The sequence below is a fragment of the Phoxinus phoxinus genome (assembly GCF_949152265.1).
Source record: "Phoxinus phoxinus genome assembly, chromosome: 1".
Taxonomy (NCBI): domain Eukaryota; kingdom Metazoa; phylum Chordata; class Actinopteri; order Cypriniformes; family Leuciscidae; genus Phoxinus; species Phoxinus phoxinus.
The window spans coordinates 55,384,181-55,451,059 of NC_136876.1; the positions used below are offsets into that span (position 1 = coordinate 55,384,181).

Consider the following 66,879-nt stretch of genomic DNA (forward strand, 5'->3'; position numbering starts at 1 on the left):
CTCATGCGGCCCGCGGCTCTGATCACCTGAAGTAGAGAAAACATCATTACTATCACTGATATTACTGATCAGCTGAGACAGGGAAAACGCCTCAGTCACGACTGTAACCTCGGTTCCCTGAAGAGGGAAGGAGACGCTGCATCGAGATGACGCTGTGGGAACACTCTGTGTGATTGCATCATGAAGCACACTGAAATCAGTCCAATGGCATATAGGCGGGTGACGTCATGGCAGGAAGCTATAAAGCACACCCAGACCAAACATTGTCAGCTTCTGATAGGTCGAAGCAAGTCGATCACAGGCACGCCGGAAGTATGGCAGGGTTACAATCGTAACCAAGGCGTTCCCTTTCAAGGGAACTAGCTTTGTGTCGAGATGGCGCTGTGGGAATGTCTATACCAACGCCACCATAGTGACCAGTGCCTGTCTTGTGTGAAATCAGGCAAGCACAACAAAGACAGAATCACCTGGGACCCAGGAGTGAAGCCCAAAACTAGGTTGTAAACCCGACGAGTGTGTGCGGAAAGGAACAGCCCGCTGCATCACACACCTTGTGTAGGGATACCCCTAATACAAGGCTACAAAGCCGCCATACTCCTTCTGATCCAACGCAGCATGGAGGAAACCGTTTTTTTCCTGTGCTCTAGAGTGATCGTGGTCTCAACAACCTCAGTTGAGAGACCTGAGTCTATGAGTTGGGCCCCCCCAGAGGCCAAACCCACACTTCCATAACTCTGTTCTCCAGAACTCCCGGGAGTAGAACAATCAGGGAAACCATGTCCAGACACAGCACAGCCACGTCTGCACCTCCACATGAGCCCCTGCCTCGACAGGGTGTCTGCTCCCTGAATCTGGTGCCCAGGGATGTAGAGCCTGAGCCATCATCACCAGGGGCCTCATTTATAACCGTTGCGTCGCACAAAACAGGTCCTGAAAGAGGCGTACGTCACTTCCGACGCATAAGTTGTGATTTATAAAAACAAACTTGACGGGAAAATGTGCGCACCTGCACGCAAACTCTGACCCATGCGTACGAACGTTTTGGAGACGGAGCAGTTTGGCGACACCGATGGTGAGCTGGAGTTAAATGTCTTTTTGGTCACTTTTAGACAGAAAATGTAAAGAAAATTAGACATATACAGAAACATAATACAAATATAATTTCACTCACCAAGCCTATCACTTGAAGCAAATATCTATCCCTTCTTAAATGTCCGCGCCAGCGAGCGCGACGGGCCGTTTAGTGAAACTGACGCATACTGTATACATAGCATATCTAATGGCAGATGAAGTAAAACCGTAAATCTTCATTATGAGTCCTAATCATGAATACAGTGCATGTTCACAATAACAGTTTCAATAAATAAAATAATTATTAAACTATGTTTTACTCTTTATATAAACATTTAGATTAAATATGCCATTATCATTAATGAGAGTTAAACACTTAAAGGGCACCTATTATGGAATTTTGAAATGTACCTTTCATGTAGTGTGTAACATAGATCTAAGTGAACAAAAACATCCTGCAAAGTTTGAAATATGAAAGTGCACCGTATATAAAGTTATTGTCTTTCAAAAGTAAGAGTCGACTCTGAGTCATTTTTATGAATCGTTAGAAGACCGAAGCTTTTTCTCTGACTAGATGACGTCAACTTGTCAAGTTATTTGAATACGATACGCCCACTTATTGCGCTCCAAGGCCAGGGAAACTTCAGGGCGACGAGACGCTGTGTTCTGAAGTGCGACTCAAACTCAACTTTTTTCATCTGCCCAAGGAGGAGCATTTGAAGACTAAGTGGCTACAATTCACTATACCACAGAAGTATAGTTCGAGCCTTGTGCTTTGTTCGCGCCATTTTGAAGACGATTGCTTTTTAAAATGCAATCAAACTGGGATTCGCGAGCCGGCTGATATTGAAGGAAGGTTCAGTTCCAAGTGTATTTGCATCAGCTTCCTCCTCCGTATCACAACCTGTAAGTGTTATTAATAATTGTTGCTTTTATGTTTTATGTAGCATTTTATTTATGTAGCATGCTTAATAATTATTTTGTTTGTTGTGCCCTTTTGCTATAGGTGCCCTTTAAATTACATGAAATCAATACTGAGAAGTTACAACATTTTTTTTCCAATAAATATAAATATTTGTTGTGGATGCAATGCTTTTAAAAACTTTTCCTCTGGCATGCTGTGTTTTTAATGTTTTAACTACAGAGATAATTGATTATTATGATAATAGCAGATTGTCCGAGAAAATAGTTTGCAAATAATGCACAACAAGGTCTATCTGTTTCCATTAAAAATATAAATCAATTAAAAATACTATTTGGCCAGTGGAAAAGATTGAGATAAACTTTCTCTGAAATGTATTTTACACAATTTGACAAGGCACAAGGCAAGGATAGGCTACTAAATGATTTTTATTAATGTAATTTGATGGCACATCCGTATTTCATATTTTCCTAATGTCTTGTACCGTTAAATATGTTATCACGTGGATGAATAATCATATGCAAATGATATGCAGATGAAAATGGTCCATATATGGTTATTATATGGACCATATATGGTTATTATATTACAACTAGGCGTTGTAAGCTCCATATATGGTTATTTCGGGGAGAGGACGCATGTGCGCACAATCTTCTGCAAACTGAGATTTATAAAGTGAATTCTGCGCAAGTTCTGGCGTACGCACGGATTTATAAGTCTAAATATTTTTTAGCGTACACCATTTTTGGCTTTCGGGCGCACGTAGTAGTAAGGATCCTACGCACAGTTTTATAAATGAGGCCCTAGGAGATTAAGTGCCAGGTGAGATGATGACCTGTCCACAGACCCCGAGCGACCATCCATGATCGCTCCCTGAGGGAAGCATCCGTCGTAAGCGTTACGCGACGACAAGGAGCTCCCAGTACAGGACCCTGGGACAACAACCAAGGCTTCTTCCACATAACCAAAGTGCGAAGCACCTGGGTGTAACCTTGATCATGTGGAACGGGTTGCCCCTCGGAGAAAAACGTTTGGTCCTGAGCCACCACTGCAAGGGTCTCATCTACAACAAGTCAAAAGGTATCACGTTGGACGCTTCTGCCATCAGACCCAAGAGTCTCTGAAACTGTTTGACAGTGCCAACCCAACGAGAAACATTTGGCAGTAGCTTCCACGCTACCAAAAATTATACTAGAGTACCAGCCTCTCGAGACTGGCTTCTGTTTTTTTGTTTCCTTCAAGAGTGAGCCCTTCAGTGTCGCGTCAGATTGACGCTGCGGGAACAGAAGATCCCGCCAAGGGCTGTTTATCTGGAGCGGCAATCTGGCGAGCTGGCTTCTCGTAGCTGAAGGAAAAGATTCTGAGGGAATGGCCTATAGGGCGGGGGAGCCCACCTCTATTTGCACGCTTAAACGCCATTGTGAGGTGTTTTAGTGATGAATGATCTCACCGCTGAGGTCGTGTGGTTCTCCTCCGCCGAAACACAGGTTTGCATCGACACATTCACAGTCCTGTCTAGGAGAGGCTCATATTCTGCTGGGAAACAGAGTCAACGGATCAGATCATTCTCTTCATCACAACACAATTATGCTGTTGCTTTGATACTGAGATGAATATAAAAACTTACCGTTGAAATTAATTGTGACGTTCTAAAGATAAAACACATTTGGATATTGGAATGATGCCGCATCATCCAGTGCAGTTCATTATCAGGGGGAATAAATGAAAAGATACAAGTCATTCATGTAAAAGACTAAATAAAATATTCTATGTAAATGTTAATAATGAAAATGATATATAAAGATGTTGGAAAAGTTATATTAAATGATATTCTGTTAAATAATAATTCAATAGAAGAACTGTCACAACTTCTGGAACAACCGACCTACAAACGGCCTTGAATCTGAATTTAGTTAACAGAAGTTAAATGACAAATAAAAACTATTCATAAGTCACATTACTTTTAAAAGCATCTTTACTTCACATAAATGTTGTGCAAAAGTGCCTCAATATTTTGACAGTTGTCCAGTGTCGTGCAGAAGTTTCCAAAATTCTATGATTCAGAAGTTTCTTTATCATTGTTATCATTATTGTTAGTATGTATTTGCTCAGCTCACCTGTCCATGCAGCACGGAAGTAAAGCAGCCTGAGGAAAAGATCAAATCAATCATTCATTTCTTTATTTATTGCAGCAGAAACAAGGTTTCCTTCATTTTATTCTGTCGCTGGTATAAAGCCTCATTACAGCTCATGGTTATTCATTTATGCCTGTTCATTAATGCAGAGAACTGAAGAGCAGAAGAACCAGCAGAAGAGCTAGCACACTAACAAACCCCGCCAGCAGAGTGCGCTAATGAACAAACTCTCTCTCTCACAGAAACCACAGGATTGTTTCATGCTTTCATTATGAGGGGAACAGTGAATGTTTAGATCAGAATCAGATGTGCCTCATTATTGAATTGGATTAATTTTTAATAACCAGTTTACATTGTGGAAATCAGTCTCTTTAAATTATAAATTTGAGAATCGAATGACACGGGGGAGTTGGAGGAGAAGTGTGTGATTACAGGAGCTTTGGCTGCTGATCTTGCAGATCTTCTGAATACATTGCTGTAGTTTCCTCTGTGTTTTATTAAAACTGTGTGATTGAGTTTATGTTGTGTGTGAAGCTTCTGAAGAGCTGAGAGGAGAAGACCATGAGCTTTCAGTGTGTGAGACACGCCAGACACGAGGCCCGTGGGTTTATGGAGCGCGCTGAGTGTGTGTGTGTGTGTGTGTGTTCTTGTTTATGTGATTTTTGAGGACACAAATTTATAGGTCCCACTTTATATTAAGTTAAGTGGCTTTAACTACTATGTACTAACATTGAAATTAATAATTTGATACAATGGACTTATTGTGTACATATATGTTTTTACATTGTACTTATATTTTTTAAATACCTGTTTTAATTACAGCGGTAATTAATTTATGTAATTACACATTTGTAATTACACAGTTGACCCTTCCCTTACACCTTAAACCACTCTTAAACTTAACCATACCAGCACACCTGTCCCTAACCTTACCCGTATCACACCTCAATAGCAGAAAAAGTGTTTTACAATAAAACATCAACACAATAAGTACATTGTACTTATTTTTCTATGTACATAGTGCGTAAAGCCACTTAATATAAAGTGGGACCAATTTATATAATGACGTGTATTACACTGCTATTACAACTTAAACGTAGTTTATGAGGACATTCCATGAGTCCTCATAATTAAAATAGCTTAAAAACATAAAAAACTATGTTTTATTAAAAATGTAAAACTGCAGTATGTTTCCTGTGATGGACAGGTTTGGGGATAGGGCAGTGTGTGTGTGTGTGTGTGTGTGTGTGTGTGTGTGTGTGTGTGTGTGTGTGTGTGTGTGTGTGTGTGTGTGTGTGTGTGTGTGTGTGTGTGTGTGTGTGATGGGCAGGTTTAGGGATAGGGGCAGTGTAAGGGGACAGAATGTACAGTATAGTTTGTACAGTATAAAAACGATTACGTCGTTGGAATGTCCTCACAAGTATGGAACAACAAACTGTAACTCACCACAGAAGAGAACAAACAGGATTAGAGCGTCGTTTCTGAGCAGTTTTTTTCTCGTTGTTGGCGTCATCATGTTATTTCATGGTGTTTGTATCTAGAATGACACCAGCAGATATTCAGTCAACATATTAAGTATTGTATGTTTTACTGTCATTATATGTTCTACACAGCAGTTCACTAAAGTTTGTATAATACTGTATATTATCATACTTTCATGAGTTAACTGAGAGACTAGGACCGGTTTCACTGACAGGGTTTGGATTGAGCCAGGATTAGATCTTAGTTCAATTAGGACATTTAAGTATCTTTTATAAACATGCCTTAGGAAAACATCACTGGAGTTCATCTTGAGACTAAACTGTATGTCCAGACAAAAAGACAGTTATGCTGTTACACAATATTTCTATTTCTATAAATTAAGGCTGTGTTTTTGAACATTATTCATCTTTTTTAAATGCATTCAAATAGAAAAGTAATTTTATGTTAATAATGAAATAAAATGTGATGCTCCCTTGGTGAACATATTAATCTTCTCTCAAAAACCTCAGCATCTTCCCGACCCCAGAATGATGATCGCTAGTGAACTTCACGTTACAGAAACACATGTGTTATTAGTCAGTTAAAGTACCTCTGCTTGCTGAGGAAACATCGGTGAATAAACAGCTTGTTCTCTCACACAAACCAAGAAAATTAATGTCTGACCAAAAAAGATCTGTAGACAAAGACATAATAAATATCTGCCGATGGTCATAACTCAATCAGTTCAATGTATGATCTCTGTATACATATTTCCTGTATATCCTGAACTCCTGATATTGAAATTATGGCATATGCAATTTACAATATTTTATCAATTGTAAATATATAATCCTGTACTTACCCCAGATCTTTGTCGGCAGTTTTACCTTCAGTATTGTTTGGAGTCGTAGTCAGAGATGTAAATGAGCTGGAGGCGAGAACTGTAAGCCAGTGTGTGTGTTGATTTCTGTGTTGTGTGTGTGTGTGTGTGTGTGTGTTTGTCAGGTATGAAGTCTGACCTGCAGGCATCCTTGCATAAATATTCATAAGCATCTGACACACAGTGACACGTCAACGCCCATGGGCGAATATCACAGCTTCAGATGATCACATGACAGTCCTGATCCAGGGATTCTGAGTTCTCGGGATCATCCAGACGTCGAGATCATGGGAAAGTTTGGGATAGGCTTCAATCGCCTTTACTTCTATTGTTATTCAGTCTTCTTTACTTCAATAATATTGTTGAATATGAAGTGTCTCTAACGACAGTGACAGGAACACAAGCTCCACCAGTGACCGAATGAAGGAAAACCCTTGGAGAGAAACCAGTCTCAGTCGCTCAGTTCTGCTCTGGCCAACACTGCGAGCTTCAGACAGACTTAAAGAAGAGTTGAGAAACTACTTTCAAACATTATAAATCATGCCATACAAGTATATATATAACGCAAAGGTATTGTTATAGCATGACATGTGATCAGTCCTCTGAAATGACAGAAATGCATAATTCAGCTTGTGTGGATCAACCTGTTCTCTCTGTTGGTAAATCATGTTTGACATGCGTCGTTCCCTCTTCCAATAAATAAAGCTAATGTGAACCGTGAAAGTGCTGTACTATACCAGATCATCTGAACTCAGATTGATATTGTGTGCCTGTTGAGGGTCAATAAACAGAAGAGAAGACGACATTATCCTTCTGATGACCGTCAGAGATCACTCAGTGATGTGGACAAAATGATGTGTTTTCAGACTCTTCCACTCGTGCTTCACAAAACCAGCCCTGAAACACACTGGAGCTTCATTCAGAAGGTTGGACACACAGATGCGTTTGCATGTTCCTCTGGGCTGTATTTCAGCTCTCACGGTTGCTGTCAGCAGAGATAAAGCATCTAAGTGCAGAAGTCTACATTGACAAATAAACTCAAATCTTTACAAAATGGATTCTCAGGGACAGAACAACCAACCTCGTTATGATGAAGAACTGACAGACAACTATTTTCAGAAATGTCTCTGTTTTTTAGTCAACGGACACGATGTTCTTCAGAATATCTTCTTTTATGATTCTCATGAGAGTGTAAATGATGACAGAAGGATCATGTTCACACTCCCTTTGAACATTCAATTCACATTTATTTGTATAGTGCTTTTCACAATACGTACTGTATTGTTTCAAAGCAGCTTTACAGAAAATGCATGAGTCCATATAACAGTTTAGAGTGATCTGTTATCAGAGGTAACTGTCCAAGTTATGTATTTCAGCAATGTACATATATACAAATCACATAGTTAGCTAAAAATTTATTAATTTAAACAATGTCATAATTTAAGGCAGAAACAATGAGCTCATTGAAGTAACAAATACATGTTTGCTAACAAATTGTATTAATAATAATACATAATATATGTTACTTGTAATATATGTATAACATAATAGCATTGGTGCATGTTGATTCAGAGTTGCTTCATCTGAAGTCTGGGGTCATCTCTTCACAGGTGTTGGGTCATCTCTTCACAGGTGTTGGGTCATCTCTTCACAGGTGTTGGGTCATCTCTTCACAGGTGTTGGGTCATCTCTTCACAAGTGTTGGGTCATCTCTTCACAGGTGTCATCTCTTCACAGGTGTTGGGTCATCTCTTCACAAGTGTTGGGTCATCTCTTCACAGGTGTTGGGTCATCTCTTCACAGGTGTTGGGTCATCTCTTCACAGGTGTTGGGTCATCTCTTCACAGGTGTTGGGTCATCTCTTCACAGGTGTTGGGTCATCTCTTCACAGGTGTTTGGTCATCTCCTCACAGGTGTTGGGTCATCTCTTCACATGTGTTGGGTCATCTCTTCACAGGTGTTGGGTCATCTCTTCACATGTGTTGGGTCATCTCTTCACAGGTGTTGGGTCATCTCTTCACATGTGTTGGGTCATCTCTTCACAGGTGTTGGGTCATCTCTTCACAGGTGTTGGGTCATCTCTTCACAAGTGTTGGGTCATCTATTCACAGGTGTTGGGTCATCTCTTCACAGGTGTTGGGTCATCTCTTCACAGGTGTTGGGTCATCTCTTCACAGGTGTTGGGTCATCTCTTCACAGGTGTTGGGTCATCTCTTCACAGGTGTTGGGTCATCTCCTCACACGTGTTGGGTCATCTCCTCACAGGTGTTGGGTCATCTCTTCACAGGTGTTGGATCATCTCTTCACAGGTGTTGGGTCATCTCTTTACAGGTGTTGGGTCATCTCTTCACAGGTATTGGGTCACCTCTTCACAGGTGTTGGGTCATCTCCTCACACGTGTTGGGTCATCTCCTCACAGGTGTTGGGTCATCTCTTCACAGGTGTTGGGTCATCTCTTCACAGGTGTTGGGTCATCTTTTCACAGGTGTTGGGTCATCTCTTCACAGGTGTTGGGTCATCTCTTCACAGGTGTTGGGTCATCTCCTCAGTCCTCACACGTGTTGGGTCATCTCCTCACAGGTGTTGGGTCATCTCTTCACAGATGTTGGATCATCTCTTCACAGGTGTTGGGTCATGTCTTCACAGGTGTTGGGTCATCTCTTCACAGGTGTTGGGTCATCTCCTCACACGTGTTGGATCATCCCCTTACAGGTGTTTGGTCATCTCTTCACAGGTGTTGGGTCATCTCTTCACAGGTGTTGGGTCATCTCTTCACAGGTGTTGGATCATCTCTTCACAGATGTTGGATCATCTCTTCACAGGTGTTTGGTCATCTCCTCAGTCCTCACACGTGTTGGGTCATCTCCTCACAGGTGTTGGGTCATCTCTTCACAGGTGTTGGGTCATCTCTTCACAGGTGTTGGGTCATCTCTTCACATGTGTTGGGTCATCTCTTCACAGGTGTTGGGTCATCTCTTCACATGTGTTGGGTCATCTCTTCACATGTGTTGGGTCATCTCTTCACAGGTGTTGGGTCATCTCTTCACAAGTGTTGGATCATCTCTTCACAGGTGTTGGATCATCTCCTCACACGTGTTGGGTCATCTCTTCACAGGTGTTGGGTCATCTCTTCACAAGTGTTGGATCATCTCTTCACAGATGTTGGATCATCTCTTCACAGGTGTTGGGTCATCTCCTCACACGTGTTGGGTCATCTCCTCACAGGTGTTGGGTCATCTCTTCACAGGTGTTGGGTCATCTCCTCACACGTGTTGGGTCATCTCCTCACAGGTGTTGGGTCATCTCTTCACAGGTGTTGGGTCATCTCTTCACAGGTGTTGGGTCATCTCTTTACAGGTGTTGGGTCATCTCTTTACAGGTGTTGGGTCATCTCTTCACAGGTGTTGGGTCATCTCCTCACAGGTGTTGGGTCATCTCCTCACAGGTGTTGGGTCATCTCCTCACACGTGTTGGGTCATCTCCTCACAGGTGTTGGGTCATCTCTTCACAGGTGTTGGGTCATCTCTTCACAGGTGTTTGGTCATCTCTTCACAGGTGTTGGGTCATCTCTTCACAGGTGTTGGGTCATCTTTTCACAGGTGTTTGGTCATCTCTTCACAGGTGTTGGGTCATCTCTTCACAGGTGTTGGGTCATCTTTTCACAGGTGTTGGGTCATCTCTTCACAGGTGTTGGGTCATCTCTTCACAGGTGTTGGGTCATCTCTTCACAGGTGTTTGGTCATCTCTTCACAGGTGTTGGGTCATCTCTTCACAGGTGTTGGGTCATCTTTTCACAGGTGTTGGGTCATCTCTTCACAGGTGTTGGGTCATCTCTTCACAGGTGTTGGGTCATCTCCTCAGTCCTCACACGTGTTGGGTCATCTCCTCATAGGTGTTGGGTCATCTCTTCACAGATGTTGGATCATCTCTTCACAGGTGTTGGGTCATGTCTTCACAGGTGTTGGGTCATCTCTTCACAGGTGTTGGGTCATGTCTTCACAGGTGTTGGGTCATCTCTTCACAGGTGTTGGATCATCTCTTCACAGATGTTGGATCATCTCTTCACAGGTGTTTGGTCATCTCCTCAGTCCTCACACGTGTTGGGTCATCTCCTCACAGGTGTTGGGTCATCTCTTCACAGGTGTTGGGTCATCTCTTCACAGGTGTTGGGTCATCTCTTCACAGGTGTTGGGTCATCTTTTCACAGGTGTTGGGCCATCTCTTCACAGGTGTTGGGTCATCTCCTCACAGGTGTTGGGTAATCTCCTCACAGGTGTTGGGTCATCTCCTCAGTCCTCACACGTGTTGGGTCATCTCCTCACAGGTGTTGGGTCATCTCTTCACAGATGTTGGATCATCTCTTCACAGGTGTTGGGTCATCTCTTCACAGGTGTTGGGTCATCTCTTCACAGGTGTTGGATCATCTCTTCACAGGTGTTTGGTCATCTCCTCAGTCCTCACACGTGTTGGGTCATCTCCTCACAGGTGTTGGGTCATCTCCTCAGTCCTCACACGTGTTGGGTCATCTCCTCACAGGTGTTGGGTCATCTCTTCACAGATGTTGGATCATCTCTTCACAGGTGTTGGGTCATCTCTTCACAGGTGTTGGGTCATCTCTTCACAGGTGTTGGGTCATCTCTTCACAGGTGTTGGGTCATCTCTTCACAGATGTTGGATCATCTCTTCACAGGTGTTTGGTCATCTCCTCAGTCCTCACAGGTGTTGGGTCATCTCCTCACAGGTGTTGGGTCATCTCCTCACAGGTGTTGGGTCATCTCCTCACAGGTGTTGGGTCATCTCCTCACAGGTGTTGGGTCATCTCTTCACATGAGTTTGGTCATCATCTTCACAGGTGTTGGGTCATCTCTTCACAGGTGTTGGGTCATCTCCTCACACGTGTTGGGTCATCTCCTCACAGGTGTTGGGTCATCTCTTCACAGGTGTTGGGTCATCTCCTCACACGTGTTGGGTCATCTCCTCACAGGTGTTGGGTCATCTCTTCACAGGTGTTTGGTCATCTCTTCACAGGTGTTGGGTCATCTCTTCACAGGTGTTGGGTCATCTTTTCACAGGTGTTGGGTCATCTCTTCACAGGTGTTGGGTCATCTTTTCACAGGTGTTGGGTCATCTCCTCACAGGTGTTGGGTCATCTCTTCACAGGTGTTGGGTCATCTCTTCACAGGTGTTTGGTCATCTCTTCACAGGTGTTGGGTCATCTCTTCACAGGTGTTGGGTCATCTTTTCACAGGTGTTGGGTCATCTCTTCACAGGTGTTGGGTCATCTCTTCACAGGTGTTGGGTCATATCCTCAGTCCTCACACGTGTTGGGTCATCTCCTCATAGGTGTTGGGTCATCTCTTCACAGATGTTGGATCATCTCTTCACAGGTGTTGGGTCATGTCTTCACAGGTGTTGGGTCATCTCTTCACAGGTGTTGGATCATCTCTTCACAGATGTTGGATCATCTCTTCACAGGTGTTTGGTCATCTCCTCAGTCCTCACACGTGTTGGGTCATCTCCTCACAGGTGTTGGGTCATCTCTTCACAGGTGTTGGGTCATCTCTTCACAGGTGTTGGGTCATCTCTTCACAGGTGTTGGGTCATCTCTTCACAGGTGTTGGGTCATCTCTTCACAGATGTTGGATCATCTCTTCACAGGTGTTTGGTCATCTCCTCAGTCCTCACAGGTGTTGGGTCATCTCTTCACAGGTGTTGGGTCATCTCTTCACAGATGTTGGATCATCTCTTCACAGGTGTTTGGTCATCTCCTCAGTCCTCACAGGTGTTTGGTCATCTCCTCAGTCCTCACAGGTGTTGGGTCATCTCCTCACAGGTGTTGGGTCATCTCCTCACAGGTGTTGGTTCATCTCTTCACAGGTGTTGGGTCATCTCTTCACATGAGTTTGGTCATCATCTTCACAGGGGTTAGGTTGTCTCTTCACAGATGGATTGTAGGGCGAAGGGTTAGGGTTAGGGTTAGGGTTAGGAGCTAAACCATTTAGGGCTTTATAGGTCAGTAACAATACTTTGTAATTGATACAGAACTTAATAGGTAACCAGTGAAGAGATGATAAAATTGGTTATATGATCATATTTTCTTGACCTAGTAAGAACTCTAGCGGCTGCATTTTGCTGTTTGGGAATCAGTTAGTAATGGATTACAGTAATCTAACCTCGAGGTCATGAATGCATCAGAAACAGTTAGCATGTTACGTAGCTTATCAATGTTTCGGAGGTGCCAAAATGCTATTTTTGTAACATATGAAATAGGATTTTCGAAAGACTAGTTGCTGTCTACTGTAGAGGACGAAGTTACAGTACATCCTTCTAAATGCAAATTGTATTCTAAGAGATTCTGTGTACAGGTTTTTGGTCCAATAAGTAATACCTCATTCTTAGCTGAATTTAATAGAAGAAAATTACAGGTCATCCAATATTGTACACATTCAATCTTTAACACATTCTGTCAACTTAGATCATTTACAGAATTCATCTGGTCGTGATGAAGTATATAACTGAGTATCATCAGAAATGAATTCCATGTTTTCTTATAATATTACCAACTGGCAGCATACAGTATATATTGAAAATAGCAGAGGGCCTAACACAAATCCTTTATGGGAGGCTCAATAACTGCCAGCTTGAATGATCGTGGAACATAATCTAGAGATAGAGATGAGTTAATAGTATTGAGAAGAGGCTCTTCCACTACAGGTAACACTTCTTTCAGTAGTTTAGTGGGTATTGGATCTAATAAACATGTTGATGGTTTGGATGCAGATATTAGTTTATTTAACTCTTGTCCTGTCCTATGGTTGTAAAGCGCTGTAGTTGTTCTTGAGGGGCGATAATTGAGACTGAATCATAAGACGCTGTTGTACATTCACACATCATACTGTATTTATGCCACAACAGCAATCAAATCTTGGATGACAAATGTTCAACCTACTTTTTATAGACACTTCATTAATTATAAAAACCCTGTGAAAGAGAATGTATTGTTCTGCTGAATGCCGAGCCACTCGTCCTGATGCCTGACTGAACAAACGTGCATTCAGAAACCACTGACAGTGCCAACTAATGTGTGGGTTTTCTTGTTGTGGTTTGTGATTAATACGTTTCAAATGCAGGGTGTGTGTGAATGTGTTCCAGTACGCAGAAACAGGATGGTGTGATGGTTATACAGTGTGTGTTTTTATGATTAATATTTGTGTTCATTTGTTATTGTACTTGTTAAATTAGATATTAGTATTACTCATTGACATCTTAGTTGTATTTTATTAATCAATGTTTATGTTATCTAATATTGTGCTTTGTTTTGTTCGTCATTGTGTTGAATGTTGTAAATGATGAAGCTTTAATGAGAAGCAACAGCGGCTACTGTGGATGCAGTGTAATAGAGTTATTTAATAAAGATTTTTGAGTTATGAAACAGACTGTTATTATCAGAGCACTGCTCTATAACTCTTCTTGATTCTGCCGTGGGAATTCAGATTCGGCTCATATTTCTAATCAATCATATCAACACATTACAGTACTGAATCCCTCATGACATAATGTGTGACACTGTTGCTTTTTATCATTATCATCTGGCTGAGTGTGTGTAAGTTATTAGAGCCCATCATTTCTCTGTCATCTGTGCGCTCTTATAAAATGTGTTTCTTAATCACAACACTGGCCAAGCCGGTTTTCTGAGGACAGTTTCTCACATACCTCTCTCTCTCTCTCTCTCTGTTTCTTAATCTAGTAAAATCCAGAATTTTTATTGACTTTCGGTAGGCTAATGTCTTTTGAATTGATTTGGTGTTATAAGGGGCTCTGTGTGAAATAATGAGAGTTTACAGTTTGCACATGTTTTGTAATGATGATTTTTTTATGGGTATTTATTTGTATATTTTATATATTGAATGTGTATTTTTTTGTACTCTTGTAGGTAGGAACTGAATGTATTAGTTTAGGTTATTTCTCCCTCTCAATTTCAAATGAGCTTTATTAGCATGACTGTGTAACACAATGTTGCCAAAGCATCAACATATTATATATAAATAATACAACAAACAAACAAACCAAACATATATGTATACAGTAGATCATGTCATATGTAGCATAGGAAATATATATAAATAAACACAATCCATCTTACAGTAATAAATAGATATATACAGTGGGTCACTCTGTTATCCGTCTCTGGCGTTGTGAATAGCTAACACATATTTAGCCGCAGCTGTACTATCATCTTCTCCGAGTAAGAAGGACATTTTTCCAGTGTCACTCAGTTCAGAGAATGATGGGATCAAGGTTTTCATCTCTCTCTCTCTCTCTCTCTCTCTCTCTCTCTCTCTCTCTCTCTCTCTCTCTCTCTCTCTCTCTCTCTCTCTCTCTCTCACACACTCTCTCTCTCTCTCTCTCTCTCTTACATATTGTTGCCCTTCTGTTGGTTTAACTGCTCCTATTTTTCTATAACTATTGGTGTGCCGATCAAGGTCACACACACACACACACACACACACACACACACACACACACACACACACACACACACACACACACACACACACACACACAGCGGTGGAATGTGGTTTGGACAGTTTTCTCATTGCTGTGGGATGGTGAGTCATGTCAAAAATTTATTATTTAATGCCCACTGAGGCATTATGGGATGGATTTCAGTTGCTGTATCATACGGTCTCCGACTCATCTGACGACTGCTTTCTGATCGCCTGACATGTTAAAAACTCGTTGTAGTCACTGAACACATGAGTAAAAGGGTGTGTGTGATACATAACTATATCATATTACACTTTACAAACAGGTTTATTCATATAGGATAAGAAGATAAGAATCTTTATTCTCATTGTATGCACACAGTAGGACCTCAACGAAATGGAGTTAGCAGCTCTAAAACAAGATGCATAAAACAATATGTAATAATACATAACTCGTAGAATAAAATAAACAACATAGTTATGATTTAGACAATACACAGTGTAAACAGTAGTGCACAGTATAGTGTTGCTGTAAAGTGAGGTAGTACTTTAAAAACAACTTCAGTATTACGGTAGTATTATAATATTATTACAGTTTTTCAACTGCTTACACAGAATCCTTGACCTGACACTGAAACACCAGAAACACACACCAGATCTGCAAAACCACACACTCATTCTCGGCCTTCGACTACTAGGTTCACCATGGCAAGTTCCTGCGGTTGGGAGAACCGGCGTTGGCGTCCACCCCAGCGGGTCTTCTTGCCATTCTGTAGAAAAATGCAAACACAAATAGTTCTCGGTTGCTTCTTTTTTACAGTACTGTGTATACTGAACTTTACTGTATTTACCATACACAGTACTGAACATCTCAACACGGTATGTTTCACAAAACTACCACTTTTGTTGGAAAAGGAGCATTAGCCACCCTGGAATACAGTGCATGTGATACAGTAACGTGATATGGTACATTACTGTAAATACTCTAGATACGGTACATACCGGTTTTCCAGTCGGAATGTCGTTATTATGGAGGACACTGTGAAACGGCTGAGATTAGGATGGAATGAATATAATATACAAGTTTCACTTTTTGAATGGAATTACTGAATTAAATCAACTTTTTCATGATATAACTAGTGATATGAGCAGCACGTGTGTAGTGTTCAAGCAACGGGCAAAAGCTGTAAATAAAGCACATAAACAGCGCCTGAGATTATCATCGCCACACTTTGTGTTTGTTGTCCCAGAAAAATAGAAACCGTTTGTAAAATAGGGTCGCCGCCGCGCCACGGCTGGTTAGGACACTGACTCTGATTAACATGGAAAAGAGCCGTTTACCGCGCGGCGCCACGTTGGGTCTAGTATATTTTGAATGCAGTGTTTCATTTAGCAAGAGATGTGAGGCATTTTAAATGTTGTGTGCAATTCTTGGATTTGTGTATAAAGTTTTTTTGGCGGGGGAAAGAGGCAAAGTTTGCAAATGTGTGTAAACAGTTGAAGAAAACTGTAAATGAAAGCTTTAGTGTAAGTTCTGCTGGGAAGACTCAATTGTTGCGTCACTCATTATCTTCTCATCTATCCAATCACGTTTAATACTAGAAGTATAAAAGACCCGTACTTACACTTGTCTGAGTTCGCAGATGCTGACGCTTCACTCACCTCCATCCACCCCACCACCACCAAGATGATTTCTCCCCTCCATCAACGAGATGGGTTCCTCCGTCCATCCTCCCTATCACCATAGGATTTCCCCTTCAACCTCGCCCCCGCCATCTTCAGGCGGGAAATGCTGGACGGGCGGGGCCTACGCCAAAGAAATTATTGCATATGGCTTGCTGGGCTGTTAATAAATGCATTTTATTTATGCAAATTATCGAGTATCTATTCTCCGAGTCTTTCTGGTAGAACTGATATTACTTCATCATATACTTCATATTGTTCATTCATGTTCATAATTATATTATTACAGTTTTTGCCCGTTGCTTAAACACTATAGACCCATGCTTAGACTAAAGTAACACAACTTGAAGCTTTTGTTACCATACCTCAAACACATGTACCCATACCTTAAACAAAAGCGCTGCTTTGCACTCTAGTTGCAATTCTGCAACACACTTACTCCTTTATGCAACACACTTGGTCCTGCATACTACACTCTATTTCATACATAAGACACTTTGTTCAAAAATGAAATCTCAGGGTGCCATTTGGAAAACACATGTATCCAAAATACAAAACACATCGGATACACACCTGAAGGCACTAACTTGCAAAACTGAACACCAATCAGCCAGCTACAAAAATAACTTTTCAAGAACTTTGCAAGCATGGATGGAGGGAGAGCAATAGGGAAAGGTAGAGGAGGAGGATGAGAAGGAGGATGAGGATGATGAGGAGGACAAGGTCAAGGTGGAAGAGGCCATGCACGGACCCCTATTTCTAATGATATAAGAGCAACTTTGGTGGATCATGTTATCAACCATGGCCTGACTATGAGGGAAGCTGGACAGAGACTCCACCCACATCTAAGCTGCTTCACAGTGAAAACAGGGGTCTTCACCTCTCTACCTTCTACTCTTCTCAGATGGTATTTACAGCACTGTACTACAGTATATCACATCACCACATCACGTGTACAGGGTATTGCAGGGTGCTAATGCTCCTTTTGCAGCCAAAGTGGTAGTTTTTGTGAAACATACCATGATTCAGGGGCATCGGACTGGGGGTAAAACCAGTACTGATTACCAGGGCCCCAAGGGGAGAGAGGGCCCTTGAAAAGTTTTGCATATATTTTATTTGGAACATGGGGGCCCATCAGGACCGCCTATCTATAGGGCCCGGGATCTTGTGCTACGCCCCTGCCATGATTACAGTACATGCCCACATGCCTCTTCTGCAGGCAGTGGAACAGGCCAGCGGCGACATCCAGGTGACAGCAATCCATGCATGGTTTCGACATGCAAGGGGATATTGTGATCTATGAGCCCACGGATGCACAATTGCCATGATTCTCTGTGTTTATATAATAGTGTTTTTTCTATTATTTTTTATTTTTTTTGCTTTATCTGAATTCATGTTACTGCAATGTACAGTGCTGCAATGTACAATATTGAGTAGGCCTATTTGCTTTTCTGGTTGTTTGAAAATGTGCCTCCTGAAAATATGCCTTCTGAATAAACAGTGAAAATCAAAGACTGCAGTGTTTTATACAAAGTAGACTAGTGTGTTCCCCCTGATCTGAAAGTGTATGCATATGATGCAAGTGTGTGTCATTTTGTCATCAGAGTTATATTTTGACAAAGGAATGTTAGGTTTTGATAGCAGAGTTTTAGGTGTTGGTAGTAGAGTTTCAATTTGACACAGATGTGAATGGTATATTTCCCAGTGTTGTGTCATGTTTACTTGTGTGTAGAGTTTTGGCACAATGAGCGAAGTTTTGCAAAATGTGTTCAAGCAACGGGTAAAAACTGTAATATCAAGTCGATTTTATTTGTAGCGCTTCATTGATAAGTTATAGTTATGTTATTGATTCATAATTAATTTCAGTGAGCGAGAGCTTGAATGTGCAGGTGTGTGTGTGATTGTGTGTCAGTGTCAGTCCTGTAATGTAGAGATGTGTGTGTGTGTGTGTGTGTGTGTGTGATTGTGTGTCAGTGTCAGTCCTGTAATGTAGAGATGTGTGTGTGTGATTGTGTGTCAATGTCAGTCCTGTAATGTAGAGATGTGTGTGTGATTGTGTGTCAGTGTCAGTCCTGTAATATAGAGGTGTGTGTGTGTGTGTGTGTGCACTGCTGCCTGGAGCATCATGGGAACCTGTCGCTCAGTTCATCTCTTCTTCAGAGTGACATCACCAGATTTGTATGAATGTCTTTATGATTGACAGCTTCAGATGAACACCCTTCATTTTCCCTGAACGTTGGGCAGAATATTTCACCTGAATGTTCCCGAGGCATGTTTACAGTAAATCATCTTCCCTGTCGAGGCCACATTCATTTCCAGTCTGTCATCAGTCCGCTGTCATTATGCCATTATGCCATTATCAATACGATATATTAATCAGATGTGGCTTATTAATTTTAAGGCAGAGCCACACAAAAATATTCATCCAAACATGTATATCTCTATATACACCGAATTAATAATAAATCATACATTTTGTTTTGTTTTTCTAGACTATTTTATGTTGTAAAGTGAGCAGGAAATATTACAGTGCAGCGCATGGGTTTAGCTGGAGTTATGATCACATGACCTTACGTGACCCTCCGTGTGTGTGACTTCAGGAGTGTGTGTGTGTGTGTGTGTGTGTGTGTGTGTGAATTCAGGAGTGTGTGTGTGTGTCTGTGTGTCTGTGTGTGTGTGTGTATGTGTGTGTGTGTGTGTGTGTGTGTGTGTGTGTGTGTGTGTGTGTGTGTGTGTGTGTGTGAATTCAGGAGTGTGTGTGTGTGTCTGTGTGTCTGTGTGTGTGTGTGTATGTGTGTGTGTGTCTGTGTGTCTGTGTGTGTGTGTGTATGTGTGTGTGTGTGTGTGTGTGTGTGTGTGTGTGTGTGTGTGTGTGTGTGTGTGTGTGTGAATTCAGGAGTGTGTGTGTATGTGTGTCTTCAGATGTGTTCAAAACGCAGCAGCTCGAGTTCTTACCAGAACCAGGAAGTATGACCATATTAGCCCCGTTCTGTCAACACTGCATTGGCTGCCTATTAAACATCGTATAAATTTTTAAATATTGCTGATCACTTACAAAGCACTAAATGGTTTAGCTCCGCAGTACTTGAGCGAGCTCTTAACGCATTATAGTCCTGCACGTCTACTGCGATCTCAAAATTCCGGCCAGTTAATAATACCTAGAATATCAGAATCGACTGCTGGCGGTAGATCCTTTTCCTATTTAGCACCAAAACTCTGGAACAGTCTTCCTACCATTGTCCGGGAAGCAGACACACTTCAAATCTAGATTAAAGACAAATCTCTTTGACCTAGCATTCACATAATGCATTATAGACTTCTATAACTCAATGCTAGTCATCCAGTTTTTTATATCAGCTATGCAATCCGTTAATTTTGTGAATTGGTAGGTTTCGTTAGGTTTTGAAGAAATATAAAGCTGAGTATTGTCGGCATAACAGTGAAAGCTAATTCCATGTTTCCTAATGATATCTCCTAATGGTAGCATGTACAGAGTGAACAGCAGCGGTCCTAGTACTGAGCCTTGTGGTACGCCATACTGAACTTGTGATCGATAAGACATCTCTTCATTTACTGCTACACAGCAAAAACTCCAGTGTTAAATGAACTCTCCTGGCAGTTTATATGGCTCCAGACTCAAGAGTGTTAAAGTGTTGAAATATGAGTGTTAAATTAACACTCAAGAGTGTTAAAGTTAATGAGCTAATTAAGTGATTCATTGAGTGATGATCGATCATTATTGAAGACACCTGATGTTAACAAGCAGAATCACTGAAAGAGAAAATCCATTTTTTTAAGACACCGTTATGATGATCAGTGTTTGCTTTAGTTGTGCTCTTGACCCTTAAATCATTAACTTTAGATTTGATTTGGCTATATATTGCATTAGAATGGATTGCACAGGCCAGGGATATCAACATTCGTGACTATCGGCTCTTATATGAGTATTAAGTCTGGAAAAGCTAGTAACCATCAAGAAATATTATATGAAATCTTGTTTATAAATTCAAGAGTATCCAGACAAGGGAAAAGTATTACATATGTGGATACCAGCGCACACACAGGGAAATGAGAAAAGTTGATAAACTGGCAAAAAAGGCAACAAAGAAAGAGCATGTTGACACTGAAATGAAATGATCAAAATCAGAAGGGAAGAGTAGTGTGGAAATATGGAAACATCAATGGGATCATGAAAATACAGGAAGATTGTCATGGTTCAGAATAAAGTAGCATTATAGAGAGAACAATGGAAGGAAAGAAGATGTTGTAATGAATACTGTAAGTTAACGGTAACTCTTGTTAGGAAAACATCCCGATTCAAACAGTTAGGTACAGTTTTATGTCATTTACACAAGACAGACAACAGATTGAAACATCATTTACAAGAAATTGGTATAGGATATAATGTAAAAATTATATTAGAATCCGGAAATAGTGAACAAGGGAGGAAATATTTGTTGTTTTTTTAAGGAGAACTGGACTGGAAAGACTGCCTTAAAACACTAAGGAGGAAGAAGAAGAAGAAGAGAGTGATGGATTGGGGTCACGTGCTGTCGCTTTGGTTTGGTATGGGGGGAAAGAAAAGGGCAACTCCATTGACACGACCTTGTGATCTGAAACACCAAGATCATAAACATGTAGGTTGCTGATAGGGGCGGAGTTAGAGATGAGTGTGTGTCCCCTGGAGTGTGTGGCGACATCAACATGTTGTTGTAAGTTGAGGAAGTCTAGCAGCTGAAGGAAATCCGCAGCGGGATGACATGAAGGGGTGTCGACGTGAATATTTATATCTCCCAGGGTTATCGTATCAGCAGAGGTAGTACAGAGTGTTGTGAGGAGATCAGATATCTCCGGGATGAAAGCAGAGTTGGGTTTAGGAGGACGGTAGATAAGGAGAACAGTCATTGGAAAGGCGGGCTCACATTTAAAGGCAAGACACTCGCAGGAAGATGTTGCAGACAGTGCGATGGGGGACAGCTCCAGGTCCCGTCGGTGAATGACAGCTAGGCCACCACCGCGGACAGTGCAAGTGACTGTAGCCGGGGGGGCAGGCTTCATTTAGGGCAGAGTAAACCTCTGGCTGATGGCAGGTTTCCGTCAGACACATGTAGTCAAGTCCTTTCTCCCTGATGTGTTCTTCAAGCAGTGTGGATTTATTATTGATGGATTGAGTGTTGAAAAGTTTGAATTTGACCAATGACTGTGATATATATCAGTCCTTCTATTCCGCCCACTATTTCCCCACTGGTCACAGTTTACGACAGTACACAATACTCCTTGATAAGAATGAGGAAAAACACAACAGCTACAGTTAAACTGACCATGGTCAGCCAAACAGTAATGAGTTCTGTAATCTTGCACTTCATCCACTGTAATCACAGCTAAACTGAACACACACATTTGAGATAAAAATCCTTGAGCTGAAATACATTAATTGTCACTGTTAGTACACAGTACACTTCTGTACGTGATTTATGTGGTCGGCCACACACCATTAATGTGCTTCACGGACAATTTTATAAAGGAAAGCACAAACAAAAAAGCACCCATTTTATAATGGCTAATGGAAAACATCGCACCAGTTAAAGTAACTCGGTGTGTTTGGTATCGGTCCATCTGGATTGGCTGAGTTTTGCAGTACATATACGACTTCAATCTCACATTGCAATTTCACCCTGACTGATTAGATGCAGCAAATTAAATATCTAATGGCTGTTATTAAAAACCACAGTCCACGTAGTAAAAATGCACTGATGTGGTTTTACAATTACTTTAAATGCATCTCAGCAGTTTAAGACTATGGCGTCACTGATAATGCACTACTCTTGGCTTTCTGACCAAATGCCTCTGAGAACTGGCGGCGTAGTTTGCACCACTTACAAAACCTCAATCCACAAGTTTGTATACAATAGCATGTTCATCCATGGAAAATAGCATTGCTCCTCTCTTATTTGTGATTCTCCTTGTTACCCAGATAACAATATGAGATGAGCGTTCTCCTCTTTGCGAGTGGATTGTGGGAACAGTGTGAAAACGTGTGGTTTGAGACGGCGTCCAGCACACCATGTTTCTGGAACGGCTTCCAGCTGTGTGTAAGCCACTAATGGCACCTCAGGTCCTCTCTGCTCTTTTAGAAGCAGCCAAGCTTCACTCGCTAGAAACTCAACACTTTTATTCAACTACTGTTGAGAACTCAAAAAACCTCATCCTGGTAGTTTTATGGAAGACTGAAAGCAAAAGCCTAATGACAAATGAGGATGGTTGGGAAATCTAATGAAGCAATGAACCAGTATTCAAGTAGCGAGAGTCATCCAGATGAAGGACACTGCTGCAGTTGTTCGTGTGTGTGTGTGTGTGTGTGTGTGTGTGTGTGTGTGTGTGTGCGTGCGTGCGTGTGAGAGAGAGAGAGAGTAGTTGAGCTGGATCAGGTGTGTGTGTGATTAGATCTGGATCAAGATTGAACTTCAGGAGCAAGGCTGTTGTGCACAGTCATGGCAATCTTAGGCGCGATTTACAATACAATCCTTGGATCACAAACCCAGTCTGGAGCCGCACGGGTATATCTGCCCACACCGGGGGGGAAACAATCCAACCGTCTCCATTGACTCTGCATTGCGAGAGGCTCCTCCTTGTCATTTCTTGCTTCTAACTAAAGACAGAAAAATGCCTAAAAGCTGCTGTGTGACGAGATGTACAGCAAACAAGATAAGAAACACAGAAATACGTTTTTATAAGCTGTCGACCCCAAAAACGAGTGTTTAAGGACTTACAAGTGGATCAGGCAGTTGAGACAGAGCATAACGTGTCTCATAACTCTGAGAACTAACGTACGCCCGCTGGAGGAGAACGTCATCGCCATCATATCTTACAGAAATAATATCTAAAATATAAAACTGACATTTGGATATTTGACTCACCAGTGACCAAATGTTTAACTTGCACACGTAACTGTGTCTTTAGTGCATACTGTCAGGATCCCACAATTTACCCATTCGTTCCAGCCTGTGTCCACTTTTAAGTCCTTAAACACTAGTTTTTTGGGGTCGACAGCTTATAAAAACGTATTTATGGGTTTCTTAGCTTGTTTGCTGTACATCTCGTCACACAGCAGCTTTTAGCCATTTTTCTGTCTTTAGTTAGAAGCAAGAAATGACCAGGAGGAGGAGCCTCTCGCAACGCAGAGTCAATGGAGGCGGTTGGATTGTTTCCCCCCCGGTGGGCGTGGCCTTCAGATTATGACGCGTTACGCTCTGTCTCTATTCATCATCCATGAGCAGAACTGTGTGTGTCTAGCTTATGAATAGTAGCTCAATAGCTAGACACGAACCCAAAGCCTGAAGTGTGTCCCTCATTGAGTGTGTGTGTTGCTGCAGTGTTCCAGTAGTGGAGCGAGAGCACTCCCTCAGGCCTTCAGCTGTACTACACACACCGCCGGCAAGGGTTTACAGCAGTAAAAAAACACATTTTACATGGACTCATGTGCACGCTGAAGTACCTCATAGACTTTGATTTCAATAGTAATTCTTTTCTGTGTTGTTTTGGAAAGGCTTTGCGTTGGGAGTGTGTCTGTGATGCCCTAATACTGTCTAGGCCACTAGGTCTGGGGTTATGTCTTACTGCATTATCTGTGTGCGTGTGTGCGTGTGTGTGTGTGTGTGTGTGTGTGTGTGTGTGTGTGTGTGTGTGTGTGTGTGTGTGTGTGCGTGTGTAGCCGTGGGCTGACTTGTGTTATCTGGCTTTCCATAAATCTGCTCAGTCATTTCCCTGTCAATATTTCCTCAGTGCATTCATGATATCGAGAACAAGGTTCTGTGAAGATGAATTATGCTTTGTGTACTCTCAGACCACAAATACTCTCTGCTGCTCAGACACAACGCTGTTCAAGCCTGTTTCTGTGTCGAGTGTCGAGTTATTCTACATGAAGTAATCGTAGTGTTCACTCCAGCGTGTATCAGACTCTCATTAGACACTGGCTGCAATTTACACACTTACTTAGAAAAGTGAAAGTAATTAAATCATATTGGGACACACTCAGTGGTGTAGTCTAGTTTTTTGTAGTGAGTATACTGTGATTATACTGTACACCCCATAAGCACCACCACAATGACATGTACAGCTGAGGAGACTGGACTGATTTTCTTCTGTTTAGTGTTAATCACCATTTAACTCAGCCAGTCAAGAGCTACATTTAGCCTTAGATGTTATATGAATATGGTCCCTGAAGCACAGCTTTTATCAGCTGACAATACTAATAATAACAAAAACATTATAGGCACAAATGCAAATTTACTTTTAGAAATGGTGTTTTTGTTTTGGCAAGTTTACTGTTTAAATTAAAACAAGTCAGAAAACTTGTGTGATATTCCTTTTTAAAATAAAATTTTAGATTTCATTATTATTATTATTTTAAAGTAGCTACATTTTACTGTGCAATTTCTTTCATAATTTCTTTGAGTTAGACCGAACTTTTATTTTGGTGTAGACATTTGAGTTTCAGTGTGTTTTAATAATATTATTAGGCCTACTTGAAGTATACTCCACTGTGTTATAATTTCTTCAAGTTTATACCGAACATTTATTTTGACAGGTCGTAAAGACATTACAGTTTCTGTGTGTGTATGATACGAATGAATGAGGATAGTTTTATCAAATGAAATGGTGAAATTCTCGTGAAGTGACTCTCATAGCAGCTCTGTGATGAAGTGCACGTGTGTAGCTACATCATGTCCTCTACAGTGAAGCGCTGAAAACACCACGAGCGCTTCAGTGAGTGTGTGTGTGTACATGGAGCGCTCATCCCAGAGACGCGTAGAACAGCTGCAGTCTCTTTGAGCTTTAATATTCACAGACACTAGTCCATATCGAGATTTGATTAATTCATAAAAAAATGACCAAATTTCGTGACGTTCTTCTTAATACAATAAGTTCCATATGTGAGTGGATTACGCGATTCAATGCGTGTCGCTTCGCAAACACAGACGCGGTGAATTCATGAATGAAAGTGTGAAAGTTCTGAAACAAAAAGTTGTTACATGTCCTCACGCTTTTTTAAGGGGGATATACGGAAATACTTGGCATTCCTAGTGGGTATACGGCGCATACCTGCGTATCACGTAGACCACACCACTGGACACACTACCAGCGGCCTGTTGCACGAAGCGAGTGGACCAAGCTGCAGAGTTGACAAAACCAAACAAATCCAAACCGGGATCCTTTGGGTTAAGTGGTTGCATGACACTGGTTATTAACTTTCTCTTTCAACACCGTTGCGGCGGCCAAAGCCCGGGAGAATTGCTGGCAAAATATTGCAGTTTGTGTAAATGCGTAAGTTTTTCACAGGCTCCCAATGAGGATAAAACTGATGAAAAACGTATAACCACAACGTATTTCATTGAATTACATTTCATATAAATGTAAATTGTTTGTTAATTGGGTTTTTTCTTTTCTCTTCCCATTATCTTCCTCGAAGCGCTGACTTAACGCAGACTCCCGGATCATTCTGGAATCGAGAGTCAGGCCATCTCACATCCAAGCTCGTATGTCTCAGTGGAACAGGAGTCGCAGTTAAAGCCATGTAGGACTGAATCTGATCACATCTGATCAAGGGCAAGTGAGAAGGGGTTTTAAACAGACTCATGCTCACCTAGGGCCGCAGAAATGACAACTTGCATATGGCACCAGTGACCCTAGATCAGGGGGTTCAAAGCCTAAGACAGTGGGCCTCCCTTCTGACACAACTTACCCGATGGCGGAAGTCCAGCGGAAGTCCTAAAACCTGGAAGATGGCAATATCCGAAAACTTTGTCCTTGTGGGACTTTTTTGGGTCCCCATGAGGAAAACCACTTATGAATCATAGACAGCAATGTTTTTTTTTGCAATGTAAATATGCAGAAAGTGTAAGGGGATACAATATAAGAATGTAAGAATATACAGTTTGTACAGTATAAAAACCATTGCATCTATGGAGAGTCCCCACAACGATGCAAAACCGTGTGTGTGTGTGTGTGTGTGTGATAGTTTAGCATGTGCAGGATGATGATGCATCAGCCAATGTGTTTAGTTGTCATAGCACACGCAAACTATTCAAAGAGGCTATCCTAGCCCCTCCCTAGCAACCATTGTGGAGCACCTTAGCAACCAAAATCCACAGAGGGATATCTTACATTCTGAATGTCACAGAGGCGTGGGAGTTGGTTTATATCATTCATACTGACAAGCAGCCTTTGGAGTTTCATTATTGGCAGCTGCCAAGTCACTCCATAGCAACCAAACAAAGTCCCCTAGCAACCGTTTAGCAAGACATATCTCTGCATCAGAACATCGTATAGAGATGGGGGTTGGCTCGTTTGACTCAGGGCAGCAAACAGCCAATCATGAATCACCTAAACACATCCTGGCCACGACCTAGCAACCATTACTGAGCACCTTAGCAACCAAAATCCAAAGAGGGATATCTTCCACACTGAATGTAACAGAGGCGTGGGAGTTGGTTTATATCATTCATACTGACAAGCAGCCTTCGGAGTTTCATGATTGGCAGCTGCCAAGCCACTACCTAGCAACCAAACAGAGTACCCTAGCAACCATTTTGCAAGACATATATCTCTGCATCAGAACATCGTACAGAGATGGGGGTGGCTCTTTTGACACATGCTAGCAAACAGGACTTCCTACATGCTACACATGCTAGCATTGAATAGCTACATGCTAATATTGATTAGCTAAGTGTTAAATCATGCCAAGAAAATGCTACCAACTCCATAGTAACCATCTGTGACAACTACCAACCACCTAGTAACACCATAGCAACTACCCAGAATACCCTAGTAACTGCCTAGCAACACCCTAGCAACCACAAAAAATACCCTAGCAACCGCTTAGCAACACCATAGCAACCACCCAGAACACCCTAACTGCCTAGCAACGCCCTAGCAACCAACCAGAACACCCTAGCAACTGCCTAGCAACCAACCAGAATACCCTAGCAACCGCCTAGCAACCATCCAGAACACCCTAGCAACCGCCTTGCAACCACCCAGAACACCCTAGCAACCGCCTAGCAACCACCCAGAACACACTAGCAACTGCCTAGCAACGCCCTAGCAACCACCCAGAACACCTTAGCAAACGCCTAGCAACAACCCAGAACACCCTAACAACCTCCTAGCAACCACACAGAAATCCCTAGCAACGCCATAGCAACCACCAATAACTCTCTAGCAACCGCCTAGCAACACGATAGCAACCACCCTGAACACCTCAGCATCATCATAGCAACCTCACAGAACACCCTAGCAACCGAGTGGCGAGTTTTGCCACTGCAAGCACCATTCACATTGTCTTCTGGTAATGTACATTCTAGTGTGTGTTTCACCAAATTAGTTGCCTAATTGAAAAAAAAGGGTCTCATTTTATTTAATCTTTTAATCACCTTCAAAAATAAAAACTTAAATTTTGACTCAACAAATCTAAAATCAAAGTGTCCACAAATCTCTACCTTATGTACATTTCAACAATTTTGTGTATTTAAAACAAGTGTATACAGTTGAATACTTCTCTCTGGGGCTCATTAACTGTGTTTGCTGTGTCAGTTATCAGAGCAGCTTATCGAAGCGTCCTGCGGCGGCAGCACACACACACACACACACACACACACACACACTCCCTCTGGCCCTGGGCCTCTGATAACACACCAGACACGCGGATCTCAAGCCTTCCGATAGATAACCAGCAGCTCACAGTATTACACCAAACACCAGTTCACTAATGAGCAGACTTAAAAACATGACTCGGCTGAAGAGGAAAACGGAAAACCCAGAAACAACGGCAGAAGTGTGATTTAAAGTCTCTGTAGTTGTTTTGCTTTAATGCTTTCTGCGCCCAATAATTCACAGCATGTTGCTGACCTAGAAAGTCATGTTTAATATTCTTTAAATCCCCAAAATGCATTTTGCAAACGTCTTCTTCTGTGTCAACGCCAATGTTTGTACAGGAACTTGAATGTATTGTATGTGTTTGAGGGGAGAGCGAGGGATTTTGATTTCAGAGCTTTTATATTATTATAATTATGTGTATTGCATTTTGATTATGCAGACACATCCGAGATGAATGGGCATTCCCAAAGACCGATACCGTTACGGCATTAGGACTCTGGGGAGATGTTTCTGTTTGGCGGCGTATAAGCTCTGTGTGAAACTGCATTTCTTTCACTCTGGTGCAAACTGAAGTATTTGAGGATTTGATTTGATAATGTTCTCCCAGATATTTATGGACTTCAGACTGTTATAGTAAGAATTATTACAGTTTTTTACAGTCGCTAGGACACATTTCTCAATACTTAGGTCACTTGTTCTTCACTCTTCACACAATGAGTACAACAGAAGTGTGTGTAGGATAAACTGTGGATCATTTATCGTTGCTTTGGCACAAAATGCATTCAGTGACAGTGTCAAATTACAGTAATTATATTCTCACTTCGACACAACGACCGCCACAACTCTGTGTGTCTACCGGCCGATCTGCACACGCTCACACACTGATCTCAGAACTGTTAACCTTACGTTCAACATAATACACAACTGTATACGACAGCACTTTGCCACATTTCTACAGTAATATTGTAATGAAATATATTTAGAATCTAAAAAGTAAATGCTATTAAAACAATAGGACCGACCACAGCTGATTGTCTCTGTATCGACGGATGGTGTGATACACATTCTTGCATTTTGGAATGACTCAGTGCAAAGACATCAAATATATTGAAGCGCACTCCATCAAGTCTGATTCACTCCAGTCAATATTACAGTGAACTCTAAACAGCAGAGAGTCCTTGTTTTACAGAGAACACTTTGTATAAGGTTTTTTAGGTCATTGTTTTGTGGGTGATAACGTGTGTGTGTTGGCTGTCAACATTTGCTGGTGTTCTGGAAGAATGTGTTGATCTGAGACATGTATGAAGTGATCTGGTAGTTTTAGTGCATGTGTGTGTGAGATGAACTGCTGTGCCGAGCTGAACGCTGGTCAGGAGATCTGTGTGAAGAGTGTGTCCTAGCGACTGTAAAAAACTGAAACAAGTCTAGCCTACTATACTGCATGTTCACATACACAGACAGCTTTTAAGAAGACTGCAATATGTTGGTGTATACTGCCCTCTTGTGGTGTAAATATGAGTGAACTGTTAATTCAACATCATCTCTTTTGCTTTAGCTAGAAAGCAAAGCAAATTGGCTTAGATTTAGTTTCCAAAGCAGATCCAGTCATCCAGGGATTGTAATACAGTAAGTCAAGTCAAGTCACCTTTATTTATAACGGTTTAGCAAGAAGGGAGAATGTTCTGTGAATCCAGTGAAAGTAGATCCAAGTTACCACACCAAGCCAAGAACACTTGCAAAACCAGGCTTAACCAGGGTTCCCACGGGTCCTTGAAATCCTTGAAAGTTTGTGAATCAGATTTTTTTTTTTTCAAGACCCTGGAAAGTTTTTGAAAACAAACATAATTTATACATATCCTTGATAGTGCTTGAATTTATTTTGTGCAGGAATCGTGAAAAAAATTCTATATTATGCCCTCTGGTCCGCTAATGTGTTATTTCGTCGTATTCACGTTGTGGCATATGCACACTAGTTTGCTTGATTTTACTTGATTTTGATTTTAATGAAAGTTAACCCATGATTTACTTCTCTCTTTAAGGCTCCCCCGTAGTTTGCACCCTGACTTTAACCCTCTGGTCACGCCGGCGTGATTTGCGCGATTTTTTCACATATTTCACATAGCAGCTGAATAGACTTAAAATACTCCGTCATATATGGTCATACAGACTTAATAAATATGAAAAAAGAATCTGTGAGATGTCTGCTTTTGTGTCCACATATCAAAACAAAACGTTGTGCTTTTGTAAAACAAAGAAATTAAACAGGGTGTGCTTTCTGCCTCTCCGTCTCGTGAACTTTTTTTCACGCTAGCTGTGAACTTATTGGATTTACATCAGAAGAAGAAGAACGCGATTTGAAGACAAGAAAGATTTTAAGGTAAGAAATAATTCTGAATTATATTAGTTAATGTTATTGTTGCATAAACTTCACATTGCCATTGAACTGTTGCTCGATGCTTCAGTGAATGTCCCCTGCACGCGCTGTGAGTTTGAGTCAGTCGCGCGACGTGCGTTTGAAAAGCAAAATGCACCATGATTTTACTCCAATCTCATTTCATAACGTCATATCGATGTAAACATTTGAAGTAACATATGATAATCAATATGTTTTTCTCTAGTGTAGTGTTACTGAAGTGTTCCTTGTTAACGATGCCTGCTATACTATTGTTATTATTATTTTATGCAGCCCTGCACGTATATGCCTACAAGCCACAACAAACCTGGTGTTCATTATATATATATGTGTGTGTGTGTATTTTGTAAATTTTAAAAAGCAATTTTAACCAGATCAAATCTAAAATGTATTCCCAAAATTGTGCAGCCCTAGTTTCTCTTGATATCAGCACGTTCACATGTTGTTTTTTTTTTTGTTGTTTTGTTTTTAGGGACCATTTGCCCCATTGATGAGTCCTGCTGACTTCAACATGAGAAGAACATTGTCACGGGGTGACTGGAGGCAAGCGGAACGATGATCAAACCATAGACAGTATATAAGATGGACACAGCGACCCCATAGATTTCAATGGAGAAAAGTGAAGCCCATTAGAAGCACTCACTTCCTGATCGCCAGGCGAACTGCGCAGGCTCAAACTGAGCTTGATGACGTGAGCAACGTGTCTGACAGCTGTCAGTCTTCTAGTAGCTGTGCGGAGAGAAATCTGAATCATTCCCTTCCGAATCTCGCAGAGACGGAAAGCGTGAGCATTAGCTGTCCATGAGCTAGCAGAAGGATCAACTTTATCACTCTCTGTGGGCTTCTCCCTTCACTTTATCGGACTTAATGCCTCCACGTCCCCCCGATTGCCTGTGAGCTTCTCCGCTGGTCTATACGGTAATTTCTCGACTGCGCGACAGAGAGTCGCGTGGTTATGACGCAATCGTTAGCCTTCTGAAGTTCTGCTACAAAGATTTGAGGAGAAAATGAGTGCCAGGTGCGCGATGAGAGGGTGGGATTGGCGCAATTGGGACACGTATCTGAGAGGTGGATTATTAAAAGAGACTTTGGAGTGAAGAAAGGAAAGTACACAGCGGGAGGAAACCAGTGTGAGAGCGAGAGATCGGGAAGAGAGGAAGCGGGGCACAGACGGATTTTCACTGAGTCTGTAAAGGAGGATTCTCTGAGAATGAGCATGCTATTTATGGAACAAGTTAAGTACCACGCTTACCTTCTATATTGATCTTACATGGACGTGATGGTCGGATGATTGCTAGTTGGGAACTAAACACTCTGATGTTATAATTTCTCAAAGCCAGTTTGTTCGTGGTTGTCCATCTTCCATGCTGCCTTTAAACCCATTAACCCCCCGAAGCGGAAGATTCAGTTCCTGTATGTATCACTGCATAAAAAGTGGGATTTTTGTCCCGTAAACGGCCGGATATCTCCCTAATTTTCGACAATTAATGACAATTTACAGCCTGTGAACGTCGTCTGTGCCACATACTGACGGAAACTAACCATGACGTATGTGGAGAGCTTGCGGCCGTCGGCGCTCGTCGCGGAGGTGCGAATGGCTCTAATTAGCATATGAATAGCAGCGCCCGCGCGCCTTGCAGAGAATGGAATATTCTGTATGGCAGGATTACCAGTATGTGAATGGAGAGCCTTTTTTAGCAGAGCCCAATAATTTGGCCTTGATGCTGAATGTGGACTGGTTCCAACCTTTCAAAGATGCACCTTATTCAGTTGGAGCCATCTACTTGATCGTTTTGAATCTACCTCGTGAAGACCGCTTTAAAGAAGAAAATATGATTCTTGTTGGACTAATACCTGGACCAAAAGAGCCATCACTAAACATAAATGCTTTCTTAGACCCTTTAGTTGATGAGCTTCAAGAACTTTGGCATGGCATGATTCTGGAAGACAGCTCTTTCTTAGGACATCAGGTTTACAGAGCAGCTCTGCTTTGTCTTTCATCAGATATCCCCGCAACTCGAAAATGTGGAGGCTTTGTTGGACATGGAGCATACAGAGGCAATTGAAATATTCAAACATTATTTACTATAATTAATAAACATTGATATTGATCATTGAATCAGTAAAATCAATATGTAAATGTTTACATTGTTTATTTTTTAATGGATAGCAGTTGGTCGGTTTCATTGAATGCTCAAATATAAATATGTGTGTGTAACATATTGCATTTAACTTACATTTGCAGGATGCCACAAGTGTTTGAAGACGTTCAGCAAGAAAGAATTTGTTGACAAAATGGACTACTAATGGAAAAGAATTGAACGCAAGTATGGAGCTAGATGGTCAGAACTTTTCCGCTTGAGTTACTATGATGCCATCAGATTTGTCGTCATAGATCCAATGCACAACCTTCTCCTTGGTACGGCAAGACATGTTTTCAGATTGTGGACAGAACTAGGAATTTTAACAACAAAAAGCCTTGATGAACTTCAAGCTAGAGTGGAAAACATCAAAGTACCTTATGAGGTTGGAAGAATTCCCTTACGGATTTCATCTGGCTTTACAGGATTTACAGCAGATCAGTGGAAAAACTGGACAACCATTTACTCACTGTTTTGTCTGAAGGGGCTTATCAACAACAGACACTAAGACATGTGGTTTGACTTTGTGCAGGCTTGTATCATACTCTGCTCCAGAGTCATATCCATCAATAGACTGGAAGTAGCAGATGGATACCTGCAGACATTTCTCTCAAAATTTGTCGAACTGTTTGGCCCATTGCACTGCACCCCCAACATGCATCTACATCTTCATTTGAAAGAGTGCATGTTGGATTACGGACCAGTTTATTCTTTTTGGTGTTTTTCATTTGAACGTTTTAATGGAATACTGGGAAAGTTTAATAACAACAATAGGAGAATTGAAGTCCAGATTATGAGGCAATTTCAGCAGAGCCAACAGCTTCATATGCCATGGACATGTGAATATGGTGCTGAATTTGCCAGTATTTTAGGAAAACAAATGGTTGGGACTTTGTCATGCAATGACACAGCTGATATGCTTTATGTGAAGCACAGTGTTTTGGTGTCAGCAGAAAGACTTCTCTTAGAAAACTGTACAGTGGTGCCTCTCTCTCCATTTCACCAGACAATCTTGGATGAGCCTGACAGACGTGCAATGTTAACAATGTATCATCAGATGTACGCCCCTTCAAACACAGCGTTCAAATCAGAGGCTAAAATCAGGCTAGGAAAAATGCCTTTTATTTCAAAATTATGACTATTTTTTATCTAAAAAACATACTAACATTATAAGCAGGGGTGCACATAACTTTTTCAGTGAGTTACTCAGGTGAGTACCAGGAGATGGTGTTTGGTACTCACCCCATATGTAGCGTGGCCACAGCTGTCAATCATGACATCACATTCCCGTTTTTATAGCATAAAATAACTAACTAAAACCAAACTTATAAAAAAAAATAAACGAACACTTAAATTTACATCAGCGTGAAAAGAACGACCTAAAATGATAGAAAACACCTTTGGAAAAAATTTATTTGAAGTGTTATTTGATTGTTCAGATATATTTATTTGTATAAATTAAAAATAATTAATCCTTATTAAAGATATTAAAGAGCAGTGAATTTTCTCTTTTTATTTTGTTGTTTGATCAATATTAAGTGTACAGAAGGCATTAGGTTTATTACGCACTGTCACTTTAAGAGTGTGCACTGATGCACGGTACGTTCTGTAAAGACATAACCGACTGTGTTTACGTGAATACTCTCCAAAACGGACATTTAGACATAATGTTGTGTGTATTTGTCCATTCAGACGCGAAAGAGAGCTCGATTCAGTCCTTGCGCGCAGCGTCTATGTGCGGGGCTGCACGCTTCGGGTCGTGTGTGTGTGTGTTCGCACAGAAAAACATACCGAATAAAGCTGTCTTTCGCGTCGTCACTCTTATTCAGATCTATCCATATGTCTGCTCTTCTCTTTCTCCCAGACGTTTACATTTTTTAACGATTTGAGACATGCATGAAGCGCATGCCGACTCGGTAGATCAGCACGTTACAATTCAAATGTGCGCATCTTCCACAAACGCAAATCAGTTCTGACTGGATCACTTCCCCAATCGTCCCTCCCTTACATTTCCGTCTAGTTTTTATTCGTCATAGTGGTCGTCATTTAAAACAAGGTTTTTATTTAGTTATCGTCTCGTTTTCATCTGTGAAAAAATTAAATGAACACTGCCTAGGTTGCATTTTGGCGACAGTACGCAAAGGCGCGTAGTAGCACAAGTGGCATTACGCATTCCTGATTTTTGTCGCGCATGCGTACCTGCGTACCAGTTATGTGCACCCCTGATTATAAGGACAACTCAGTAAACATGATAAAATAATAAAATAACCCCATGTCATGGGACCTTTAAGGCGCATCCGCTTAACAGCGGAGATGGAGATATGTTTTTTAGCCAACACTGATTTAGAAAACAATAGTTTATTAAAAGATTAGTTCACTTTTAAAATGAAGATTCTGTCATCATATACTCACCCTTAAGTTGTTTAAAACCTGTATGAATTTATTTCTTCTGCTGAACACAAAGGAAGATATTTAGAAGAATGTCAGTAACCAAACAGTTTCTGGTTCCCATTGACTTCCATAGTATATTTTTTTCCTACTATGGAAGTCAATGGGAACCAGAAACTGTCTGGTTACTGACATTCTGCTTAAGATGTTCTGACATGCCCTGACATTTGTGCTTTCTTCAGTTGCTTATAAACATATTAATGGCAAAGGTGTAATTACACTATTTATCACAAACAGGGCTACCATAATATGTGAGCAACATGCATGTACATGTTTGTATTTATGAGAGAATAATGTTTATGCATGGTTATTAAAAAAACAAAAAATTAAAGTGTCTGAAATAACGCCACAAGACATAGTAAATATGTGTTCACAATACTTTTGAGTAATGGATGTTGTCGCCAAGAGTTTTTCCTTCAAAATGATCTGAAAATCATCCTGACTAATCATTCACATAAAACAATACATTGATTTATAGTTTGTAAAACACTTTTTGTTTGGGAAGGCAATATGCGCAGGGGCGTCGACGATCCAACACCATCATGTATAGTAAGTGGTTCACACCTGAGTAGACAATGGCCTGCTTAATGACCCCGCATAATGACCCCGCATAATGACCCCGCATAATGATCCTTTCATTCAGGTGTGTCACACAAGAAAGAATGAGGTCAACATAAATAAATATATATCTATATATAATAAAATACAAATATAAATTAAAGTCAAAAGCACATTTTTAGTACATAGTCATAGCTGGAAACAAATCCTGTTAAAATAGGCTATATGAGCCATTCTACAGAATTGGTTCAAAGTTAGATTTGGAAACTTTTTTTATTTTTTTATTTGTATACATGCAAATTGTATAATATCCAAGGTGAACATTTCTAGTAATTGTGCAGTTAATTCTCATACTGTATTTTCAGAAGGTTTTGGAATACATCCTTTGCCCAAATGTGTCACTAATACAAAACAATAATAAATAATTTAATGAGAAGGCTTATATTGACCTATAAAGATTATTTTACATCTACCTTGTAAATATATTTTTTTGCTATTTTATTAAAAAGTGTTCACATGTAAATCAACAACTATTACAATTTTAACAATATTTCAAGTGTAATCTTTCTTTTTTTAAAGTATCATACATATTTCAAAGTTAAGGATTCATTAGTTTGATATAGCCTAACGTTACATTGGAACAAACACTATAACTTCTATAGTTTATGAGTTTATCTTTGACAAAACATAACATATGAGCAGAAACTGGCTAACAAAAGCTTATTTGATGTCTATTTTACAGTAAAAACTTTATAGTCTATCCAAAACTAGTCACAACTAGCAACAGCGCGCATATATGCCGTTCATTCATCACACACACAAACGCGATTCAACAGTCTTTTTGCGGTTTACAGACACTATTCCATATCGCGATTACAACAAAGCATATAAGAATAAAAAACGTACTACTAATCCTCAAACTGAATCCATTGCTCCTCGAAGTGAAACCAGCACTTCTGAGGTAAGTTTCCCAGGATTATTCCTCACAGCCTCGCAAGATGACAGTACATTCATCTGATTAAACTTGATGTGTTTTATCGAGCTGATGTGGCCGGTTTGCACATTGCATGTATTGTATTGCGTTTGAATAGCGCGCGCTCTCCGTGGGCGTGGTCACATTAAAAGATAAGGAGGTATAATGAGCTGAAATGAGAACTCACACTTTTTATATAGATTACATAAACAGAGAATATTTGTTTTAGTTTTGAATTAGATAATCTAAAAGTACACACTTAAATGATTATAAAGATATATTGCTCATGTCTGAGTGAATAGTATTCGATGAGTTTTGTTTGAGTTTAGAGAGGTACACTAGAAAAAAAGTTCACGGAGACGGAGAGGCAGAAAGCACACCCTGTTTATTTTCTTTATTTTACAAAAGCACAATGTTTTATTTCGGGACACATAAAAAAGTAGACATTTAACAGCTTATTTTTTCATATTTCTTAAGTCTGTATGACCAAAAATGACGGAGTATTTTAAATCTATTTTGCTGCTATGTAAAAAAAAACAAGCCGGCGCGTTTGCGGTCCCCAGAGAGTTAAGACGTTGTTTTGCTTGTTTCTGTAAAAAACATAATACTGATACTACTACAAATTCTTCTACTAATAACAATATATACCGCACTAAGGATTGATGAGCTGGTGGGTTTATGAATATGAATCACATCTGCGTTTGCGCATTAGTTTCTGCATGCTCATAAAGGCTGAATAATTCCAAATGAACTTCATTATTTCTACCTTCTGCCATAGTTGCTTTTACTCTGCACACAATGTGAATAGGCAGGGGCGCAACTACCCAGTGTCAGAGGGGTATGCAGCAACAAATTAGGCGCCCCCCACCCCCCAAACAAACAAACAAACAAACAACAACAAAAAAGAAAAAAAAGTGTCTAATGTAATGAGTGAGGAACGAGTGAGAGTTAACATATAAAATAAGTAGAAAATTGCTTTTAATTTATTAATAAAATTGAACTATGTCCCTCTAGGGGGGTTCGGGGGCATGCCCCCCTGTAAGAAAATGTTGTGCTTTTTAATGTTAAATTCATCAATCTGGTGCACTTTCAGGGTTCAAAATTAAAAGCTCCAACCCTTATTCAGTGTGCAAATTAAACAAAGAAAAATGCAAACCTCTTTTAGTTACAGTGTCTGTCTACATTACACTACATAATAATAGTTATAATATTAATCCCATGATAGTAATAGCCATATATTGTAAAACAAATGCACTTAAAAATAAAGGAAACTTTCATAATTAGTTTTGTACTAATTTCTATACTTCACAATAAAGATGTGATTGGGCCACCCCAGTGTCAATCAAGAAAAGAACCAATGGGCCGCTGATATCTGCGTGTTTCATGAAAAATGTCAGAAAAAAACCTAACACTGACTTTTTTTTTTACCAATGGATTACACCGGCACTAACCCAGCATCGCCAATTAATAAAAATAAAAATAAAAAAACCGAACGGGCCTCCGATGTAGCAGCTACGAGTTTTATGGGCTGTTAAGACAAAAAAAAAAAAGTAGCCCTATATCGGCCCAAAAAGGACCGGGAATCTCCCGGTAGTCCCGATGGCCAGTAGGCTATGCGTGGACGTCACACTTTAAATCCGTCTGTTGCTTTTCACCATCCACTTAATTAGCTGCTGTCTCATCAATTGACATGCCATCTCCCTTTTCCGTCTTTCTTTTTCTATCTTTAGCCCTGACAGCTTTTTTACTTTATCCATCTTTATCGACGACAACTCACTACTCGTTCCTGCCCGCCCGCTCGCGATATTATCCCCCCTCTTCTATGTCAAAAATCTATGATGGAATCTTATGAGGGCGCCTACTCTAGCCAGTTAGTCCTCTAGAGGGTTATATAACATTGGGGAAATGCAGAAATTATTTATAAACGCACAACAGCAGCTCACAAATAGAAATTCTAATTTTTAAAAAATTAAAAAATATATTTTTTTTACCATCGCTTTGGCGCCCCCGCTGGTGCTGCGCCCCTATGCGCCGCATATAGCGCATACCCACTTTTTGCGCCACTGAGAATAGGTCCCAAATATAAATAAATCATTAACTAGGCTTTATCATTATCGCGGAAAGACTAATTGTTATTGTGAGGAGAATTTTTTACCAGTATATCGCAAATGATAATATATTGCCCATCCCTACTTTACACACATGTTTTGAATAAAGAAAACGCTGTACTTGTTCAAATAACCAGTTTTTTTATTGACGCTTGCACTGCAAACAAGCAGAAACAGGACAGAGCATAAGTGGCAGAGGTGTTTAAGCATTTCAATCAATCAATCAACTTTATTCAAGACACAGAAGTCCATCGTGACAACACAATACAGATATTTATCTATGTAAAAACAAAAAACAATACAAAACATTTAAGAATGATCAAATGAGACATCATTTATAAAACATACAGGCTTCGGGTCCAATGTTTCCAAAAGCAAGATGTGTACCTTGTGTCACTCTTTTTACACATTTGTGTAAATACTGTCATAAATTCCTCAATCCCAGTATAATTGTCACTGAAGAGAATACGTTCTAATGTTCAGTAATGCAGATTAATCAATTTACTTGAATGTAACTGGATTACAAAAGCAAAGTTGTGTTTGCATTGAGGGGTTTAAATGAACAGATGTCCATATGAAATAATACTGATGACAAGGATAAAAATAAACGTGTTTAAAATATAAACTTGATTATGATATAAATACACAGAAAACTGGAGCACATATTCAGAAATGAACCTTGATTAGTAACTTCTACACGCAAAATCTTTCTGTAAAGTAAGCTCAGCAACAGTCAGGATCAGCAGACTCTGTGAAAGCAATCATTCCACTTCGCTCTGGAAGATTTTCTTTGTTTCTTTCGTGGCGGTTACTAAAGGTGCTGAGGAAGGTCAGGAACACCGGTATGAATACGATGCCATGGACGGCCCCAAACAGAATGACTAAGAACATGATTTTGAAGAAGGTCCTGAAGATGTAGCTTTTAGCAGCCGCGAGCACCACCACCCCTGCGATAGTGGACACGGCACCCTGAATGATGGGATAGCCCAGTTTAGTGACTGCATCCACGGCTTTCTCATTCGCTGAGGACTTTTCACTTGACACAAAAGCATAGCATATGTGAGCAGAGAAGTCGACAGAAAACCCGATACAAATAACAAGATTAATCATAGACACCGAGTCTAAACTAACATCCCATAATGCCATGAAACCGGCCACTCCCACAATGACAGATGCGATGGCAAATGTCACCCAGAGAGAGCAAAGAGGGTTTGGGATCAACAGGAGTGAAATGACTAACATTACACACGTAGCAACCACTATATTCTGGATTGTATTAGTGACGATGACGGCGTATTGGTCGAAATAGATGAATGCAGGGTGGTACACTATCAGATCAACGGGGGTCTGCAACTTCCCACATTGTTCTGCGGTTTCTCTAAATACATCCAGCATGTTCTTCTCATCGATCGCTGTACGGATGTTCACAGTCTGAACGAACATACGTGACGCATGAATCTGATTGTTAGTGAAATTAACATCTTGACTAAAACCAGACAGATTAAGAAATGCAGTTAAATGGCTTTTGAATTGTGTTTCAATGTTTAAATTTAAACCTGCATTCGGTCCAAACTTCATGTATTCACTAAGCCAAGAAATCGGCAAAATGCTTGAATTTGCCATTGTCAGATTTTTAAATGTTTCCAAACACAAGTCAAGATTTTCACGAGCAGTTGGGTTCCAGTACTGAAAGTGTTCATCCTTTATAACCAACATGACATTGGGACCAAAGGCAGAGAAGAATTCATCTTCTTTGTCATAGTAACTACCAACATACGAGCCGTCTGCTGCTAAATGCTTCAGATCTAGACCTTCCTGCATCTGGAAGCATCCATAGATACTGACGGCCAAATACCCGGCATAGATCAGACACACGAGCGCCTTAACCCACACTATTGTTAAGAAAGGGCCGTAATAGTTTTTAAAGAATGAATCTATTGGCATTTCAAATTCCTTATCTGTGTTTTTATCATACGCCCCACCAACACAACAGCCTCCATCATCACCAGTAGCTTCTGGGACTTTCATGCAGGTCAGCCAGTGTCTGTTGCCTTTCTCTCTCCTGCCATTCAGTGCGAGACACGCGCCAAAGAAGGTGATGTTGAAGATGTAGCAGAACAGAAGAGCTGTGCTGGTGTACATGCAGAAGGACTGGACTGAGCGGAAGGGCGTCATGAGACCGATGTAGAAAGCCAGCACATCTGTCAGCGTGGTGATCGTGATGGACACGCCGGCCTCTTTATACGTCTCTGCTAAACGAACCTCCACGGCTTTATGAACTTCAGTCTTCTGCCAGCAGGAGATCATAATGAACATGTCATCAACACCAACACCTGGAGGAAAGCAGAGAGGTGAGCCTGTGAACATCAGTTGTGAGACACCTACTAGGTGAGGAAATGAATGACATTTACCCAGAATCAGAAAGGGCGCTGTGGCCACGGTCATGGCAAACGGCATCCCACAGAACAGCAGCAGACCAAAGCTGGCCAACACGGCCATCCCAGCGGAGAGGACACCGAAAGCAGCCACCCACACCTTCGTCCTGACACAGTCTAGCCTGAGGTAGAGGACATGCTATAGAGATCAATCACAGGAAGAGGACATGCTATAGAGATCAATCACACTGTCTATCCTGAGGAAGAGGACATGCTATAGAGATCAATCACACTGTCTATCCTGAGGAAGAGGACATGCTATAGAGATCAATCACACTGACTATCCTGAGGAAGAGGACATGCTATAGAGATCAATCACACTGTCTATCCTGAGGAAGAGGACATGCTATAGAGATCAATCACACTGTCTATCCTGAGGAAGAGGACATGCTATAGAGATCAATCACACTGTCTATCCTGAGGAAGAGGACATGCTATAGAGATCAATCACACAGTCTATCCTGAGGAAGAGGACATGCTATAGAGATCAATCACACAGACTATCCTGAGGAAGAGGACATGCTATAGAGATCAATCACACAGACTATCCTGAGGAAGAGGACATGCTATAGAGATCAATCACACAGACTATCCTGAGGAAGAGGACATGCTATAGAGATCAATCACACTGTCTATCCTGAGGAAGAGGACATGCTATAGAGATCAATCACACTGTCTATCCTGAGGAAGAGGACATGCTATAGAGATCAATCACAGGAAGAGGACATGCTATAGAGATCAATCACACTGTCTATCCTGAGGAAGAGGACATGCTATAGAGATCAATCACACAGACTATCCTGAGGAAGAGGACATGCTATAGAGATCAATCACACAGACTATCCTGAGGAAGAGGACATGCTATAGAGATCAATCACACTGTCTATCCTGAGGAAGAGGACATGCTATAGAGATCAATCACACTGTCTATCCTGAGGAAGAGGACATGCTATAGAGATCAATCACAGGAAGAGGACATGCTATAGAGATCAATCACACTGTCTATCCTGAGGAAGAGGACATGCTATAGAGATCAATCACACAGACTATCCTGAGGAAGAGGACATGCTATAGAGATCAATCACAGGAAGAGGACATGCTATAGAGATCAATCACACTGTCTATCCTGAGGAAGAGGACATGCTATAGAGATCAATCACACTGTCTATCCTGAGGAAGAGGACATGCTATAGAGATCAATCACACTGTCTATCCTGAGGAAGAGGACATGCTATAGAGATCAATCACACTGTCTATCCTGAGGAAGAGGACATGCTATAGAGATCAATCACACTGTCTATCCTGAGGAAGAGGATATGCTATAGAGATCAATCACACTGTCTATCCTGAGGAAGAGGATATGCTATAGAGATCAATCACACAGTCTATCCTGAGGAAGAGGATATGCTATAGAGATCAATCACACAGTCTATCCTGAGGAAGAGGATATGCTATAGAGATCAATCACACAGTCTATCCTGAGGAAGAGGACATGCTATAGAGATCAATCACAGGAAGAGGACATGCTATAGAGATCAATCACACAGTCTATCCTGAGGAAGAGGACATGCTATAGAGATCAATCACACAGACTATCCTGAGGAAGAGGACATGCTATAGAGATCAATCACACTGTCTATCCTGAGGAAGAGGACATGCTATAGAGATCCATCACACTGTCTATCCTGAGGAAGAGGACATGCTATAGAGATCAATCACACAGACTATCCTGAGGAAGAGGACATGCTATAGAGATCAATCACACCGACTATCCTGAGGAAGAGGACATGCTATAGAGATCAATCACACTGTCTATCCTGAGGAAGAGGACATGCTATAGAGATCAATCACACTGTCTATCCTGAGGAAGAGGACATGCTATAGAGATCAATCACACAGACTATCCTGAGGAAGAGGACATGCTATAGAGATCAATCACACAGTCTATCCTGAGGAAGAGGACATGCTATAGAGATCAATCACACTGTCTATCCTGAGGAAGAGGACATGCTATAGAGATCAATCACAGGAAGAGGACATGCTATAGAGATCAATCACACTGTCTATCCTGAGGAAGAGGACATGCTATAGAGATCAATCACACTGTCTATCCTGAGGAAGAGGACATGCTATAGAGATCAATCACAGGAAGAGGACATGCTATAGAGATCAATCACACAGTCTATCCTGAGGAAGAGGACATGCTATAGAGATCAATCACACAGACTATCCTGAGGAAGAGGACATGCTATAGAGATCCATCACACTGTCTATCCTGAGGAAGAGGACATGCTATAGAGATCAATCACACTGTCTATCCTGAGGAAGAGGACGTGCTATAGAGATCAATCACACTGTCTATCCTGAGGAAGAGGACATGCTATAGAGATCAATCACACAGACTATCCTGAGGAAGAGGACATGCTATAGAGATCAATCACACTGTCTATCCTGAGGAAGAGGACATGCTATAGAGATCAATCACACTGTCTATCCTGAGGAAGAGGACATGCTATAGAGATCAATCACACAGACTATCCTGAGGAAGAGGACATGCTATAGAGATCAATCACACTGTCTATCCTGAGGAAGAGGACATGCTATAGAGATCAATCACACAGACTATCCTGAGGAAGAGGACATGCTATAGAGATCAATCACACTGTCTATCCTGAGGAAGAGGACATGCTATAGAGATCAATCACACTGTCTATCCTGAGGAAGAGGACATGCTATAGAGATCAATCACACTGTCTATCCTGAGGAAGAGGACATGCTATAGAGATCAATCACACAGACTATCCTGAGGAAGAGGACATGCTATAGAGATCAATCACACTGTCTATCCTGAGGAAGAGGACATGCTATAGAGATCAATCACACAGTCTATCCTGAGGAAGAGGACATGCTATAGAGATCAATCACACTGTCTATCCTGAGGAAGAGGACATGCTATAGAGATCAATCACACTGTCTATCCTGAGGAAGAGGACATGCTATAGAGATCAATCACACAGACTATCCTGAGGAAGAGGACATGCTATAGAGATCAATCACACTGTCTATCCTGAGGAAGAGGACATGCTATAGAGATCAATCACAGGAAGAGGACATGCTATAGAGATCAATCACACTGTCTATCCTGAGGAAGAGGACATGCTATAGAGATCAATCACACTGTCTATCCTGAGGAAGAGGACATGCTATAGAGATCAATCACACAGACTATCCTGAGGAAGAGGACATGCTATAGAGATCAATCACACTGTCTATCCTGAGGAAGAGGACATGCTATAGAGATCAATCACACTGTCTATCCTGAGGAAGAGGACATGCTATAGAGATCAATCACACTGTCTATCCTGAGGAAGAGGACATGCTATAGAGATCAATCACACAGACTATCCTGAGGAAGAGGACATGCTATAGAGATCAATCACACTGTCTATCCTGAGGAAGAGGACATGCTATAGAGATCAATCACACTGTCTATCCTGAGGAAGAGGACATGCTATAGAGATCAATCACAGGAAGAGGACATGCTATAGAGATCAATCACACTGTCTATCCTGAGGAAGAGGACATGCTATAGAGATCAATCACACAGACTATCCTGAGGAAGAGGACATGCTATAGAGATCAATCACAGGAAGAGGACGTGCTATAGAGATCAATCACACAGACTATCCTGAGGAAGAGGACATGCTATAGAGATCAATCACACAGACTATCCTGAGGAAGAGGACATGCTATAGAGATCAATCACAGGAAGAGGACGTGCTATAGAGATCAATCACACAGACTATCCTGAGGAAGAGGACATGCTATAGAGATCAATCACACTGTCTATCCTGAGGAAGAGGACGTGCTATAGAGATCAATCACACAGACTATCCTGAGGAAGAGGACATGCTATAGAGATCAATCACACAGACTATCCTGAGGAAGAGGACATGCTATAGAGATCAATCACACTGTCTATCCTGAGGAAGAGGACATGCTATAGAGATCAATCACAGGAAGAGGACATGCTATAGAGATCAATCACACTGTCTATCCTGAGGAAGAGGACATGCTATAGAGATCAATCACACTGTCTATCCTGAGGAAGAGGACATGCTATAGAGATCAATCACACTGTCTATCCTGAGGAAGAGGACATGCTATAGAGATCAATCACACTGTCTATCCTGAGGAAGAGGACATGCTATAGAGATCAATCACACTGTCTATCCTGAGGAAGAGGACATGCTATAGAGATCAATCACAGGAAGAGGACATGCTATAGAGATCAATCACACTGTCTATCCTGAGGAAGAGGACGTGCTATAGAGATCAATCACACAGACTATCCTGAGGAAGAGGACATGCTATAGAGATCAATCACACAGACTATCCTGAGGAAGAGGACATGCTATAGAGATCAATCACAGGAAGAGGACATGCTATAGAGATCAATCACACTGTCTATCCTGAGGAAGAGGACATGCTATAGAGATCAATCACACTGTCTATCCTGAGGAAGAGGACATGCTATAGAGATCAATCACACTGTCTATCCTGAGGAAGAGGACATGCTATAGAGATCAATCACACTGTCTATCCTGAGGAAGAGGACATGCTATAGAGATCAATCACACTGTCTATCCTGAGGAAGAGGACATGCTATAGAGATCAATCACAGGAAGAGGACATGCTATAGAGATCAATCACACTGTCTATCCTGAGGAAGAGGACGTGCTATAGAGATCAATCACACAGACTATCCTGAGGAAGAGGACATGCTATAGAGATCAATCACACAGACTATCCTGAGGAAGAGGACATGCTATAGAGATCAATCACAGGAAGAGGACGTGCTATAGAGATCAATCACACAGACTATCCTGAGGAAGAGGACATGCTATAGAGATCAATCACACAGACTATCCTGAGGAAGAGGACATGCTATAGAGATCAATCACAGGAAGAGGACATGCTATAGAGATCAATCACACTGTCTATCCTGAGGAAGAGGACATGCTATAGAGATCAATCACACTGTCTATCCTGAGGAAGAGGACATGCTATAGAGATCAATCACACAGCTAGGGATAGAAACATGTACTTATGTGAATATTTTTAATTATTTATACCTTAAACAAGACATAATCGAAATGGTAATGGCCAGGGAATACGTAAGAGAGAAGAGTGGGATAACAGAGTCTGAATTGGTCTCAAGCTCATTCTGTCTTGATATTGATGTATAGTAAGACATATGGACCTGTAGAAATGAAAACAAAAGGTTAGTTGCATGTAATTATGCATAATTTACTGGTATTACTATAATAAGCACATGTAACATATGTAACAAGAGCACTGTTCCATAAAATTACTGCATACATAACTGTGTTTCATAGTGAGGCACATTATTCACACAATGGTCATTACCAGGGCTTGACATTAACTTTTTTTGCTCACCATCCTCTGTGGCTAGAGGTTTTCCAAAGTTACTTGCCACTCTGCATTTTCACTTGCCACAATTTTGACATTGATACATTTTCATGGGGAAAACTGCCATATAAATATTTTTTATATTATCTCATTATTTGGCAGCAGGTATATTAGGCTGCGGTCACTTTAAGACCTGATGCACAGATCCATTAATTTATACTGTTACACATGTGATAAAACATAACTGACTGTGTTTCAATGAATACTCGTCAAGACTGCCATTTTGACATTCATTGTGTTATTTGACTGTTTACGCACAATAAGCAGCGAAAAATAACAGAATTTATTACTGAGAGGCAGCTTTATGTGCTCAAAACGTGCAATCCCACAGTAAAATTCAAGTCCTATAACAACAACAATATTCATCCAGATCAAATGAAGTGAGTGAGGAAAGGCGGGTTTGTGAGTAACTCACTGTCGGAGAGATGAGAGAGAGCGAGAGACGCTGGTTTCCTGAATCTATTCTGCGGGAAATTAGTATTGGAAGCGTTTCAGATATTTCAGAAATCTATATTTTTGACAACACTACATTGCATTCGTTTATTATTTCAGATGTAAAATTTTTTTTTTTTTATGTATTATATATAAAATTCAACCCGCCAACGTGGCTAGTAGGAGTGACAGCGTTACACGCCACTGATGAAATACACACGCATTTGGCCGGTTTGGAGGGTGTAAATCTCAAGCCCTGGTCATTAGATATTTGTATAATATTTAGTATTTTTACTTACCGTTTTCTTTTCTGTAGAGTTTGAGAGGAGTTTTAGAAAGCCATCTAGCCAGTGACGGTTTTCCTCTGTCTTCTTCTCATCTAAGAAATAAAAAAGCCTGATTGCTTTGGCCCTGGTGAGCACTGAGCTCTCTGGCTCAACACCGCCGATGGTTGTTCCCAAAAACATGGTATTATTCATTGGATATGTTATTTTTAAAGAAACTATTTCAGTAGGATTGTCTTTTATAATGTCTAAAATTGCGTTTGACATGCACTTTCCCTTTGTTTTGGCACAGAGGGTTTTGAAAGTGTTTCCTGTCGTCATGCTTTGCACTCGTCTATCTAACTCTATAATGTCGTCTAAAGCTGCTTCAGTTAATATATTTTCTCCGTGCAAGCCTGTGAAGATCAAAGAGGCATAAGTGCCTTCAGACGCAAGCCGTAGCTGAGAAAACTCTTCAGATTGTGGGAAATGTTTCACCACAATCGCCCTCTCCAACTTGGCAGGTCCATTGACAGGCGTAAACTGGTCTTCAATATCATTGTCCTTCCGCTCGTGAAGAAAGATAAAACCAGATCCAAGGGCAGCAGTCACACATAAAGCTGATATAAGAAACACACATGGATATCTACCAACAACACGACCAAGCTTTTCAAAGGCCAGAGACAGAGGCCTTTCAATGCAGTCTGTTTTACACTTCGCCATCCTGGAGATTCACTTCAGCTGTCGCGTCCTCCTTCAAAACCCCAGCAACAGCCTTTCAGAGGTGGAAGTTGACGGAAAACTGCTGACGGAGAGTTACATTCAAAACAACTTTAATCAGTTAAAGGTCACGTCTGTGAGCAATTGGGTTGCAGAAATATATAGGCTTTAGGTAAAAGGGTGTTGGTGTATCTGAAACAGAGGAAAATTAGCAAATTACACGTAAAATAATATACAATCCTTCTGTGAAATTTCTACAGGTATTATACATTTCTATACTGAAAATAAACAATCAACCATTGTCTGAAATTTGCTGACAATTCCTCAACTATGACGGTGTAGCATGTCAAAATGATCTTAATATGGGTCAACATATGTCAATATAACCACAACCCAGATAGCAAACTGACATTGAATCAACGTATAAATTTGATCGACGACTGATAAGGCCTACTAACCTTTACAACTAAAAATCAACGTTGAATCGACGTCGGTCTGCTATCTGGGAAACCATTAAACGGTTTGCAGTGTGTGTTTATGTGTGTTCAATATTCACTACTCCTAATGCGTGTGCGTGTGTACAAACTGCGTGGGTTAAATGCAGACGAATTCCGAGAATGGGTTATTCCTCCCCTAACATGTCACTTTCACTTTCACTTTCTTAGCTTTCCGACAAAGATGAACGAAAATGTCAAATTGTGCAAATACAAACTTACAAGATTAATGTGACACCATCATAATAACATCATCATCACTAACGTGCATGTCTCTACTAGAAAATGACAAATAAACTTACTTTTCTTCACAAACGGACAGAGCTCAGAGCTTCAGGCGCACAGTTGTCCAGCTCCTGCGGTGAATGAAGCGCATGGTCTTAAAGAGAAAGGCGTATAGGAATCGGTGAAGTCAAAGACGTGTGCCCTCTAGTGGTCGAGTGTGAAAATACAATGAAAGAAATGTTCTGTCCTTATAGTATAAAATAGTGCAATACAAAACGTCACATTTATTGGTAACAGGCGATCCAAAATTATATCATAATATTTTAAACATGTCAATGACTTTTTGTTTTTTAACCATTCCAGAGAACACTTAAAACATTAAATTTTCACACTGAACACTTTAACATTAGGGATGAATGTATGTATAGAAGAGTTTGGCAGCAATATAAATACATTAACAATGTATTCAAAACCTTTGTTGACATTCATTTCACAATACTAATTATATTTTTTTATATAAAAATATTATCAGTCAGAAACTCACTTTTACAAAAAGAGCGTAAATCATAAATATCAGAGTATCTTGAAATTAATGATTTAACAGGGTTATCTTTTTCACTTCGGCGCTCTCCGTCTCAGCAGCCGTGTGTGCGTAACAGTTTACCAGTTACTCAAGTCCGTGCAAATGACGCGTTATACAAATTAAGTGTCCTGAGTATGCTGCTTTATTGATATCTCCGGCCTGCATTCACATGACCCAGAATGTTGCAGTTGTAACAGGTACAGAAAGTGTACTGTTTAATATATGTATTGTTAATTAGAATTCTCACAAAATTGTTCATTTACATACACCTGATGACTGCCTAAGTGAAGTGAGTGCCTTTCCCCTTTAATTGATGTGACGTCATGAGTCAATATAATGTCCTGTTCTGTCCCCTCCTCTTCCTCTTGGCATTGTTAATGCACTGTAGAGGAGTTATTTTGGGCTCTGGTTAATCTTAATTAATCTTTATTTTAATTGTTGCATTTATGTCTGTATTTTCACTCTAATTTATGTATATAATATTATTTTACCTATCTCTGTGGTTATTTTTGTCATTTCATCCCAATCAAGTTATATTTTTGCATCTGGGCCTAAATGTGGAAATGAGAGCACATGTGACGATTGTACATCACATTTGTTTTATAGAGATCTTTGAGGGTGATTCACTAAAGAGGCTGATTACATTTGTTTGTATATTATTATGTCCCGTGTCTGTCTCGACAAAGCTACACACACAACGCAGACAAGTGCATATAACTGGTGTCGCGAGCCACCGGTTACACAGTGAACACAAATACTCGTGCATCTCTACCGAAAAACAGCAGGAAAAACAACACATCTCCGCTCTATTCAATGCTGTACACCCGACAATGCGTGTTCCGGACTACATTACCCATGATTCCCCCCCGCTCGTACTACAATTTACGCCCTTACGACATTAAAGGAAAAACTCGGCTCTGGGATGGTACTTAACTATAATCCCAATCCAGCAGCACCCCTTGCATAGAAAAACTTAAAATATATCAACATTTCACAGTGCAAATAACAGGAAGGAATACATATTTTAATACATTTTAAGTTTGTTTGCTTCGAGGCTGTAAGCTCCGTCTAAGCCTCGTATTAGCTTCGTATTTCTTTCTGTTTTGAACCATCATTTACTTAGCCTGACTACGTCAGACTTCCTACTTCCGATAATTTCATTTCGCTCCTGTATTCAGTCTGAGATAGCGGCCTATCTTTCAGTTTTCCACCGGCCTTCGGACGGCCGGGCAAATCAACGAACAGAGGGCGGGCTGAGAGCCGCGACGTAGACGCTAAGCGCAGAGTTTTACATTGTAGGTCAGAGAAATCGAAAACCGAAACGAGACACGGGATGCAATTCGCTCTGTTATGGAGAACCAGTGCCGCCGCTCCCACCACGCGCTGTGCGTAGGGAACCAAGAGCTGAGAGGAGCAACAAAAAAATAGCGTTCCGGGAGTCTCCCGCATATTGATAGCTCACTGACGCCCGCGTATTAGTTAAAATCTCCCGGAATCTAGAGCGAGCGCGCCCGCGAGACAGGGGACTGTGCTCCAAACCGCGTAGCGCGTGCACGGCAGAGAGGGAGAGAGAGCAAGAGAGGCGCGCGTGCCTCATGAAGCTTCTCGGTGGAGAGGGCATCATAAAGGAATTATGCTTAGGGCACCGAAATGGCTAGCAGCGGCACTGGCTGTGTTTAAAAGATCTAATCTTTTCTAGTCTAATCGCGATTAATCAAAATTCAAAATAAAAGTTTGTGTTTACATAATATATGTGTGTGTATTGTGTATAATTATTTTGTATACATAAATACATACACATGCATGTATATATTTGAGAAATATTTGCATTTATATACTGCATATATATTTTTATATGATTTATATTATATATAAATAGAACTATTTTATATATAAATAACACATTTTTATTAAATATATACATGCATGTGTGTGTATTTATATATACAAAATAATTATACACAATACACACACATTTATTATGTAAACACAAACTTTTATTTTGAATTTTGATTAATCGCGATTAATCGTTACAGCCCTAAAAAATATATAGTGTAACCGATAAATCACGTTTGAAAATTCTGCTGGCTACTGTATACAGGCCACCAGGGCACCATACAGACTTTATCAAAGAATTTGCGGACTTTATATCAGAATTAGTATTGGCTGCAGATAAAGTACTAATTGTTGGTGACTTTAATATACACATAGATAATGAAAAAGATGCATTGGGATTGGCATTTAAAGACATTATAAACTCAATTGGAGTTAGACAACACGTGTCAGGACCGACTCATTGTCGTAATCATACTCTAGATCTGATATTATCACATAGAATAGATGTTGATGCCGTTGAAATACTGCAGCAGAGCGATGACATCTCAGATCACTATCTAGTCTCGTGTAAATTACATTTAGCCAAGGCTGCAAAGCCGACTCCGTGTTATAAATATGTTAGACCGATCACTTCTGCCACTAAAGATTGCTTTATCAATAATCTTCCTAATCAGTTTCATCATCTCAGCATCCCGGATAGCTTAGAAGAACTTGATATTGCAACAGAAACTTTTAACTCTCTCTTTTCCAGCACTTTAGACACAGTTGCTCCGCTGCGCTTAAAGGAGATTAAAGAACATAGTCCAACGCCGTGGCACAACGAGCACACTCACACACACACGCTCACACACACACACACACACACACACACACACACACACACTCAGGCCCTTAAGAGAGCAGCCAGAAAAATGGAGCGCAACTGGAAGAAAACAAAACTAGAGGTGTTTCGGATTTCATGGAAGGAGAGCTCGATTGCTTACAGAGAGGCTTTAAAAGCTGCTAGATCTGCTTATTTTTCAACCCTATTAGAAGAAAATAAACATAATCCTAGGTATTTATTTGAAACAGTGGCTAAACTAACGAAAAAGAAAGCTTCAAGCCCAGAAGTTTCCAAGCAACACAGCAGTAATGACTTTATGAACTTCTTCACTTATAAGATCGATAATATCAGGGACAAAATTATAACTATGCAACCGTCTAATACAGTATCACATCAGGAAGTGCATTGTAGTCTCCCTGAGGGAAAATTTGATTCATTCATTGCTATAGGAGAGGAAGAATTTAGCAAACTCGTCAAATCATCTAAATCGACAACTATGTTAGACCCTATACCGACTAAGCTGCTGAAAGAGATGCTTCCAGATGTCATAGATCCTCTTCTTAATATCATTAATTCATCTTTGTCTCTAGGATACGTACCAAAAACCTTTAAGCTAGCTATGATTAAACCGCTTGTTAAAAAACAGCAACTTGATCCTACAAAACTAGTCAATTACAGGCCGATCTCTAATCTGCCATTTCTGTCAAAGATATTAGAAAAAGCAGTATCCTCACAACTGTGTTCCTTTCTTGAAAGAAATGATATCTGCGAGGATTTTCAGTCCGGATTTAGACCGCACCATAGTACCGAGACAGCTCTCGTTAGAGTCACAAATGATTTGCTCTTATCATCCGATCGTGGTTGTATCTCTCTATTAGTATTACTGGATCTTAGTGCTGCAATTGACACCATTGACCACAACATCCTTTTAAATAGACTCGAACATTATGTTGGCATTAGTGGAATTGCACTAGCATGGTTTAAATCATACTTATCTGACCGTTATCAGTTTGTAGCAGTAAATGACGAGATGTCTTATCAATCACAAGTTCAGTATGGCGTACCACAAGGCTCAGTACTAGGACCGCTGCTGTTCACTCTGTATATGCTACCATTAGGAGATATCATTAGGAAACATGGAATTAGCTTTCACTGTTATGCCGACGATACTCAGCTGTATATTTCTTCAAAACCTAACGAAACCTACCAATTCACAAAATTAACGGAATGCATAGCTGATATAAAAAATTGGATGACTAGTAATTTCCTACTACTAAATTCAGAAAAAACAGAGATTCTAATTATTGGACAAAAAACTTCCACACGTAATAACCTAGAGTACTGTCTAACACTTGATGGCTGCTCTGTTAAGTCTTCGTCGTCGGTTAGGAACCTGGGTGTGCTCTTTGATACCAATCTTTCATTTGAAAGTCATGTGTCTAGTATCTGTAAAACCGCTTTCTTCCATCTTAAAAATATATCTAAATTACGCCATATGCTCTCAATGAATAATGCAGAACAATTAGTTCATGCGTTTATGACCTCAAGGCTAGATTATTGTAATGCTCTACTGGGTGGTTGCCCTGCACGCTTAACAAACAAACTACAGCTAGTTCATAACGCAGCAGCTCGAGTTCTTACTAGAACCAGGAAGTATGACCATATTAGCCCCGTTCTGTCAACACTGCATTGGCTGCCTATTAAACATCATATAAATTTTAAAATATTGCTGATCACTTACAAAGCACTAAATGGTTTAGCTCCGCAGTACTTGAGCGAGCTCTTAACGCATTATAGTCCTTCACGTCTACTGCGATCTCAAAATTCCGGTCAGTTAATAATACCTAGAATATCAGAATCGACTGCTGGTGGTAGATCCTTTTCCTACTTAGCACCAAAACTTTGGAACAGTCTTCCTACCATTGTCCGGGAAGCAGACACACTCTGTCAGTTCAAATCTAGACTAAAAACACATCTCTTCGGCCTAGCATACACATAACACATTATAGACTTATAATTAGGCTGCATAGTTTAGAACAGCCGGGACCGGGAACACTTCCCGTAATCCTGATGTACTTGGTACATCATAAGAAGGATGGCGTCTACGCTAATATTAGTCTCTCTGTCTATCCCGAGGTTTACTGCTGTCCACCGGAACCAGGCCGTATCCAGATCTGATGAAGGACCAGCGCCAGGACACGACGACGACGCCGCTGACCTGAAGTGTCAACCAGTCTCTCCTCCTCTCCACTCCGACTTCAACCAACCGGAACTGGACAAATACTCTGATTCATTCTGAACTTCATACACTGTTCACTCATTGGCCAGAGGAGAACTGGCCCCCGACTGAGCCTGGGTTCTCCCAAGGTTTTTTTCTCCATTCTGTCCCTGATGGAGTTTTGGTTCCTTGCCGCTGTTGCCTTACCTTCTGGCTTGCTTAGTTGGGGACATTTAATATTCAACAATATTATAGATCTGCCTTAAAGGTGGACGATGATGAAATTGTTTTTTTTTGTATTTTCATGTTATCACTGTGAAGCTGCTTTGATACAATCTGTATTGTAAAAAGCGCTATATAAATAAAGATGACTTGACTTGACTTATGTTTTATGTAGGATGCTTAATTATTATTTTGTTTGTTGTGTAAGCACCTTTTAGCTTCTAGGTTTTCAATGACAATTGTATTGAGATATGTGAAGTGTCTGTCGTTGTTTTCGGAGTTGTCTTAAAGAATAGAATAATACCTCGTAGTAACGTAACTACATTTTTTTTTCTTTTTTGTAAAAACGTTATGTTTATGCATCCGGCTAACGCAAACAAAGACTGATTGTGCTTTTACAATATGAACTCTAGGCTATGCTCGCTAACATAACATTAAATTCTTTATCTTATTTTTCATTTTTTACTACAAACTACAAAGCAGTGGACTATAATCATTATTATAACACAATTTAATTGATAAAAGCATCATTGTACTCCGTGTTAAACAATATAGTATACCAATCACAACTGACTGGGTCATCTGACCAATCAACGCAGATTAGCGTCGCGCAAAGGAGGGGTTTGGAAAAATTAGTCGTTGAACGAATCATTTGGGAGTCGGTGAGCAAATCAGGTAAAAATAAATGCTTATTATACGACAACAAAAGTGTTTTTTGTAATTGCATGCATGTAAAACTGTTGTTGGGGACTAAACAACATTAGGAACATTTTAAATGTCATAATAGGTGCCCTTTAACAGCGGAGATGGAGATGTTTTTAGCTGACTTAGAAAACAATAGTTTATCAATAATATTAATGGCTCTTCTCATTCAGCACTGCGGGAAAAATATCAATTCCAGACATGTTTTCCATATTAATTTGTGAAAATATCTGTAAAATATCTGTAATAATAGTAGGTAAAATATGTAGCCTACTTACTCTTTCTGATTTCTGAATCTGTTGCTAGGCGCACTCCGAGTTGCAGGCGTAGGTATTGATGAAGCTCCATTCCTTTTAAAAAAGTTGAAGAATATTATTGTATCGTGCCATCTTCCCAACGCGCAGGTGACTGAATGATGAAACTTAAAGCATTTGCTTGGGGGCGTTTCCCTGTTTTGCATAGATGGCTTAACACATTATCTTGTGAATAGCGCGCTCCGTCAGTAGGCGTGAACGAATTAAAGTCAATGAGCTCGTAATGAGCTCGACTGGAATCGCTCTCTTTTCATACAGATTACAGAAGCTGAGAATATTTGTTTTTCATATAAATTACTTCATTTGAAAGATGCGATCTCAAGCTTTATGCCCGTGGGTATGTTTGCCTGTTTGACTGAATTTTCGCGGAGTTACATATCATTTTCGAACGCGTTTCAAATTGGAGTTCATTGACAGAGAGAGTGCAGAACTCGCATCATGTTCATTTTTCTTTATTTGGCAAAAAGCAAAACACTTTATTTTTATTGTGAGTATACAGAAAAAAAATAGAAACTGAACAGGATCGATTGATGTATAACACGAAAATGAAAGATCAAAATTAACAGAGCATTTTGAGTTTATTTTGCATTGCTAAAAAAAAACACACGAGCAAAACGCGCCAGCGCGTATTTGGTCCCCAGAGGGTTAAGTTAGTTACATAAGGTTAATCCAATGTCGTTTAGTTGAATAAGGTTAACAGTCTTAATTTTGTCCAAAACAATGTAATAATAATTAAGTTCAATTATCCAAAAATTTTACATTTAACCAAACCGAATAATCCAGCAGCTCCAGTGTTAAATAAACTCTCCTGGGAGTTTATATGGGGCTCCAGACTCAAGAGTGTTAAAGTGTTAAAATATAAGTGTTAAATTAACACTGAAGAGTGTTAAAGTTAATGAGATAATTAAGTGATTCATTGAGTGATGATTGATCATTATTGAAGACACCTGATGTTAACAAGCAGAATCACCAAAGGAGAAAATCTATTTTGTAAGACACCATTATGGTGATCAGTGTTTGCTTTAGTTGGGCTCTTGACCCTTAAATAATTAACTTTAGATTTTGTTTGGCTGTTGTATCTGGGTTATAACTCTCAGATGAACAAAGAGAAAAGTTGGTCAGGTGGTGTTGGTTATATATATATATATATATAACATATCGTCTTTTATAATATATATTAGGGCATAAATGTTAATTTGCAGTTTAATATGTTGCTTATACAAATACATTTTATTTCAACGTATTCAGTCGATTTTTACTAATCTCAGTAGGCAATATAGATAGTTTCATTCACACACAGCTGCTGCACGCGAGCTGGAGTAAACAACAGCATGCTCCGTGCATTCATTCAAACACAGAAACGCGATTCAAATTTAAACAGTCTTTTGCGGTTTACAGACACCATTTCATATCGCGATTAGAACAAAGCACTTACTGATGATCTGCAGCTGGATCCGTTGTTAGGCTAATCCAGCACGTTTGAGGTAAAATTTCCAGGATTATCACGATATTATTATTTCTCACAGCGAGTGTGTTTTCCAGCTGCTAACTGGTTTGCATGTGTTGCTTCAGTTTGAATAGCGCGCGCTGTCGATGGGCGTGTCACATTAGCAGAGTAATGAGATGCCAGAACGATAATGTATGGAGCTAAAAGAGTCTCAATAAAGATAAATGCACACACTACATTCACATATGCACACACAGGATTCATACATGCAAAACATGATTCATAAATACACACACAGGATACACAAATGCGCACAAAATTCACAAATGCACACACAAAATTTAAAAAGCACAGAAGATTCACAAATGCATACAAAATTCACATATTCACACAAAATTCATAAATACACACACAATTCAGAAATACAAACAAAATTTACAAATGCACTCAAGATTCAGAAATCCACAGGGCAAGATTCAGACGTGTATTTCTGATGCACACACAAATATATATTGATTTACAAACTGCTTGCGGTCTGTGAACTTCACTGCATTTGTGTGTGAATTTTGAGACTCCCTTGACTTGGCTCGACACACAAATGCCTTTTTTTAAACAGGGAATGATCAGCAACCAATCAGATATCTCCCTTGGTTTAGCCAATCACAAGAACGCACCCCGCGTGGGGGATTGTTTACTCATAAGCCAATCACATGAATGCGTTCACACAGCGCGATATGCATGTGTCGCGGGCGCGGTGGAGTTCTGTCTGTCAGTTGGTTGAGACATAGACATCATATAGATAGACGCCCTATCGACCGCTACTGTATGGGAAGCCAAACAAACCAAAAGTGGGACGAGACAGCGGGGGGTTACAGAGCTCGCGCCGCGCTGACATGTCATCTGCGCGGTTCAATGGTCCGAGCCGCGCGGCCGACTCGTCAGCGCAGCGCGGCGTGTTTCCTAGCGACAACCAATGGGCAGCGCGGCGCGAACAATCCTCACCAGCGCTGCACTGATCAAACAGCGCAGCGCAAACCATACATGCAAATAAATGTACAATAAAGAAAGTTATTTTATTTTAAAGTCAATTTTATGTTATTGATATTTTGTGATATTGATTTATAGGGTGAATTCGGTATGATTTGGACACTTTTTGCTATTGAGATTAATTGGAAAAAGTGTCCCTCCCAATCAACCTGGTCGCCTATATATAGCCTATATATCTAAAACTGTATAATGTTTTAGAATGACCTTGACCTCATCACCACTGTGATGTGATATCTGGAAGTTAGAATTAAAATGTTATGGTTTCACTATTCTTAAGACAATAACAAATTTGTTTTGCCTTTATAGTTCACCCAAAAAAATGAAAATTGTGTCATCATTTACTCACCCTTAATATAAGTTTTTCCAACCCTGTATGATTTTTTCTGCTGAACAGTGAACCCAGAAGATATTTCAAAGAAGAATGTCAGTTACTAAAAAATATATGGATCCCACTGACTTCCATAGCATAAAAAAAAACTATGGAAGTCAATGGGACCCATCAACTGACAGATTCCCCTGCACTGCACAGCAGATTTTGATTTACATGAACCTAAAGAAAAAGCCTTGAAAAATGAATAATTGCAAAACTGCTGTGTCAAACTTAAAATAAACATTACCTTGGCCGTCCCCTGGTATGTAAAATTGGTAGTGAAAATGGGGCGTTCACAGGAGGGTTGAAAATGGTCCATCAGAAGACATAAGTCTTGTATAGCCTCTTGAAGTTCATAGATTGTGGTGATGAGGTCAAGGTCATTCTAAAACATTATACAGTTTTAGACTAGGCTATATATAGGAGATCAGGTTGATTGGGAGGGACACTTTTTCCAATTAATCTCAATAGCTAAAAATTGTGTAAATCACACTGAATTCACCCTATAAATCAATATCACAAAATATCAATAACATAAAATTGATCTTTAGTTTTAACATTTTATTCAAAATTAACAAATGATTATGGAATTCAGACATAAAAAGCTTAAAGTCTACAAATGATGGCTGAATGCAAAACTTACTAACATACATTACCTGAACATGTAAACTGTCCGATATAATTTCCAGAAGGTTGGCGTGCTCCTCAAGACGACTACGAAATTGAAAGTCATTGAAGTTTCTGCTTTGTACAGCTCTTTCCGTAGCCTCTATATATGTGCAGTTCTTCAAAGTATCGACGCACAACACGACTCTTTACTAACAGTATTACATAGCTATAATAAACATAAGAAATGTATGCATTTCATCTAGTCTTTCTTCTTCTTTGTCTTCTGTAGGGAAAAACTCCTAAACTTCAGCAGAGAACCAATTTTTTGTAAGGAAGCTGGGGTTTCTTTATTGTACATTTATTTGCATGTATGGTTTGCGCTGCGCTGTTTGATCAGTGCAGCGCTGGTGAGGATTGTTCGCGCCGCGCTGCCCATTGGTTGTCGCTAGGAAACACGTCCGCGCTGCGCTGACGAGTCGGCCGCGCGGCTCGGACCATTGAACCGCGCAGATGACATGTCAGCGCGGCGCGAGCTCTGTAACCCCCCGCTGTCTCGTCCCACTTTTGGTTTGTTTGGCTTCCCATACAGTAGCGGTCGATAGGGCGTCTATCTATATGATGTCTATGTCTCAACCAACTGACAGACAGAAGTCCACCGCGCCCGCGCCACATGCATATCGCGCTGTGTGAACGCATTCATGTGATTGGCTTATGAGTAAACAATCCCCCACGCGGGGTGCGTTCTTGTGATTGGCTAAACCAAGGGAGATATCTGATTGGTTGCTGATCATTCCCTGTTTAAAAAAAGGCATTTGTGTGTCGAGCCAAGTCAAGGGAGTCTCAAAATTCACACACAAATGCAGTGAAGTTCACAGACCGCAAGCAGTTTGTAAATCAATATATATTTGTGTGTGCATCAGAAATACACGTCTGAATCTTGCCCTGTGCATTTCTGAATCTTGAGTGCATTTGTAAATTGTGTGTGTATTTATGAATTGTGTGTGTATTTATGAATTTTGTGTGAATATGTGAATTTTGTATGCATTTGTGAATCTTCTGTGCTTTTTAAATTTTGTGTGTGCATTTGTGAATTTTGTGCGCATTTGTGTATCCTGTGTGTGTATTTATGAATCATGTGTGTGCATGTATGAATCCTGTGTGTGCATATGTGAATGTAGTGTGTGCATTTATCTTTATTGAGACTCCTTTAGCTCCATAATAATGAGGACGGCTGATCTCTCGCTCTTTTTATATAGATTGCATAAACAGAGAATATTTGTTTTAGTTTTGAATTAGATAATTTAAAACTACACACTTAAATGATTACAGAGATATATATATCATGTCTGAGTGAATAGTATTCGTTTTGTTTGAGTTTAGAGACGTGCACTAGAAAAAAAGTTCACGGAGACGGAGAGGCAGAAAGCACTCCCTGTTTACTTTCTTTATTTTACAAAAGCACAATGTTTTATTTAGATTTTAAGTGAACCCATAAATAAGAAGACATTTAACAGTTTATTTTTTCATATTTCTTAAGCCTGTATGACAAAAAATTACGGGAGTATTTTAAGTCTATTTTGCTGCTATGTGAAAAAAAACGAGGAGGTCCCCAGAGGGTTAACCTTATGTAATTAACTTAAGTTAATTGAAATAAATAATGTTACATAAATCCAACGTAACCTAAAAACACATCTCTTTGGCCTAGCATTCACATAATGCATTATAGACTTCTATAACTCAATGTTAGGCTGCATAGATTAGCCCGAACTGGGAACACTTCCCTTAAGTCAAGTCAAGTCATCTTCATTTATATAGCGCTTTTAACAATGTAGATTGTTTCAAAGCTGCTTTACAGAGATAAACGTATCATTTAAGGTGACAGATTGTTTTGGCTTTATAGCGGTTCTTGAAAAAAGTTATTTTCCAGCTAAAGTTAGTTATTGTCCTGCCTATAAATTTGATACAGACTTTTATTTAATTTTTTCACTACGGGGTAGATACGCGAATTTTCCACAATGCTTTATCTGTAGAGTAGTAAAGGGATCCTCCATAGGGAGAGGCTAGTTGGCACTTCAGCACTGCGTTGTCATCGGGTCCAGGCAAAGGTCCTTCCTCAGATCTGGATACGGCCTGGATCCGGCAGGCTGCGGGAAAACCTCGGGATAAACAAAGTCACTAAAATTAGCGTTATCTCTTTTGAGATCGCAATAGACGTGAAGGACTATAATGCGTTAAGAGCTTGCTCAAGTACTAAGGAGCTAAACCATTTAGTGCTTTGTAAGTAATCAGCAATATTTTAAAATGTATACGATGTTTAATAGGCAGCCAATGCAGTGTTGACAGAACTGGGCTAATATGGTCATACTTCCTGGTTCTGGTAAGAACTCGAGCTGCTGCGTTTTGAACTAGCTGTAGTTTGTTTGTTAAGCGTGCAGGGCAACCACCCAGAAGAGCATTACAATAATCTAGCCTTGAGGTCATAAACGCATGAACTAATTGTTCTGCATTATTCATTGAGAGCATATGGCGTAATTTAGATATATTTTTAAGATGGAAGAAAGCGGTTTTACAGATACTAGACACATGACTTTCAAATGAAAGATTGGTATCAAAGAGCACACCCAGGTTCCTAACCGACGACGAAGACTTAACAGAGCAGCCATCAAGTGTTAGACAGTACTCTAGGTGTGGAAGTTTTTAGTCCAATAATTAGAATCTCTGTTTCTCTTACGTAGAGTTCTCTCCTACTGCGTCGAAGACGCTACGGGAAAGATATTTCTTTTTCGAGATTGAAGCCTAAAAATTAATCCTTAATTTTGTAAAATATTACAGAAAAGCACAGCCTATGCGAGAAAAGCACAGCCTATGCGAGGCCAGTGACGCTCACCAATGAGGACGCTTCGCGCCCTTCTGCGTCATCTCCCGCCGAAACGGGCGTGGTCTAGGCCTATAAATACAAGCATAGCTGTCTCCCACTCTGATTTTTCTATTCTTCACAAAGCTACACGCATCGTAGGACTGGATTCGAGCCGCCACAGCCGTTTGGAACAAGCACCTCAGCAGGACGAGCCCTTTTATCTAAAGCTGCCGTCTTCGCCGCCTTCAGCCGCCGTTCCCTGCTGCGCTTCTCCGGCGTGGAATATCCTTTTCACTTGTGTGTGTGTTCGCCCCGGCGTCACACAGTTTTTCTACACAGAGTAACGAGTGTCTTTTTAAAGATGCCTCGTGATTCCTGCGGCTCCTGCCGAGCCGTGCTCATCGACGGGGACCACCACGAGCTATGTGTTTCCTGCTTAGGCGAGGAACATGCAGCTATCGTTCTCGGTGATGGCGGCTGCCATCACTGTGACATGATGCCCATCGCGACTCTGCGGACTCGCCTTGCATCATTCACGGAAGCTGCTCTACCAACCCCTATAGCGCCGCGCCGTAAAAGCGCCGCGCTCAGCGGGTCCCGGAACCTCCCTCCACGAGGAGCTCGACGCCGCCGCCGCTAGCTCCTCTCACCGCTTCGTTGGAATCGCTCACCGACGGACAACGGCCGCAGCCCGCCACCTTGTCCGTCATGGACGACGACCAGCAAGCCGTATCTGAGGGGGATGACGACTGCTTTTCTCTCCTCGCTTCGGGTAGCGAGGGATGGGCGAGCTCCGAGGATCTCCCCTCCCCCGCCGCTCGTGAGCGTCGACGAAGAAAGACCAGCATCGATGCGCTTACCGGCTGGATGGCTGCTTTTCTGCAGAGGCCCTTTTTTCAGCCAGGATGCGCACTTCTGCTTCGAGGAAAGCCACAGTGTTAAAATCCCGCCGCGGCCGGATTTCACTAAAATGTCTCGCTCGCACAGTCCCAACATACGCGACCGTGCCAGTGTATTTTGCAGTCACCAAATTGGCATCAATGCCCGTTTGCCTGCACACAGACGCCGTTTTCACGACGCCCCAGGTAAATCTGAAAATGTATTTTCTGGTGGTGTAATGTGTGTATCCGTAATGCCCACGACCCAGTGCCCATTCGTACACACAAGCACAGCCCTACACAATACAGGGCTTGCACACATAAAATCGACTCATGTCGATTGTGCATCACATGTAAGTTAGTGAACGTGCCCGCTTTTCAGTGCCCACAATCACTACACACTGCATGTCCCGTGGTTTCTGTAAAAACGAAACGAATGCACGGTCAGTCAGTTCTGATAGACAGTACTCTCTGTGCTACACGGTGTCCCGGCCACGGTCGATGGTGTAATGTGTGTAACTGTATGCCCACGACCCAGTGCCCATTCGTACACACAAGCACAGCCCCACACAATACAGGGCTTGCACACATAAAATCGACTCATGTCGATTGTGCATCATATGTAGTGAGCGTGCCCGCTTTCAAGTGCCCACAATCACTACAAGCTACATGTCACACGGTTTCTATGAAACGAAACCAATGCACGGTCAGTCAGTTCTAATAGACAGTACTCCCAGTGCTATAAATGTACCCGCGTTCACGCACCCACATTTATTCTCAAACATGCCGATGCCTGAGAGAGCTGAGCGCGCGCGGGCTGCCCGCTCGATTAAGCGCGCCCCCCGCATCATACGCTGCAATGGCGCCCATGTTACAGCACACGACTGCTCTCGTGTCGCGCCATTTCGCGACCAGAGCCCGGTTTTTCAACCCGTGCAAGCACAGCCCCGTACAAACACAGGGTCTGCACACATAAAATCGACTCATGTCGATTGTGCTTTACATGAAGTGAGCGTGCCCACTGTCCAGTGCCCACAACCACTACACACTGCACGTTTCGCGGTTTCGGTAAAAACGAAACCAACGAACGGTCAGTCAGTTCACAAACACAGTATTCCCGGTGTTATAAATGTGCCCGCTACCACGCGCCCACATTTATTCACAAATATAACGGGCGCGCTCTCTCTCAACTCAGGGAGTCGAGCGCGCGCGGGATGCACACTGTGTTAAACATGCCCCCCCGCCTCAGACGCCATGTTACAGCACACGGTTGCTCTCGTGTCGCCGCCATTTCGCGACCAGGGCCCAGATTACATTCAACCCCTAGTCACGCGTGCAGATGCATGGGAAAGACTTCCCGGGGTCTCAGAATGGGTGCTAGAGACTATAAAAGAGGCTATTCGCTACAGTTTTATCGACGCCCTCCCCGTTGCATGGAGAGAGTCGAAACCACGGTGAAAACAGAAGTAGCACATCTACTTCGAGCCGAAATAGCGAAGCTATTGAGCAAAGGGGCCATAGAGCCTTTATCTCAAGCTCAGAGCGAAGGGGGTCTGTACAGCAGATATTTCCTGGTACCGAAAAAAGACGGGGGTCTCAGACCCATTTTAGATCTGAGGCATCTGAACAAAGCGCCAACAAAGCGAAAGTTCAGAATGCTCACGACCAGAAAAATCCTTGCGCAGATTCACCGAGGAGACTGGTTTATGGCAATAGATCTGAAAGACGCGTATTTTCACATACAAATTGCGTCATGTCACAGGCGATTTTTGAGATTCGCCTTCCAGGGCCGAGCATATCAGTACACAGTCCTGCCATTCGGCCTGTCTCTAGCACCTCGTACATTTACAGTGTGCATGGACGCGGCGCTGGCACCCCTGAGACTCCGGGGCATTCGAATTCTGAATTATTTGGACGATTGGCTGATTCTGGCTCAATCGCCTTCAGAACTCACTCGCCACAAGACCATAATACTCAATCACCTCGAGTGCTTAGGTCTGAGAGTCAATTGGGAGAAAAGTTCACTGTTTCCCAGTCAAATGATCTCTTTTTTAGGACTGGATCTGAACTCGCTGTCTATGACAGCATGGCTGTCATCACAGGGCAGGCGAAACACCCTGCAAATGGCGAAATCCTTCCGCAGCGGCCATATAGTGCCGCTCAAGAGATTTCAGAAAATGCTAGGCCTCATGGCCTCAGCCTCGGCAGTACTACAGTTGGGCCTGCTGCGCATGCGCCCACTGCAGTTCTGGCTGAGAGCGCGCGTACCGCGCCGAGCATGGGTTCACGGTCGTTATCGCCTCAAGGTCAATCAGGAATGCATTTCAGCCCTGACACCATGGAGTGCGTCAGACTGGTACCGGTCAGGTGTAAGCCTGGGGACTTCCTCGAGCCTGAAGGTGGTGTCCACGGACGCGTCCACCTCAGGCTGGGGAGCACTGCTCGAGGGCAGACCGTTCTTTGGCGCAGAACGAGTCGAACTACCGCACATAAACTGCCTGGAAATGATGGCGGTGGGCTTTGCGCTGAGGCGCTTTTGTCCCCGGATAAAAGGGCGCCACGTCCTGGTCCGTTCGGACAACATGTCGGTAGTAGCCTACATAAACCGCCAGGGTGGCGTGAGATCCCGGAACCTCTTCAGGTTGACGGAACGCATACTGGTATGGGCCCAGCACAACCTGCGCTCGCTGAGAGCAATGCATGTGCCGGGCCACCTGAACGTAGGCCCAGACAGACTCTCACGGAACAACGTTCCTACAGGAGAGTGGTCTCTACACACACAGACAGTGCGTCTGCTGTGGAAAACGTTCGGCAGAGCGGAAATAGACCTGTTTGCAAACCAGGAAAACGCTCACTGCCCGGAATTCTTTTCGAAGAGCGCGAACGCGCTGGCCAGTGTCTGGCCCCGCCGTCCGCTCAATGCTTTTCCTCCTGTCTCACTCCTGCCTCAAGTGCTGGAGCGTATCAGGAAAAGTGCTCAGTGCTACTTGTCGCTCCATACTGGACGAATCAACCCTGGTTCCCAGTTTTGATGCGACTAAAGAGTACTGCCCCGTGGCCGATTCCAGTGAGGAGAGACCTCCTCTCGCAGGCCAAGGGCTCGATTTTGCACCCTCGCCCGGATCTCTGGTCCCTACACGTGTGGGCCATAAACGGGTACCCGCTAACCTCCCAAAGGGAGTGTTAGACACGATCGATCAGGCTAGGGCCCCGTCTACTAGACGGCTCTACGCCTCCAAATGGTCGGTGTTCTCTGGTTGGTGTTCAGACCAAGGTCTGTCACCACTTCAGTGCGGGGAAACGGAGATTCTCTCCTTCCTGCAAGAGCTATTGGATAAGGGAAGGACCCCATCCACGCTCAAAGTCTATGTGGCAGCCATATCAGCGTTCGTTAATCCAACGCTTGGCCATTCACTGGGCAGAAACGACCTGGTGGTCCGTTTCCTTAGAGGAGCCAGGAGGTTAAATCCTCCAAGGCTTCCTTCAGTCCCCATTTGGGACCTTTCTACGGTGTTGAACGCTATGAAAGGGGCCCCTTTTGAGCCTATTCACTCAGTTGACATGAAGCACCTGTCTTCAAGACCGTGTTTCTTTTGGCTCTTGCTTCAGTGAAGCGTGTGGGGGATTTGCAAGCGCTCTCAGTTAGAGCCTCTTGTATGGAGTTCGGGCCCAACGACTCTGTAGTCGTGTTGAAACCGAAGCATGGGTATGTACCTAAGTCCCTCAACACACCGTTCAGGGCTCAGGTCATCTCCCTGTCGGCTCTGCCGGCCTCTGAGGACGGAAATAGCTCCCTTTGCCCGGTCAGGGCATTAAGAGCTTATGTGTCCCGCTCCGCTATTTTTCGACAGTCGGAGCAGCTCTTTGTTTCGTTCAGTGGGCGCTCTAAAGGGCGAGCTGCGACGAAACAGAGTCTATCTCGATGGGTAGTGGATGCCATTGCGCTAGCCTACGCATCTAGAGGTTTGGAATGCCCT

The 66,879-nt window shown here is 41.4% G+C and overlaps 1 protein-coding gene across 1 annotated transcript; it reads right to left on the reverse strand.

Moving 5' to 3' along the window:
- Positions 1 to 39,060: 39,060 nt before the first annotated feature.
- LOC307011092 (patched domain-containing protein 3-like) lies at positions 39,061 to 49,169 on the reverse strand. The gene is made up of 5 exons (XM_079636417.1): positions 49,074 to 49,169; positions 47,594 to 48,469; positions 46,505 to 46,632; positions 41,346 to 41,491; positions 39,061 to 41,267 (listed from the first exon to the last, which is right to left on the reverse strand). Exons 2-5 carry the CDS (start codon positions 48,278 to 48,280, stop codon positions 39,658 to 39,660), a joined length of 2,571 nt encoding a protein of 856 aa, XP_079492543.1. The 5' UTR covers positions 48,281 to 48,469; positions 49,074 to 49,169; the 3' UTR covers positions 39,061 to 39,657.
- Between the last annotated feature and the right edge of the window lie 17,710 nt (positions 49,170 to 66,879).

Bases quoted from the DNA above. Each gene is read 5' to 3' on its own strand.
- LOC307011092 (XM_079636417.1), bottom strand. From the start codon at position 48,280: ATGGCGAAGTGTAAAACAGACTGCATTGAAAGGCCTCTGTCTCTGGCC. The intron at 46,633-47,593 runs GTAAGTAAAAAT...TCATTTCTACAG, and splicing joins ACTCTACAGAAAAGAAAACG to GTCCATATGTCTTACTATAC. The intron at 41,268-41,345 runs GTAAATGTCATT...GCTTTCCTCCAG, and splicing joins AGCGCCCTTTCTGATTCTGG to GTGTTGGTGTTGATGACATG.